At 50.8% G+C, this 66,953-nt stretch overlaps 1 protein-coding gene across 2 annotated transcripts; it reads left to right on the forward strand.

The window, feature by feature from the left end:
* Positions 1-19,265: 19,265 nt before the first annotated feature.
* Positions 19,266-60,285, forward strand: CDH5 (cadherin 5). 2 transcript variants are annotated; one of them, XM_066348683.1, is made up of 12 exons: positions 19,266-19,394; positions 36,404-36,623; positions 41,117-41,405; positions 43,204-43,320; positions 44,198-44,362; positions 45,086-45,273; positions 46,617-46,867; positions 50,277-50,419; positions 52,596-52,720; positions 53,054-53,159; positions 55,881-56,126; positions 58,135-60,285. In XM_066348683.1, exons 2-12 carry the CDS (start codon positions 36,423-36,425, stop codon positions 58,650-58,652), a joined length of 2,349 nt encoding a protein of 782 aa, XP_066204780.1. In that variant the 5' UTR covers positions 19,266-19,394; positions 36,404-36,422; the 3' UTR covers positions 58,653-60,285. The 2 variants fall into 2 exon arrangements, with proteins under 2 accessions (XP_066204780.1, XP_066204781.1); XM_066348684.1 differs by lacking the exon at positions 19,266-19,394 and adding an exon at positions 30,832-31,078.
* The last annotated feature ends 6,668 nt before the right edge of the window (positions 60,286-66,953 follow it).

The following is a 66,953-nucleotide window of genomic DNA, read 5'->3' on the forward strand; positions in this document are numbered from 1 at the left end:
AGAGATTAAAGGCATAAAACCCAGCATCTGGGTCCCCCGAACAATTTGTTTCTTTTCTTTTCTGTGTAAAGAGAAAAAAAGGAAGAGTGTAAGCAGCTGAGAGTCGCAGCTGCTGGGTGCCTGGGAGACCCAGGGAGAGGGGGACCCGCCCAGCAAGGAGGGGACAGATGCCCCGGGGGGGGGGGGGGGGAGAGTGGATGGGCGGGGCACAGTCTCCGGAGCCCAGCGCCACGCCCAGGGCTGATGCCTTCCGGGCTGTGCAACCCTGGGCAAGTCCACACACCCTCTCTGGGCCCCAGGGCAGTTACTTTAGCACAGGGTGCAGCGCTCAGGGTACCCTGGCAGAAGCTGTTAGACCCCACAGGCACATTGGGGGGTGTAGCGGCGGGGGGGGGGGGGGGTACAGGGCTATCAGACAGGAGCCTGGCCCTGGTCCTGGTCTAACCAGGTATGCAGGTGTGGGGGGGGTCTCTGGCTCACTGGGGCCCGTTTCCCCCACACTGAGGAAGTAAATGAAATCGCTCCTGATGTCCCCACTGGACTGAGTGCCTCAGCACTCTCCCCTTGGAGCAGGCGTTAGACGAGGTAGACACCAGGATGGCTGGTGAGTGACATACGTCTACAGCCCAGGAGAGGCCAGTGAGCTGTAGCTGCCTCTCCCAGAGTGGACACAGGCTCCTGTGAGCCCCAGAGGGACCCCTGTGCCCCACAGACAGTTGGACGAGGTCGCCCCCTCCCCATCCTCCATTAGACCGCTGACCAAGTCATGTCCAGTGGAAGGAGTTTGTCCCCCTTCCCCTTACCACAGCCTGGACGGCCTGCGCCACCCTCCAGCCTGCAGGTTCATGTCCCAGCAAGAAGAACACTTCCCACAGCAGCTCCAGGGGCAGAGCCTCTGTACCAGCCGAGGCTGGTGAGCAACGCGAGCACGCCTGCATGACTGCCGCAGCGTGAGGGCGCGGACGGTTCTCGGACACTGTGCCCCGCAGCGGGCACACCTGAGGAGCCAGCGCCCCTCAGCTCACCCTGCCGCCACCCGCAGAATCAAGGCTTCCACACACCCCACCCCCGGCAGTGGAACAACAGAAAACTCCACTCGGAGCTCAACTCAGGAGAAAGTGGAACCTTAGGATGAGCGGATGGAGGGGACAACATGACCAAGTGGCAGGAGGGGTCAGAAGCACTCAGGAGAAGACGACAGAGGCCCCACACCCAAGGAACAGAGCCTGGGAGATGCCAAAGGGACCAGAGAGGTCACCCCAGTCGTGGGTGTGACCATAGATGGTGTCCCTTGAAACCGGAGGGAAAATTAAATTATGTTCATTGTTGGGCAGATAAAATGTATTATGCTCACTTTGTTAAAGAGGCCGTTGCCCAGGTGATATTAATGTGTGTTGAGAATCGTTGTAGCCTGAGGCTTGGTTTTGGGATTAAGCCTGTCCCACCCTTTTTGGTGTGAGGTGGTACAATCCTATCATGCCTCAGAGAAGTGACTTTGTATTAGAGACTTTCCTATTATGTATATTGGATTAAGGGTTTGGATTTCTACACTATAAAATGGAGGCAGAACGGGACTTGGTTCTTGGTTCCTGAGGTTAGCATGATTAGAGGAGAGAGTAGAGCCAGCAGCAGAAGGAGGCCACGTGGAGGAGGCCAGGAGAAGCAGCCAAGATGGCGGAGTGCTGAGTGAGATGCCAGTTTGTGTAGAGTTTGTATCTGGGATAAGGAAGGAGATGGGGAACTGAGGAGAATAAGGCTGGTGAGCTAGAAACCTTTGATTCTAGGAAACTCGGATAAGTCAGTGGCTTTGTGAGCACTGAGTGTGACTGGGTTTTGGAGCCCAGTGTGTATTTTTACTTGCCCGCCGGGTGCAAGCTAGGATTAAAGGCTATGGCCCACCAGTTTTTGGCTCCGTTGTTTCTTTACCGACTGTCCGAATCCCATGCGAACCTGCATGGGCCAGGCGGCTGCTGTGATAGTGGCCCTGGCCCCGGCTCCTGGCTTTACATTCATCATTCCCTGCAATTATTTTGTGTGTTCTGGGCTCTGCCCCTCCTTACACTGTAAGGCAAAATATTTACTGGGCGCTTCTGAAACCGAGGGCCCTGCTCTAATGTGTGACTGTGACTGGATATGTAGACCCAGCACACCATTCAGTTTCTTCCCAGCATGCCCTGTAAGCCTGAGCCCTTTGCCTTACTGTCATTAACCCCCTGAGGCAGCCAGAAAGGACGGCCACACCCTAAGGGTCACAAGATAATAGCGGCTGTTCATCTAAAGAGAATCACCCTGGTTTCAGTTCCTGAGCCCTAAGGTGGATGACCGGGAAATCAGACACACAGGAACTCCAGACCAGACGTCAGAGCTGTCCTCAAGACCTGAAGAAATTATTTATTACCTGTACTTGACCTCTATCCAATCAGCTCCCAAAAGGCCTTGAACCCATCATCTATGGTGTCTTGTGATGTTGCCTTATATAATCTGTACCCAATATGCTATTAGGGAGTTTGGGCTTTTGAGCATTGGCTTCCTGTTCTCCTAGGTGGCGCCATTCATCAATAAAATAGCCAATCTTTCTCCAACGCAATTCACAGTGTCTCGTGTTTGGCTCTGCCAGTGCCGGGTGGACGAACTCTTTCTGTTTCATAACACATTCTATGCTCCCCTCCTGCTTCCACTATGAGGATCCTCTGCCATATTCCAGAGACTGCTCCCCACCCCCACCCCCACCTTTGGTGTACCCCACATCCTCTCTGCTGTACCCACAGGGCCTTCGCAGGCTGCAATATCACCTTCTCCAGGACAGGTCCCTGACCACTCAAGCTCTATCTGAATATCTGAATGCTCCGCCCTTGCTTTCTAAATACTGATCAGCTGCCCATAGTGCAAAACACTTACACAATCAAAATCCCATTTAATCTCATAACAAGGTTCTGAAACTGACTGTGTAGAATTATTCCCGCTTTTCAGGTGTGGACACTGAAGCCCAGGGGTTCGGGTCCCTGGACAGTGACAGCCATCAGGTCACTGTGGCTGGAGGAGACTCACGTTGTACGCTCCTCATTGCCAACGCCGTCTCCATTCTCACCGTCTGAGAGGTAAAGAGATCATGCAAACCAGGCAATAAGGTAGAAAGAGCACAGACTGGAATTAGGTAGCCCTGGGTTCGAATCCTGACTGGCACCCGAAGGCTTTGTCATCTCAGTAAAGGGCCTCATCTGTCAGGGTCTCGGTAGTCTCAGCTGCAGATTGAGGGGACCATCATGTGGCCTCCTCAAGTAGCCAGAAGGAGATGCTGAGGTCAAAGCTCCTTGCCCTGGGTTCAATAGAGATGGCATATTGTCATCATCACTGTGATGGCATGTCACAGAAGAGGAAATTGAGGTTCAGAGATGCCAAGCAACTTGCCCAAGATCCCAGGGCAGCAGGGCTTCAGACCCAGGTCTTGTGACTCCAAGTTCAAGGCTCTACTTTCCCCCTCTGGCTCTCGCTCAACGTGGCTTCAGAACAAAGCAGACTCAGTAGCCCAGAGGCCGACCAACCAGGGCTTTTGTCTGGGACTTGGGTTTGCTTACAGAGTAGCCATAAGTCCCTGACTTCACCCCCATCTCAGGCAAAGAAGACGAAGCTCAGCAGAGACAGTTCTTTTGGCCATTCGCCCAAGGCTGGCTGGGCATTCACCACAAGTGAAACTTTGGCAGGGGACTCAAGAAGCCACCAAGCACTGGGCATTTAGGAAGTGCTGCTCTTCGGTATCCCTGTGAGGAAAGTCAATAGCTCCCAGTCTTGGAGTTCATGCGCCAAGGAGAAAAATAAATCGGTGGGGGAGGGTGGGTCCAGGGAAGGTGGGAGAGATACAAAGAAAGAGTTTTCAATGCTTTTTTATGCAAAATTGGACTGTGCCACTTTTGCTGCTGGACGTCCTCTCGTGCTGCCCTCTAGTGGTGCATCCAATATAGTAGTCATTAATCCCAGGTGGCTATTTGAATTTAAATGTATTAAAATTAAAGACAACCAAAATTCCAGTTCCTTAGTTGCACTACCCACATTTAAGTGCTCGGTAGGCACACATGGGTAGTGGCTACCATACTGAACAGCTCAGATACAGAACGTCATCGCAGAAAGTCCTATTGCACCGTGATGTCATCGAGACGAAGCTCACGGCCCCGGGCGAGCCAGCCCTCCTTCCTCTCCAGCCTCACCTTGGGCTACTCTCTGCCTCTTTCTGAAGTAGGTCTCATTATCCCCATTTGGCAGATGAGAAACTGAGGCTCAGAGACGGGCAGCAATTTTCCCAAAACCAACATAACTAGTAAATGCTGAAACCCAACTGGAACCCATGTCTGGTCCATAAACCTTCCCGTTTCATCCAAGCTCCTTGTTGCCCCGCGACATTAAGAAAGAGCCCTTCGTTCTCCTCTTCCCAAGCACAGCTCAGCCCCTTTGGCATCTGCCCTGCCAGGCTGTCACAGCAGGAGCTGAGGAGCCCCTCTGCCCGTGACAGTGCCAAGGTCAAAGACAACAAGTCCAAGGTGGGGCCGGGGCTCCTCTATCCCATCAACGGGAAGAGCTTTGTCCCCAGGCCGCTGGCTTGTATCGGCCAAGAGCCCAGAGTAGACAGAGAAGGGATAGGGGACATCCTATCAAAACAAGTACACAGCTTCAAAGAAATTTCTTGACGGCAATATGTGTAAAGGCACGTTTACACGCAGGAATGCACACGCTGGCTGGTGCACACTCACACCCATACACAGATGAGCTCATTCAAGGATGCACACGCTTGTTAACCTGACGGCAGCGCCCGTACCCAAAGCATTTCAGGAGGACAGCCAGGAAAGTGTCACGCAACTTAGTGCGGAGCTGTTTCTCGGCTGTTTCACTTTTACCTCTGATAAGCCCCCAAGCGAGCGCCCAAGACAGGCACCGTGGAAGCTGCTGAGAAACACACCAACAGCCTCACGGATTGGCTGAGAGTCCTTCCAGGCAGGGGGCAGAGAGAGTGGTGGGGCGGAACACCGCAGCACAGAGCCTCACGCTCGGAAGGGAAACTGACCACAACCACAAGTACAACTGCTGCCGCCATTTCTGAGTCCCACTGTGTGACACCCGCGTGCAGTAGGAGGTGCCCTGACAGCGTCCTGTCATTTAAGCCCATAGCGGGGCTTCATGCTGACGTCCCTGGACACTCGGCACTTTGGTCTCTGCGGGTGGCACAGAAAACACAAAATTAAAAATTACATTTTATGACTTCACTGGTATAAAGACAGATATGATCCAGCCTGGATTGATTGAGTATCCTTTTCTTCTAATTTTAAAAGAAATTAGAACCTATTTGTGGGCCCCTATATTCATTTCTCATGGCTGCTATAACAAGCTACCATAAATTTAGTGGCTGAAAACAACCCAAATATATGATTTTACAGTTCTGGAGGTCAGCAGTCTGGAATGGGTCTCACTGGGCTGAAGTCAAGGTGTCAACAGGGCTGCGACCCTTTCCAGGAGGCTCCAGGGGAGACTCTGAGTCCCCGCCTGTCCAGCCTCTGGAGGCAGCCGATTCCTGGCTCACAGTCCCTTTCCCCATCGGCAAAGCCAGCGGGGGCCAGCCGAGTCCTCTCTCATCACATCACTCCGACACTCACTCCCTCTCCCTCTTCCACAGTCGGGGACCCTGTCATCACCATGGGGCCACCAGGAGAATCTCTATTGCAAGGTCAGCTGCTTGGCAACCCTAATTTATCAGCAACCCTAATTCCCCTTTGCCATGTAGTATAACATAGTCACAGTTTCCAAGGCCTAAGATACGGACATAGGGGGGAAGCCCCTAATTAACATCTTGTGCCTGCTATACCTGGTGAATAAATGAGCCCTGGACATTAGTGTTCCCACTTTATAGCTGAGAACACTGAGGTTCAGAGAGTGCAAGCAATTCACTGGAGGTCACCCAGCATGGAGTTAAAATATCAGCTCAGTCTTGACTGCCTGTGACTTTAGGGGTGGGGTGGTCGGCTGTGGTCAGGGTCCTGAGGAAAGTCACAGTGGCACAGCAAAGCCATGTGCACCAACAAGTACAGAGTCTGGACGGGCCTGGATTTGGTGGGGAGTGCAGTGTGGGTAGCAGGGGCAGCCCAGCCCTTCAATGCTCCCAGTACTCAAGCAGGAAGGCGATGCTCGCAACAGGGACAATGCGACAATGCGGGGAGGGGGTGGGGAGGGGGAGAGAGTTGCCAGGGGCTCCATGATTGATGGCCCAGCAGATGCCGCCCTGCACCAGTGAGCTGATTTTTAATAAAACAGATTCATTTATCTCTGACATTTATGGCCGGAAACAGAAATCATGTTGGGGGAAATGTATTACTTTTCAAATGTACACTTGTTTCCCTCTCATCACCTACCAGTAAGCAGATGTGGATAAGAGTTATTTATTTGAAGCTCCTATTAACTGGTAATTAAGTTGCTAACACACTGTGAAAAATGCAATGAGGGGAGGGAGGGCATCCCTTTTCGGGACAGACAAGCAGGGCTGCAGAAATTGGGCAGGGACCCCAATGCACCCCTGTGACACAGAGACGGTGACCCAGCGAGCCCAGAGAGGCCAACAGTTAGCTGGGGGTGTGGGGGGCGGGTGTCCAGCAGAAGTCAAGGACCCTGAACTCTGAGACTGGGAACTGGGGGCTTCAAGGGGAACCAGGGAAGGTGTCGACAGATTGTCCTGGGGCCGCACTGCCCGAGCGTGGCCCGGAAGGGGAAGGGTCTGGACTTAAGGGGAGGGGTCCAGAAGCTTACTGTGCACCCCCATCAGGGAGGCAGGTGAGGGAGGCAGGCGCGAGTCCCCTCGCCAGCTGCCTGCCCCGACCCTCACAGATAATTCCCTCTGATGTTTATTGCCTTTCCGCTTATTTATTTGCCAGGCTGTCTCAAAATTTATGCCAAATCAATGTCGCAGCAACAGCTCAGCTCTGAAGATTGATTTCTTCTATTTAAGGTGAAACTAGTTTACTTCGCAGGCTCTGAGCAAAATCCTCCCATTGGCTGAAAAGATGCGGCTTGGCACTTGGAAAAATCCAGAAAGCTGTAGCCCTGTGGGGGAGCTGCCGGCCTTCACGACTTTTGGTTGCCAAGGCAACACCCTTACCACCAACGAGGACAAAAGAACAGAAAGACGCATCTCTAAGGACAAGTACTGCCAAACAGGCCACCTCGGTAATGCCGGGAAGGGCAAGCCTCCCCCCTTCCCCGATTCCTAAACGAGAAAACTGAGGCACAGAAAGGTTGAGAAACTCATCCAAGCCACAGAGCAAACCTCTAAATCTATGGGACACTTTCCTGAACCTAGTGACAGTGGGCGCTTTTCCCCCAAGGTAAATCGGCTGAGTTCCTGAAACCACATCATAAAATGAGTTGTCAGAAAGCAGGCCACGATTTCCCGCAGGGACAAAGGACGATGTTCGGCTTGGGTTCCTGATCAATGGCTGGGCATCCAGCACTTCATAAATGTGACTAACCCTGTGTCATAAATATAAACGTGCAATAATATAAATGTCTTAATAATCAGCTAAAACATAAACTCTAAATGGTCACGTAAAATTTGTCACAAGCCCTAGTGCTTGGGAATAAACACAGAACACAGATTTGTCACAGGAGAAACCTCAAAGTATTATAAATAATGCATATGTTCAGTGCCTAAGAAATAGAGTTCTCCCGTATCATAAACCTGACTTTAAAGTAATAAGTGTCTATAGCAGAATTATAGCATTGCAAAGCATGTAGGGACCTTATATATTATTTATCCTAGTCCCCTCTGATGCTGGGATTCTCACTGCAACAGTGCTGCCAGGGTCTTCCGGCCTCCACTTGTATATGCCCAGGGACGGGAAGCTCATTACCTCTATGGCTACTACTTTAGGTTAGAGTCCCCTCTAGCTATTCCCCGTGCATCCTATGGTTGCTTGAAAGAAATGACCACAGCCCTTCAGTCAGGGTCTGGTCAGGGATGAGCCAGCAGGCCTTAAAGGAGGTCCTGTTCTTGATTAATGCTCTGTCACCTACTAGTTATGTGACCCTGGGCAAGTTATTTCATCTCTAGAAACCTCCACTTTCCCATCTGTTGGATGGGCATTGATTAGAAAACCACCCTACCTACAGTAATGCACTGTTATAAGGGCCAAATAAGACAATCCATGTTAGCTAGCATTATTTTTATTAAAATTATTATCCCAATCACTGACCAAGTGATCTCAGACTCTGTGATATATGTCTCCCCTGTCTTTAGGCAGCTGCTCTTGATTTCTTTTTGTTTTTGTTTGTTTGTTTGTTTGTTTGTTTGTTAAGCCCAAATACAAGGCATTCGACTCATCCTTGTCATGCTACATACAGGCGTGGGCAAAAGTAGGTTTCCATAAAACACAGAGTTTATTCTTGTATTCTACAACTTTCCAAAGGAACATCCGTAAACCTGCTTTCGCCCACCCTTGTATTTTTATTTTGAACCGTCTCTTCACCATGTCGGGACAGCTTTGGAGGCGGACCCTGTCCCCGGTGCATTCTCCATCCCATCAGGGCGCAAAGAGCCCGCTGATTGGATTAGTAGGCAATTGATGTTTCCTCTAAGTTACCGATGGAAAATGCTCATGGCGATGGGCCTGGGACAGAGCCCGGTGGCACACCACAGCAGACAATCCCCCTGGTCAATGTTTCCCAAACTGTATTCCACGGAACTTTTATTTTCCATGAGATACCGACGCGTGTTTGGGAATAAAGGAGTCTGTGGTCAGATGAGGTGGACCCACAACCAGTGCAAAAACAGGATTTTCATGCAAAAGCAAAGATCCAGCATACAAAGGAAAGTAAGCCTCCAGGCGAGGTGGGTCTTCCGATCGCATAGCCCTGAATCTGTTTTGTCCACTAAGAAATCATTTCAAAGAATTCCAAGCTACATGAGAATATGCTCACATTGCTAATCATTACAGATATGCAAATCGAAACCACAATAAATTACCACTTCACATCCATCAGGATGGCTACTATAAAATAAGAAAAATGGGGCCCTGGCCGGTTGGCTCAGTGGTAGAGCATCGGCCTGGGGTGCAGGAGTCCCAGGTTCGATTTCCGGCCAGGGCACACAGGAGAGGTGCCCATCTGCTTCTCTGCCCCTCCCCCTATCCTTCCTCTCTGTCTCTCTCTTCCCCTCCTACAGCCAAGGCTCCATTGGAGCAAAGTTGGCCCGGGCGCTGAGGATGGCTCTGTGGCCTCCACCTCAGGCGCTAGAATGGCTCCGGTTGCAGCAGAGCGGCACCCCAGATGGGCAGAGCATCGCCCCCTGGTGGGCATGCCGGGTGGATCCCAATCTGGTGCAGGCGAGAGTCTGTCTGACTGCCTCCCCATTTCCGACTTCAGAAAAATACAAAAAATACAAAAATGTTGGTGAAAACATGTAGAAATTGGAAGCCTTACGCTCTCCTAGTGGGAATGTAAAAGGGTACAGCCACTGCGGAAAACATTATGATGGCTCTTCAAAAAATGAAACGTGTAATTATTGTACCATCCAGCCATTTCATTTCTCAGATACACCCAAATAATTGAAAGCAGGGACTCAAATAGATATTTATATACCCATGCTCACAGCAACATTATTCACAATAGCCACAAGGGAGAAGCAACCCAAGTGCCCACCAACCGATAAATGGATAAGCAAAATGTGGTATGTGCACACAATGGAGTATAATTCTGCCTCAGAAGGAACTTCTGATTTGTACACAACATGAATGAATCATGAGGACGTTGTGCTACATGATACAAGCCAGTCACAAAAGGCCCCACATTACAGGATTCCACTTCTATGAGGTTCTTAGAGTCTTCAAAATCAGAGACGGAGAGTAGAATGGTGGTTGCCAGGGAAACCACCCCGAGAGGAATAAGGAGTTGTCTGATGGTGATAAGAGTTTCCATTTTGAAAAATGAACAAAGCTCTAGAGATGGACAATGGTGATGGCTACATAACACGAACGCAACGTAGCGCCACTGAACTGGACACTTAAAAATGGTCCCGACGATAAAGCTGACAATGCTGTTTCCTTCAACGCTCCCGGCCCCGGTGAGGGCCCTAGTCATGGCAGCACATGCGTGGTCCTGAGTCACTTCCAGGGGGCTCTCACTTGGTCCTACAGGAGCCAGTAGGGTAGGCAGCAGCCAGCAGTCTGGGCTCACCTCCGGAGGGGAGCCCCTGTGCCCGGCGTTAGGAGGCCACCCCCCGCCAGCCACCTCGGGTCTCCCAGCTGTGGCACAGCCCCTCCTGCCTTCCACGGAGCCCCTCTCAGTGCCGAGAACAGACCTGCTTGGACCACAGGGGATTGGGCACCCCACATGTCCCCTGATGTCTGAGAGCCAGCACCCCCCTCAGGCGTGACCCACAGTGGCTGTTTTTTAAGTGATTCAGTGTCCAAACAGAGGTTTCACAGCCCCCGAGGGAGCGTGGGCTCTACTGTCCCGGGAAATCTCTCCATTCCAGGTCGCTCTCTGCCTCCCCTTCCAACCCTTTCCAGTGATCCAGCCTCCCGGGGGTTAAAGAAAAAAATATAATAATGATCACAACACTTGTTAAAGTGACCATCACAATGTGTACAGGAACTGCTGCAATGGGCTAGAAATCGGGCTCAGCTCTGAAGGTTACAGCTCGGGTAAGTGGGAACTCACAGCCAGGTTGCAGCATGAGTGGGAGTCAGTGGGTAGAAAAGAGCTAGAAAGAAACAGGGATAAAGGGGGACTTCTGGCTAAAACAGGATTCTTGCTGATCAAACCTCACGGGGGGTGGGGACAAGGGTGGGGGGGCGGCTGTTCAGATTCAAGGACGATCTGACATCAAGGGTGGAAGGTTCTGGTTAACCTGACTTAGCAGGGTTCTTCCTAAAACTGGATTTTACTAGGAAATGCCCAGATGGGCCTAGGAGAAGGTTCCAGAACCTAACTAAAGCTTAAACTGGAGTCTCCCAAAACTGTCTAAGCAACTGGAAATGGCCACCTTTCCCTCTTTCCACGTCTCCCGAGCCCGGAGAAGTTTCTGGAAGTCCTGAAAATGCTCATCAGTTCTCTGCAACTGCCACTAGATAGCGGCATGGTGCATCGTTTTCTTTGTGAAGATCGCAGCTTGCGAAACCAACACGCAGGTCCTAAATCCGTGGAGAAGCAACAAATGGGAGGAAGGAGGGGAAGTGGAGGGCAGGGGCTTTGAATTCCAGCTCCTTCCAGGCGGCTGTGTGACCCTGGACACGTTCTTGAGCCTTCTGCGCCTATAAAGTGGGGTGGTGGTGGTGCCTTTTCCCGAGGCGGGGGTCACATCTCCAGGTGCATATCAGGAGCTCCCAGGGAGCTTTAAAAAAATGGTGCCCCCACCCAGACCAATGAAATAAGAATCTCTAGTTGTGCCTTCCCCCACTCTGGTATTTAGAAACTAACAAACAAAACGCAAAAGAACAGGGGAAAAAAGCTATGCAGACCTTGCAGAGGGCAGCTGGGGCAGGCACTGCTCTAAGGAATCGTTCCCAAGCTTGTGCTCCATCAGAATCCCTAGAAGCTCTTAATTAACAGACTGCAGGGCCCTGTCCCCAGAGTTTCTGACTCAGCTGGTCTGGATGGGGCCTGGGAGCTGACTGATGCTGCCGGTCAGGGTCAGGGCCGCGGTGTGCGGGCCACTGCCCTGGAGAGAGCGGGGACGTGAGCTGACACATACAAAGCTCTGAGCCGCACACCCGGCACCAAGAAAATCCTCAGTCAGTGTCGGCTACCCTTTCCCTTCACCCACGGCTGTGTTTCCAGGCCACATAGGGGTCGTGTGGCTCCCACCTGGACGCAGCTCCAAAGGCAGACACCCTGACACCTCCTAGCTATATGCCCAGGAATAAATCTTGGAGCCACGATGTCCCATCTGTACAATGGGAGTGAAGACCCCTGCCTCCCCAGGATGTGATGAGGGAAGAGGGCAGCATATGCAAAGTCCCTGGGGCAGGGTCACTCTCCACAACTGGTAGCTAATCTTCATGACCTTGGATCAGACAATGACTTCTTAGGTTTGATACCAAAAGCACAACAGACAAAAAAAAACCCTATGTAAATAGGACTTCATTAAAACTCAAATGGACTTCACTATATGTCAAAGGGCTCCATGGAGAAGTGATGACCACTAGAGAATGGGAGAAAACATTTGCAAGCCACGTAGTTGATAAGAGACATATATCCAGAACTTACGAAAGCTCTCACAACAAAAAAAGAAATAATTCAATTAAAAACCGGCAAATAATTTGAAAAGACATTTTCCCAAAGAAGATATAGAAATAGCCGATAAGCACGCGATGCTACTCAACAGCCTTAGTCATATGGGAAGTGCCAATCAAAACCACAATGAGATATCACTTCATATCCACTTGAATAGTTGAATTTTTTTTTTTTAATATATTAACAAGAGCTGGTAAGAACATGAAGAACTTGGAAAGTTCACATAAAATGGTGCGGCTACTTTGGAAAACAGTTTGCTAATTCCTCAAAGATTAAATTTGGAGTCACCACATGACCCAGCAATTCCACTCCTAGATATGTACCCCAAGATAATTAAAACTAGGTTCCCACCAAAACCTGTACAGAAGTATGCATAGCAGGCTTATAATAGCCATAATAGCCAAACAGAAACCCCCCGGCTCTCCAATGAGTGACTGGCAAACCTCAGGCGGTACATCGCACGCCAGAATATCAGGCAACCACAAGAAGGAATGAAGTTCTGGTGCATGCTACCACATGGATGACCCTTGAAAATACTGTGCTATTTAAAGAAACCTGTCACAAAAAAAAAACACATATTCTATGATTCTCTTTGTATGAAAATGTCCAGAATAGGCAAATCCACAGACAGTAAGTAGAGTAGTCATTGCCGGGGGCTGGGGGTGAGGGTGGGGAAATGACTGCTCATGGGTACTGGGTTTCTTTTGCGAGTGATGCAAATGTTTTGGGATTAATTAGTGGGTGACTGATGTACAACTTGGTGAATATCCTTAAAAAAACACTGACTAGTATGCTTTAAAAGGGTGAGCTTTATGATATATGAATTATATCTCAATAAAGCTATAATTTTAAAAAGGAGAATATCTGTATTCTTTATTGTTGTCTATCATGAAGAAGATGATATTTGGATTGGATTTCGGGGAGTTGAAGGAGCTAGAGGTTCTTGGTGAGGTGGAATTCCAGGCAGTGGAGGTGGCACGTGCAAAGGCCCTGTGGCCCAACAGAGTACTGTGATTGCAGGGATATCCATCCCTCAACACATTGGAAGGGAGGTTACATAGTGGAAAGTAGGGCCTTGAATACCAGGCCAAGGAGCTTGTACCTTGTCAAGGAGTAAAAGATGGTGGCTGTCACTCAGGAAATGGCACCAAACAGCAGACTGGTGAGACTCGAGGTAGGATGGGGTGAGGCCATGCATGACCCTCCAGGGTGAAGGAGGACCAGAGTGGAGATCTCAGAGCTAAAGGCCCTGCAGGGCTGGTCTACTGGGCAGAAGGGGTGGTGGCAAGCCATTCCTCATTGAGCCTCCCCAGCTCCAGGACTCCACACACCCCTACACCCCAAACTCCACCACCCTAACCCCAGCTCTCCTTCACTCCAGTCAGGGCCCACCATGTGCTTCCTCTGAGTGGCCCCAGCCGGGACTCAGAATAGGAAGGAAACTTCCAGAAATACAAACAGGCCCAAGGGAGCTGTTCTCAGAGATGGCGCCTTAGTCCAAGGCAGGGGAACATGGGAGGAGAGCCAGATTCTCAGGCACAAGGAGTCCAGAAACAGCCCGTACCGACCAGAGACCCTGGCTCCTCCTCTCGCTGGTTCCCCCAGTGCACCCTCACTGGTCCCCACAGGACTGCCCCAGCCCTGCCTTGCCCTTTCTTGCCATCAAAATTGCTAGAGCTGGACGTGAACTGAGAGTTAACAAGCACAGAAACCCCGTGAGTGTGGGCTTTGGCATGGGGGCTGGGAAGATTTCTTTTGGCTGCTCAGAGTATCTCTTGTTTCCCTCTTGGTTCTCAGGGGCATGGCAGTGGGAAGACTGGGAGACTCCCCCAAACCACCAGCCTGAGTGATCAGTTCCAGCTAATTTGCCTTGTGCTCCCCCTTCCCCAGGACCAGCTCAGACTCCATCTCCCCTAACTGGGCTGGGCCCAGAACACCTGCCTCAGGCCGCAGGGGTGCGGGCAGCGTGTACTGAGGCGTCTGGAGGTGACCTGCAGAGGGGTGGACCAGGGCAGGCAGGCGGCAGGCGTCCCAGGCTTGCCCAGCTCTGGCCCTGCTGCCACATTGCCATGCCTTGGGCCGGTGCCAGAGCCATGTCTGTGTGCCCCATGAAGAGGCAGGACGGACCGGCCTTGACCTACCTTCCTGCCCCACAGATGGTGAAGACTCTGATCCATTGTTCTCAGGACACTTTGACGAAAGGCACAAGGAATGTGAGGCCTCGAGACAGGAAGCCTTGGCTTCCGTGGGGGGAGGTCTCTCTGCCAACTCAGGTCTGTCCTCCAGACCAGGAGGCCTGGGTCCCATCGTGGCCCTCCTAGCTCGCTGAGCCATGCTGCAGCAAGGCCTTGACCTCTCTGTGCCTCTGCAGGAGACAAGGGTGCAGGATGAGGTAACGAGAGATGCTTCCCATTGATGGCGGAGGAAGGGGCCGCCCCAAGGCCTGGCCCTCCCTCGGCTCAGCTGCACCCCTCAGCTCACTCATGCGCCCTAAACGCACACAGCCATATCCTGTGTGCCTTACAGGTTCCATGGATGCTCTTGCATGCACACATGTAGCCACACAGTTGCCAAACGAATACACATGCGGTACCCGTGCTCACACCTTTACATGTGTACACATGTGACAGTGATGTGGCATCACTGTCATGCCTTGTGTTTATTGAGCACCTACTTCTATATGCCATCGACTGCTCTATGCACTTTACTTGAATCTTCTCAATTCCTCCTTCCGGCAACCCCACAAGAAAGACACATCACTCCCATTTTACAAAAGGGGAAACTAAGGCACAAAGGCAAAGTGGCTTGTCCAGGACCAGCAAGACTGTAAGTGGCAGAGGCAGACGTGCTCAGAACAAAGCACAGGACACCCTCCGAACCCCCCGTCTGCCTGCTCCTTGCTACTCCCCTCCGCCCTGCAGCGCTCAAACTGGTTTCCTAACAGGCTTCCCCGGATGTTGTGAGAGAAAAGTGAGAAACATCTGGGAAAGTGCTCCGTGGAGGAGGCATTGTTCTCGCTGTCGGGAATTCAGTGCTGGTCCACCAGTCCCTTCCTGGTCAAGGAGCAGCCTCTCAGCTCTGTCACCACCCAGCCATAGTGACAAGCACATGCTTGGCGGCGCTGGCTTATGGTTCTCCAGCCGGTGGGCTCTCCCTGACTGACCAGAGGCCACCAGTCTGGACGGGCTGATTCTCCTAAAATTCAGGGCTCCTTGGGCCCTTGCTTGGGGTGGAGCACCCAGGTGTCCCCGTCTGTTTCTCAGTGTGGCAGGAGAGGCCCTCTGCCACCTGGCTTCATTCCACTCAGTCTGTCCCTAGGCCTCAGTGCTTCCCCCAAGCAATGGCTTCTCCTTCCCAAGTAGACCTTCATGTCTTTGACCTTGCCGTTCCCTCTGCCCCGCCAGTCCGGCTCTGTCCTTTGTGCCCACCCTTTCAGAGCAGCTTGGGGACCCCGTTGTCCAGCAGCTACCCAGGCTACTTCCCATGAGCACACCCAGCAGGGGGCACGTACCTCAAACCCCTCATAGAGGATCTAGACCAGGGGTCCCCAAACTTTTTACACAGGGGGCCAGTTCACTGTCCCTCAGACCAGTGGAGGGCCGGACTATAAAAAAAACTATGAACAAATCCCTATGCACACTGCACAGATCTTATTTTAAAGTAAAAAAAACAAAACGGGAACAAATACAGTATTTAAAATAAAGAACAAGTAAATTTAAATCAACAAACTGACCAGTATTTCAATGGGAACTATGCTCCTCTCACTGACCACCAATGAAAGAGGTGCCCCTTCCAGAAGTGCGGCAGGGGCCGGATAAATGGCCTCAGGGGGCCGCATGTGGCCCGCGGGCCGTAGTTTGGGGACCCCTGATCTAGACTGACCCCACCCAGTACAGCACACACTAGGCATCTATCCCCCCCACCCACTGAAGTGGGGACACATCAAAGACAAGGACCCAGCCTTAGTCACGCTGCGTCCTCCACATCCAGCACAGAGCTATGCAACGTTTGGACATCATTAAATGTAATTTTAAATACTAATTGAGCATGAAACATTGTGAAACAGTGACAGGTCGTCAGGAGTAGGATGAGAGAGAGTGAGCACTAAACCGGGAACTAGGAGACGAAGGCTGGGATCCTGGCTCCGCTACTCAGGAGCTGTGTGACTTTGGGAAGGTTCCATAGCCTCTCTGAGCCTCGGTCCCTTATCAGAGAACACAGACAGTACTTACAACTCTCTGGGCTGTAGTGAGGAATCACTACATACGTGAGAAAATCTGGAAGGGGGGGCAATAGGCTTTGAAACTGATAGGTGAGGTGCAGCGTGAGGTGGAAGCTTCCCAGGGGCGAAACGCTTCCACAACCATGAGCACACAAACGTCGCCTGGGAGCTACAAATATTAGGTCCCAGGGGCCCACTGCCAGCCATGCTGATTCCATTGGCCTGGGGAGGGGCCCAGGAATGCGCATTTCAACACACTCCCCAAGTGATTCTGAGGCAGGTGGAGAAACACTTGTTAATTAAGTGCCTGTTGCTACCCTCCTTTATTTTCATTGTCTCACTTGATACTCGCGGCAGTCCTGCAGCAGCGGACCCAGTAACCTGCTTCACAGGTGCAGCAAGAGGCCCAGAGAGGCAAGTCAGCAGCCCCAGGTCACACAGCCAGCGATGGGCCAGGGAGGATCCGGACTGGCTCTGCCAGCCCCCAAGGCCAGTCCTCTCCACGCAGGTCATCCAAGGGCCCCCTCCCTTGGCAGCTTTTGTCCAGGCAAAGCTGGGTGGGCGGCCCCAGGCCATTGTTGCTTCCTCCCCTAGCTGCTAATCAGGTTGCGCACACCACCCCGTTTCCTGCCGGCCTACCAGTCGCCTCCCTTGCTCCTGATGGCACTTCCTGGCCTTGTGCCTTCCCATTACCTCCTTTGCCTCCAGAGGAGTTGGAGCAGGGGGTGGGTAGTGGCAGAAATCAGGCATGAGATCCTCAGGGGCACGAACCTCCCTCCTAGGGCCTGGACTATCTCTGCACGGCCACCCTGTCCCTACCCAGGGGCACAGGTCTACGTGGCCATCCCTTGTTTATGATATGACAAGAAGAGTGGGCAGAGTCAATTTCCTCACACACTGGGAACACAAAGGAAATTGGCAGATTATGCCAGATCAGACCCTGTCACAGCCTGCCACCAGCACCAGGTCTGAGACCCAGCACGAAGTAATACCTTGTGGGCACGTATGCCATGAGGACAGGCAGCTGGCCCAGGCAGGGGGGAGCGGCTGGAGCAGCAGGGACAGAGCACTGGCCTGGCCTGACTCCTCTGGGGTCACCCCCACCCTCCGGCAGGGGCAGGCAGGCTCCAATCCTGTTGGAGAAGGAGCCACTGAGCTTTGTTTGTTCCTTCCACAAACAGTGACCGAATGCGCTGAGTCCCACCCAGGGCCCCCTCAGGACTGTCCCCTCCCGGGATGTCGCTCTTCTCCCTCCAGCATCCAGCATCTCACCTGGCTTCCCCTCAGCACACAAACATAGCTTCAAAAAATATATTTTTTAATTTCTTTTAACTTAAAAAAAATAAACAAACAGAAAGCCTTCCATTTCTCTGCTCCCATTCACTACAAGTCTTGGGGCCAGCGCTGTGGTCACACCTGCCTCCACTTCCTCACTGTCCACTTCACGAGTCCCCTCTCACCTGTCTTGTCTACTCCTTCCCACTTAACTGGCTCTGGCCACAGTCATCGATGACTTGCATCTTCAAAATCCACTTTCCCGAGGCAGAGCCAGCTGACACGCCGGTACTCACTTGACTCCCCTGACTTCCTCTCCTCCTCGATGGGCTCTCTTCACTAGAAGAAGATCTCCAGATCTCAGAGGCCCCAGGCCCCCTCCCTGTAAGCACCTCCGCTCCTCTGGATGCCGGCGGCAGCCACAAGGAAGCTCCCAGCTTCTGAAGCTCATCTCCAGGCCACCTGTATCCACCCATCTCCATCAGCCAACCTGACGTCACCACCCGGGTGTCCAAGGGCCATCTCAAACTGCCCGTGCCCAACACAGAGAAATCTTTCTCTCCCCTCCCCCTCCCCCTCCCCCTCTCCCGACATACTCCCCCATGCCATGCCCCGTCTCCAAACCAGAGTCCGCTCGCTGACTTACTAAGTGCCGCTGGGCCAGCCCTCTCCCTCTCGGGGCTGTCCAGCTGTCCAGTGGAACCAGTCCGGGACTTCCCAACCAGCCATTCCTCCACGGAAAAACAGGAGCAGCTACTCAAAGGGCAGACTCCCGCCACGAGCCCTGGGGGATTCCAAATCAGCTGGCCTGGGCAGGGGCCCCACTGTCTGCAGTTAATAAAAGTTCCTCCTAGGGACGCTCGTGTGAATCTGAGACACCCACCCGCACACCCAGCTCCTGGGTCCCCATGAGCTCGGGTCCTGCCTCAGCTGCCCTGGCCTCCAAGCTGCAATTTGAATCCTGTTGATCTCAACAGCCCTGTGGAGTTGAGGCCCTGATTATCCCCATTTTACAGATGGGGAAACTGAGGCTCAGGGAGCCATGACTGGCCCATAGTCACATGGGGAGCAGAACCAGGACACCGAGCCCATCTGATATTCCTAAACTCAAACCACCCCACAAGCCCAGGCTGGCTCTCTGACGCTGCTATGCCCCAGCTGGGTGACCTGGACTTGTTTAAACTTGCTCTGTGTCCTGAGCTCTAAAATGGCAATGATGACACCTGCCCTCGGGGTTACAAGAAAGATAACTAAGACCCTTGGCGGGCACTGAGCTCAGGGCCCCAGATTTGGGCCTGGAGTCGGGCGTGAATTGAGTGTCCCAGGCGGGTCCCGGGGTAGGCCTCCGGGGGGGACAGGCTGGCTGGTGGGAGGCAGCCACCCACCACGGGGCCTGCCTATCTGCAGCTCACCCGGCCTTCACAAAGAAACAATAACAGGAAACCATCCCAGGGGGAAGTGGGCCCGGGCCAGCTGGAAACCTGGAAGGGTGGCGGCGGGCCTCCCTCGCTGCTGCGCTGCTGCGGGTGTGGCTCCCCTCGAGAGGCTGTCCGCCGAGCTCCACAGAGCGCCCAGCCCCCAGCCCTGGACAGACGGTCGGACGGAACAGGGACACCTCCCAGCCCACAGCAAGGTGAGTGAGCACTCCCAACCTCAACCGACCGGACCCATGGCCAGGTACCCAAAACAGGAGGGCTCTTGCCTTTCCCGTCTGAAGTCTGAAGAATGGTGGCTGTTGGGGGCCCAAGAAGAGCCAGTTCTCAGGGCAGACGGGGTCTCTTCCCGGCACAGAGCAAGCTGGGAAGTGCGTGATCGGGAGCTCCTAGTGCTGAGGGAGGGGTGAGGGCTAGGCTCTCACACGCAGACTCTCCCACTCGCTGTGACTCCCGCCGGTGGGCAGGCTCGGAAGGCAGGGGGCCGCCCGAGGTTCCCAGCTCACCAGGACCAGGGGACAGGCACCCAGTCCCCCTTCCCCCTGGGAGAGGGCTAGCTGCGACCTGCCGCCCTCCCCTGCCCCCAAGGCTCTGTGGGGACTGGGACAGCAACCCTGGAAGGGGAGCCTCAGCCCCTCAGTCAGCCTGTACCCCCATTTTCAAAATAGACAAGCTGAGGCTTAACTCTGGGTACCTGAGGCCCTGCCTGTGGGAGCCCCGGCCCTGCCTGGGGGAGATGGAGCCAGGGGGGTGGCCCACTCCTTCTCCCCTGACACCCAGGTATCCACGGCCCTTGTATTTTAGAGAAGTCCTTCAAAAGGACCTGAAGGCAGGTGGGCTAGAGTTAAGAGCCAGCTCTACCCTTCGCTGCCTGTGTGACTCTGGGACAATCACTCCATGTTACCAAACCTCAGTTTGCCTGTCTGAACAATGGAGACAGGCAGTCTTTTCCCGGTTCCCACTGCGGGAACTGGAGGTCCTGCGGAGAAGGCTCTTAAACAATGGAGCTCAGCGTTTCCCTAGCACCCACCGCCCCACGAGCTAGGCACAGCCTTCCTCCCTTTCTCGGTGGAGGAAAGTGAGACTTGGAGAAGTTAAGTAAGAGCTGGGGCGGGGGGCTGACTCGGCATCGCGTACCCCCAAAGCACAGGCTCTTTCTGGCACCGTGCAGCCTCCCCATGTCTCAGCTTTCTCACCTAGCTCTGGGAGAAAATAAGTAGGTACCATTAAAGAAAGGAAATGGTCTCTTCATGAGTCCATTTAACGAGGCGATGTTCACACCTGGCTCTGAAAGTCACAGTATGGTATTTTCAAGAAATCACAGCTAAATTTACCAGCTCCCCCAGAGCAGATCATGACTGTGAGCGACATAAAGGCTTTGGCCTCTGAGGTCGGTCGGTCCCCAGCGGGTGAGGGGGGCGAGGCGAAAGGGAGAGGACCCCAACGGAGCTCTTCCCCAGGCCAGCACTAAGCTTGCGCCCCAACCCTGATAAGGACATTTCTTCCACGATCGAGGGGCAGAGAGAATCCTAGAGGAGAAGACAGGTTTGCTGGGGGAAGCAGGGAGGAGGACTTGCAGAGGCCGGGGTTGGCCGGAGGGTTTCAGAGCAGGACGTGTCTGGAGAGCGAGTGACACTGAAGGCCATGAGCGCTGGACCTAGTGACACTGAAGGCCATGAGCGCTGGACCTAGTGACACTGAAGGCCATGGACCTAGTGACACTGAAGGCCATGAGCGCTGGACCTAGTGACACTGAAGGCCGTGAGCGCTGGACCTAGTGACACTGAAGGCCATGAGCGCTGGACCTAGTGACACTGAAGGCCATGAGCGCTGGACCTAGTGACACTGAAGGCCATGAGCGCTGGACCTAGTGACACTGAAGGCCATGGACCTAGTGACACTGAAGGCCATGAGCGCTGGACCTAGTGACACTGAAGGCCATGAGCACTGGACCTAGTGACACTGAAGGCCATGAGCGCTGGACCTAGTGACACTGAAGGCCATGAGCGCTGGACCTAGTGACGCTGAAGGCCATGAGCACTGGACCTAGTGACGCTGAAGGCCATGAGCGCTGGACCTAGTGACACTGAAGGCCGTGAGCGCTGGACCTAGTGACACTGAAGGCCGTGAGCACTGGACCTAGTGACACTGAAGGCCGTGAGCGCTGGACCTAGTGACACTGAAGGCCATGAGCGCTGGACCTAGTGACACTGAAGGCCATGAGCGCTGGACCTAGTGACACTGAAGGCCATGAGCGCTGGACCTAGTGACGCTGAAGGCCATGAGCGCTGGACCTAGTGACGCTGAAGGCCATGAGCACTGGACCTAGTGACGCTGAAGGCCATGAGCACTGGACCTAGTGACACTGAAGGCCATGAGCGCTGGACCTAGTGACACTGAAGGCCATGAGCGCTGGACCTAGTGACACTGAAGGCCATGGACCTAGTGACACTGAAGGCCATGAGCGCTGGACCTAGTGACACTGAAGGCCGTGAGTGCCGGGACCTAGTGACACTGAAGGCCGTGAGCACTGGACCTAGTGACACTGAAGGCCATGAGCGCTGGACCTAGTGACACTGAAGGCCATGAGTGCCGGGACCTAGTGACACTGAAGGCCGTGAGCGCTGGACCTAGTGACACTGAAGGCCGGGAGTGCCGGGACCTAGTGACACTGAAGGCCATGAGCGCTGGACCTAGTGACACTGAAGGCCATGAGTGCCGGGACCTAGTGACACTGAAGGCCATGAGTGCCGGGACCTAGTGACACTGAAGGCCATGAGCACTGGACCTAGTGACACTGAAGGCCGTGAGCACTGGACCTAGTGACACTGAAGGCCGTGAGCACTGGACCTAGTGACACTGAAGGCCATGAGCACTGGACCTAGTGACACTGAAGGCCATGAGTGCCGGGACCTAGTGACACTGAAGGCCGTGAGTGCCGGGACCTAGTGACACTGAAGGCCGGGAGTGCCGGGACCAGGGGCCTTGGTTCATCTTCAGGGCGTGGGGGGCTGGGTCTTCCTCATCTGGCCTGACTTCAACCGTCTATGGGCCCAGCCCAGAGGGCAGCAGGTGACCTCCAGGGGCTGGGGAGCCACTGAGTCCTTGCCACCCTGCCAATGCTGGCTTACTGGGGTAAAGAGGGAGGGGAGGTGTCCACTGGCCTTGAAGGGGTTAAACTGCCTGCCCCGCAGTCTGGACCTAAGCAATTGTGCTGGTGAACAAGGGCAGGATGTGGGGGCAGGAAACTCGAGGATATGAGTGAGGCCAGCTCCTTCTGACCCCACTGCCCCTACCACACTCAAGCTTGGAGAGCGGGGAAGTCAGGACTGTACCTGACTGTTTAGACTATAGAAGCAGGTACCAGGATGAGCCAGGAGCCCAATAACCCTAGGAATGAAATGTTCTAGGAGACAAGTCCTGCCCTGAGGAGCTTGGCTTCTGGCTGGCGAGATACTGAAAAGCCCATCCTAACCCAGGTCCAAGAGGAGGTTGGGTGGAGAAATCATAGAAGACTTCCTGGAAGAAAAGCAGGAGCCCCATAGGATACTGGCAGGTTTTGATTCCACAATCTGATCCTCAGTCTTCTCTATCTGGGGGAGGGAGGGACTCAAAGGTCCCTAAACTCACTAAAGGATCTCCAGATTGCCTGTGTGGGGCCACGGTACGACAGTAAACCCTGGCAGGTGTAGACACTAGGAAGACGAGGAAGCAGGTCCATGGGGCCAGGCCAAGCCAGGCAGGCGGTGAATGAGATTTCCTTCTGGAGAAGAACAGAGGGGAATGGGGGCGGGGGCGGGGAAGAACGAGGAAATGAGGGCAGATGTGACTAGGCCAGTCACGTCCATACCCTCTAGGCTGGAGAGGGTGAGTGGATGAGGGTCAAGACACCTTCTGACCATCTACTGCATGACAGGCTTCAAACCCAGTGCTTTCATTGAATGCCCCTGACCAGGGAGGCGGCTATGGTTAACGAAGCAGCTAGAGCTCAGAGAGGGCAAGGGATGGGTCCAAGGCCACACAGCTCATGAGCGACTGCGCAGGTTCAAACAAGCTCATTCTGTTGCCCCCACTGACTGCCTCAGAGCCCCAGTCAAAGTCAGGAAGCCCAGAGGAGGCTAATAAGGTTGAAGGGAAGGTGTTCTCCCCTTGGAGCTTGGAGATGCCCAGTAGGAAACAGGGACACAGACTGGATGATTGTGGAGCCCGGAGACCCCAGTACAGATTTGTTTCAAACTGCTAACTAGTGTCGGTAGTATCTACTCCAAGACTGTTACTCCAAGTTCAGTGGAATGAGCACTGTGGTTAAGGGTATGGGAAGGGGAGAGTGGCGATCTATGAGCTCTGCTTTGCCAGCCCTGCTGCAAGAGGTGCCTGCACAGTGGTAAGAGTGCGTTCATCAGGGATCCATAAGAAGGATAATCTTAATGTCCTCAAAGGATCAAAATCTGAAAAGTAGTGTATCTGATACCATCACGGCCATTAGGGAGGCTATTTGGGGACAGGGGAGAGCTTCTGAGTTATACCAACTATTGCACTGCTCTGACCACCCAAGGTGTGTCTGCAAATATGCAGGTTTGTTCTGAGCCCTGTGAGTGAGGAAGGACGCAGTGACAAGACCAGAGCTGAGACTGAGGCAGGCTGGCAGGCAGCTGTGGGGACACTAATACATTGAGGTCCAGAGCCTTGAGCTCAGGCAGCTGGATGTTGGATGGAGTGGAGACAGACCCAGACCTGCCTTGTCAGAGACAATCAGCTGAGCGAGGGGCAGGAATCAATCCGAAGACCTCATGGACAAAGCAACCTGGGGCTTGAAAGGACGTATAGCATTCTCTCAGGGGACAGAGCAAGAAATGACATCTGGGAAGAGGGAACAGCCTATGCAAAAAGCCTGCTGGAGAGAGAACAAGCACTGTGCATTCCAGAAACATCTTGTTCCCCTCGTGGGGGGAAGGAGCAGGGAGGTGGGGAAGCAGAGAGCCAGAGCGGGGGCAGGGGACACACGCCCGGTCATGCTGGGCCTTGAGCACTGGCTCAGGAACTAGATTCGTCCTGCAGGGAAAGGGGTCAGCAGGGAGAGCCGTCAGCAGGGGAGCAGTGTGGTCAGTGTGGGCAGCTCTAAGCGGAATCAAGGCAGGGCAGATCCCCAAAGGGAGGGGATCAGGTCTGGGACCCACAGGACCAGGTGCCTGGGCTGAACTGAGCTACAATCCAAGAGGAAGGAGAAAGCCCTGGGGGTCAGCTCCTAGCTGCCCGGCCCCACCCCTAACACACCCAGCCCCGAGGCTGCCAGGGCCTCGCCCCTCATCCTCTCAGCATCTGAGTTGCCAAGGCCCAGCTATAAATCCTAAGGCTCACGCAGACAATGTGGCGGTCCCTGAAGGAGTTTGGGATCACTGGCTCAACCCTCTGCCCTGGACTGAGGTGGTGGGGTAGGAAGGTGATGGGAAGAGCTGCCCAGGGCCACACAGGGAGCAGGGGGCCCAGTGGGTCCCCTCCAAAAGACACACCTCCTGCATGGCCTGGGCCCAGCCTTTATCCCTGACCTGGGGCCTCTGGGCTGGAGTCCAGAGCCTGCAGGAGGCTGTGCCGGGACTAAGTGTCCAGCCCCCACTCTGGGGCTGTGCCTGGGGCTGGACTCGGCGGCCAGGCCCTGTCCCAGCGGGCAGTGGGTGTGCTGGGAGGGAGCAGAGGGGCCAGACCCGAAGAGCAACTCGGCAGGAGCTGGTGCGGCAGATTCCTGGGGAGGGGTGTGTACTCGTATAGGTACATTTGAGGGTGTGCTATATCCATGAGGCCTAAGGATGTCGTATGTGGATCCCTGACCTGGAAGCTTCCTCCACCCCCCGCAAGCACCTTAGGCCTACGCAATGACCCCCCCCCAAAGCCCAAACTTATCCCCTAAAACTTCAGGCTTGAGCAGGGCCCTGGCCAGGTCGAGGAGTAGGGGTCTGCCCGATGGTCAGGGGCAGGACCGACTCAAGTATCTGCCAGACTGCCCTCTGAGTGGCTCCCAGCTGGGTCCAGGCTTCCCAGGGTCAATATAGCTACAAACGGAGCATCTCCAGCCCCTCCCCTCCTTTGTGCCCTGTGACCCCCCTAACCCCTGCTTTTTTGTTTTGTTTTGTTTTGTTTTGTTTTTTTACAGAGACAGAGAGAGAGTCAGAGAGAGGGATAGACAGGGACAGACAGACAGGAACGGAGAGAGATGAGAAGCATCAATCATTAGTTTTTCGTTGCGCGTTGCGACACCTTAGTTGTTCATTGCTCTCTCATATGTGCCTTGACCGCGAGCCTTCAGCAGACCGAGTAACCCCTTCCTCAAGCCAGCGAGCTTGGGTCCAAGCTGGTGAGCTTTGCTCAAACCAGATGAGCCGTGCTCAAGCTGGCAACCTCAGGGTCTCAAACCTGGGTCCTTCCGCATCCCAGTCCAACGTTCTATCCACTGCACCACCGCCTGGTCAGGCTAACCCCTGCTTTTAAAGAACACAGAGCTAAGGAGACCTCACAGTCCCTTCAAGGCCACACCCCAGCGACACGTGGGGGCCACAAAGAGAAAAGGAGCAGAGGGAGTTTGGCCTGATGTCCCACAGCAGGACAGAGGCAGGACTCACTCGTGGACTGAGACCCGCCCCTCCCTGCCTCTCACAGCCTCCTGCGCTCCTGCGCCAAAGCACACGTCACCCGTAAAACTGTCTTTCTTACAAAACGGTCGTGTCCGTCTCCCCTCCCGCCCCCTAGGATGCAGCCCGCGTTTGCTCCCCGTGTGTAGTTCAGTGCCTGCCACATAGCCGGTGCTCAATGAATGTTTGTTGAGTGACTATAACCCCAACGCTCTAGAGAGGACTTCAGAGAAGGGTGACATGTGAGCTAAATCCAGGCAGAGAAGAGAGAATGGCAAGTGTGAAGGCCACGAGGACATGGCCGTGCCTGGTGGGTGTGAACCCCGCAGGCTAGGGTTACTCCTGGAGGCTCACCCAGCCCCCTTGGGGTGCAGACAGGTAACTGCAGAGAAGCAGACGGAGACACAGGGCCCCACCTGGCTCGGCCTTGGGAGCCACCCCTCAGTGTTTGCCCCCCCCCCCCAAGCATCTGGATTTTAACCCCAGGGACCCCATTCGCGTGGACATAGACCCGACCCTGGGACTCTCCCAAGCCCCAACCTGCCACCCCGGCCCAGGTGATCTAGCCATTCCCTGGACCTTCCGGGGCTCCCCTTCCCTGCTCCTGGGCTCCACGCCTGCTCAGCAGGGGCTCTGGCCACGCTTTGTCCTCTCACTTTGGGCCCTGTAGACCTTCTCAGACCAGCCGAAAGCACAGAGGGCCCATCCCTATCCACAAGTCCCTTTGAAGCTGCCCCCAAAGGTCTCTAACAGGGCTCCGGGGATGGGCATTGTCCCAGATCCTGGGTAGCAGGGACGCGGCAGCACCTGACCTCCCCGGCACACACGTCTGTGAGTCCTCTCTCCCCCCGAGGTGGCTGTTAGACAAGCTCCTAAGGCTGCTCGGCTAGGAATTTTTGAACACGAAAATCACTTCCAGAATCTTCCAACCCTCTGCGTATCTGTCATATGCAAACCCCCGGCCCCCCTGATCTCTCTGAAAACTCTGTGAGTGCAGCCGAGAGACACGACTCCTATCTGTGACAAAGTGAAGGGCTAAAATAAGCCTGGCCTCAGCTGCGGCTCTGACGGCACCTCCAGAGGTGCCGCCGTGGAAAATTCTGCCTCCAGCTGTGGGTACAGTCAGCCCTGCCACCTGACTTCCTCTCCCTGGCAGGAGGGGTGGCAGCGATTGTTGGTGAAAACCCTTCCCCCCGGGCACCCTTCCTGATGGCGAAGTTTCTTACACAAAAGAGAAAAGACACAAGTGAGCATGGCTCTTCACATGGAAGTGTCCCTCGGGTCCCCCTGAGATCAAGTAGAGAAGGAGTCCAGGATGTAGAAAAAGATTGATCTGGTTGAGGGTGTCAGGTCTACCACTTCTGACTTGTTTGTCCTGAGCCTCGGTTTCTTCCTCCGTGAAATGGGGCTGATAATTCCTACTTCCTGGGGACAGTGTGGACCCGGAATGAGATAACATCTATGAGAGCCCAGCAAGGAGAGCAGTTGATGATTATCACTGCGCGGCTGTCACCACAGAGCAGGGAGGTGATGAGAAAAGCATTGTGTGGGGTGAAAGGCAGCCTCAGTTCAAACCCTGGCTCCACCTCTTGCTGCTGTGTGACCTGGGAGGACTCACTCCACCTCTCTGAACCTCACCTGTGCAAAATGGGATTGCTAACAACAGGAATTTCAGTCCCCTCCACTTCTCCAGGCAAGGAAGGGCTGTCTCAGGACGGCACTCAAGGGTCCAGAATGGGGTTTTGTAAGCCCGACCTCCCAAAGGCCCCCATCTCCAAGGTCCTGCCTCCGCACTAACTGCTCACTGACATAGAGCTGAGCACACAGACCTCCCTGCCTGCCCCAGCAGGTGACACACTGGTGATATAGGGTGACTCTGTGGGGTCTGGGCCAGTCCTCTGTGCCAAGGCTACAGGGCTCACATGAGGGTCCTTGCTTGACACAGAGTGAACCCAAGGCACTTTTCTGCACATTCAGAGAACACTTTGTATGTGGAGCCAGCCAGAGCCCACTGAGGGGTTAATGTCCCCGTGAGCCACGTGGCCATAGCCTGGGACCGGTGACCTCTGCTTTATTTCAGCCCAGCGTGGTTATTTGTTTGTCTGGCCGATGGCTGCCGTCAGCCCTGGGACCACGAGGAGAAAGCTCTGCTCCTCTTCACTGTACCGGATAGGGTCCTGGCAGGTGACAGTATTGTCCCCAGGGGCTCAAATGAAGGGACTTTGTGAAGGGAACAGTTACAGAGCTGGGAGCTCAACTGAGGGGACAAGGGGGACACTGAGGCACACGGAGACCAGCAATAGTGAGAGGCGTGACCACCCAGGGCCAGAGACACAGAAGAAGGGAAGGTTGTTTCTAGAATCCAGGGAGGGACAGAACTGCGGAGGGGCTGACAGAGAGGAGCTGTCACCATGGAGACAAGCAGCTTTGGCCAAAAAACACGAAGCGGCAGAGAGCCCCTTCTCTCCCATCCCTGGAGCTCCTGCTCGAGCCCCTATTGGCCGGCGGCAGCAGCCGGAGCCGGGAGGCCCAGGGGTCCAGCCCCTGCGCACGGAGCAGAGGTCAGGGCAGGTGCGGGGGCAGCGGGTCCCGCAGCTGGGGGCCGGCCAATCCCCCGCTGCACGGCTGCGTGTGAAGGAGAAGGAACCAGAGGGTCAGCGAGGATTCATACACAGAACGCTTCATTTTAGCTACCGCTCATCAGCCATGTTGCCCACATTCTCTGCTTCAGCCTGAAAACAACCCTGCGAGGTAGAGGCTAGTTTCCCACCGTCCGGGTGGTGGAATTGAGGCTCAGGCAGGTAGAGCGTCTTGTGCAGCCACTCAGTGACAAAGCAGTGTGACTGGGGGTCTGTGAACCGTGGAGCCCGTGGTCACAGCCGTCACCCTGCACTGCGTGCGCCCGAAGGGGAGAGACCCGTGTGGGACGTGGCCGGGCCCAGGGGTTGGGGAAGATGGACGTGGGGCGAGATGGGGAGAGCTCCTCCAGGAAGGAGAGGAAGCTGTGACCGAGCTACCCTGGGGGGCCCGGCCATCAACCCCATGGCAGCCTCAAGCCGGGCTGCAGTGGGGCACACCCAGGGGTGGGCAGGGCTGCAAGGCCAGGACCAAGGACAGTCCCTAGGCGAGGAGACTGGGGCTCAGCTCTGAAGGACAAGTTCACCAGGCGGAGAGGGGCCCACCTGTGGGGGCAGGGGGTGCTGTCGTGGACCACCTCTCTCCTCCAGCTCCCCGCTGTCCTTACTGTCCCAGCCTCATGAGGTTAAACACCCTTCACCCCCGGCCACCCTCTGCCAGTGGCCTCGGGCCTGCTTCCTCCCCAGAGTCCCAGGCTGGTCTGCAGCCGCTGCTGGCCAAGGCCACAGAGAAGTTTAATAGGCAACTCCCAACTGACGCAGGTCACGCAGACAGTTTTGGTTTCCTCCCCTCCAAACGCGCCGCCAGCCCACTCTTCCGAGTCTCTGTAAAGGCCCTGCGGTCACCTAACTGCACAGACCCAAGACTTGGAGTTTCCTTGAACCCTTTCGGTGCCTCCCACCTACAGCCCTTTCCCCAGCAAGTCCTGCTGACTCCGCCTCCAAACCATATCCTGCAGCCATGCCCTCCTCAACAGGTCTGGGACAGCAGTGCCTGTCACCTGAGGGACAGTGGCTGCCTCCCCGATCCACCCTCGCCCAGCCAGTTCCCTCCCTACAGCCAATGGCAGGACCCAACTTCATCAGTTTTCCATGGCTGCTTCAACAAGCTGCCCCAAATTGTGAAACAACATCAGTTTACTTATTTGTTATCTTATACTCCTAGAGATCAGAAGTCTGAAAGAGGCCTCGGTGGCCTAAGGTCAGGGCTGCATTCCTTCTGACGGCTCCGGGGAGAATCCACTTCCTGGCCCTTTCTGGCTTCTGGAAGCCGCCCACAGAAGCCTGTGGTCCCAAAGTATTCCAACCTGTTTCTGATGTCATATCTCCTTTCTCCTAATTCTTCCCCCACCTCAATCTCGCTATCTCAAGATTCTTAACTTATTCATACCTTCTAAAAGCCCTTTTGTCACTCACGTACAGGTTCCAGAGCCAAGGATGCGGGGGGGGGGGTTATCATTCATTCAGCCCCCCACACTGACCTAGTCACCTCTGCTTGTGCCTCACTCTCCCCCAGTGCCCCTTTCTATCTATCCAAGGGGCGTTCTTTTAATCTTCAAACACACTACCCACTGTGGTACCCCTGGGCCTTTGCACTTGCTGGTCTCTTCTGCCTAGAATTTCCTTCCTTCCCCTGCATTTCTAGGGCTGACACTCAGATGTTGGCTTTATTGTCACCTCTCTAAGAGGCCTTTCCTGGCCCCTCTGTCTCAGCCAGTTGCCCCCTCTGTTGCATCCTCCACTGTAATCCCCTGAGCCCCTCTGATCACTAGCTGATATATTTTATTTACTTAGTCTCCTGGTGTTCCCACCACAGTGTGAGCTCCCTGAGGGCGGGTCCCTTCCATCCTGCTCACTGCTGTACCCCAGGGGCCCAGTATATATAGTGGCTCAATGCTCATTGAGGCTTGCACCTTGTCCTATTCAGAGACCTAAAAACTCTGTTTCTCAATTTCACTCCTGTTTGTTTTATTTTTTCTTTTCCAAGTCACTTCTCACTTGAGGGAGGAAGAAAGAACCAAGACTTGCAGTTCCTTTCTAGGCAAAGAAGGAAATGACCCACAGGGCGTGGATCCAGAGAGGCTGGGAGAGGCGTCATGTCCGCTGCCACCCCTGAGTCAGAACCAGCGTCCTGGCAAGGGCCCCAAGCCGCCCCCCCCCCCCCCGCCTTTGCTCACTAACTGCTCTGGCCTGGAATGGCTGCTCTTTCCAGGTCTTCTGTCAAAGGGCACCAGGTCTCTGAGGAATGTGAGAGGCAGGACCAGGAGGGTCTCCCCTGGGCACACGGCACGTGCATTCCGGGGCATGCCCTGCCCCGCCTCAACCCTAGCAGGCTACTTCCTCCTGGGCCGGTGACAGGGCCATCGGCTGGGAACTCGGGATGCTAAGGTCAGCAGTCCTCTCAGCCCTCACGTAGGCCAGCCTGGCGCCAGGGTCTCCGAGGAAATGTTACTAGAGTTTGGGAGGCCCCTGTGATGTGCAGAGTTCAGCCTCTCCTCCAGACCAGGGCCGGGGACAGCAGGCCTCCTACCCAGCACCCCGCCAGTCCGCGTCTCTCCAGGGAGGAGTCCTGGTCCCACAACCAGCCACCTGCCTTCTTCCTCTGAACCATTCCAGGGGCCACAGGTTAGTGACACAGGCACCCAGCAGGGGAGGACCGGTGGGGTCAGGGCTGAGAGGACATAGTGCCGGCCAAGGTCAGAACCTCCACGCACCATGGGACAGTGGGGAAAGCCCTCTTCCTGGAATTCTGGATGAAGCCAGATCCTAGTCCAGGCTGATCCGAAGGCTGCCTTCAAGGTCATGTACTCTGGGCAACGGTGGGGACCCTGTGCTAACAGACCCTCATGCTTGGTTTCATGTTCTTCTGTCTCCATCTTGAAATTCTTTTTTTTTTTTTAAATTTTTTTTTTAATTCATTTTTAGAGAGGAGGGGGGGGAGAGAGAAACAGAGAGAGAGAAGTGGGGAGGAGCTGGAAGCATCAACTCCCATATGTGCCTTGACCAGGCAAGCCCAGGGTTTCGAACCGGCGACCTCAGCATTTCCAGGTCGACGCTTTATCCACTGCGCCACCACAGGTCAGGCTCCATCTTGAAATTCTTAATGACGTTTGAACATAGGACCCCACATTTAAATTTTGCACTGGGCCCTGAAAATATCGAAACCAGTCTTGCAAGCTGAGCCCCCCAACCCCCTCCCTGCCTCGCCCTGGCTCATGTGACTGCTCCTAAGCTGGCGTCTCCAATGAGTTCTGGGGTGAGGTCCGACCCTCTGGGTTAAGACATTGGGTTTCATAAGAGCCTTCAAAGACCAAAGCGAGGCTGCCCCAGGGCCGCTCGGGCTGACCAGCGGACAGGCTTATTTAGTCCTACATTATAGCGGCTGCTGAGACAAGAGAGAACATTAGGTTCCGATCAAGATGATGGAGTAGATAATCGCAGTAGACGCATCCTCCCACAACTACATCAAAATTACAGGACTACTAAATTACAGAACAATCATCATTCAGAACCACTTGAAATCTAGCTGAACTGAAGTCCCATAATTGAGGATGTAAAGAAGACGCCTCATCGTGACTGGTAGGAGGGGTAGATGGGCAGAAGGAGCTGGCCCAACACCAACTCAACTGGAAGATATTTCTTCCAATTTTTGGTGGCTAAAAATTGGAAGAAATATCTCAGCTACAAAGGTCCCACTGAGTGAGGAGCGAGGGGTCCCAGCTCCACTCCAGGCTCACCAGCCCAGGGTCCCAGAGCCAGGAAGAGAAGTCCCCATAACTTCTGGCTGTGCAAACCGGCAGGGATTGTGACTGAGAGAGACGGAAGGCTGTTGGAGTCCCAGGAGTTCCTCTTAAAGGGCCCACAGGGACTTACTCAGACTCGGTCACTCTGAGCTCCAGTGCTGGGGCAGCAGCTCAGAAGGCACCAGGGACATTTGGGGAGAAACTGAGTTGTCTGGCTCTGAGGAGGGGACTAGAGGGTCAGTTTTCTCCCTGATAGAAGTGCTGGCAGGGGCCCTTGTTTCTTTGCGGAGCCCTTCCCCCCAGAGCTGGCAGGCAGGAAGGTACCATATCTGAGTCTCCATCAACCTAGCTAGCACTGGTCACCCAGCCCTCGTGACTCCCTGAGACTTCACCCCACCCAACCTGCAGCGGACCTCAGATGCTTCCAGTGCTGTTTCTACACAAAGGCCTCTTTTGGCTTTAGCTGTAGACTTTTCTAAAATCTCTCAGAGGTTCACAAACCCAAACAAGCAGCTTCTGGCCTTGGCATGCCCTGTACTTCTTGCTAAGTGACCCCAGGTCTGTCACTAGTCATTAGTGGCAGTCAGCCTCAGTTTACAGCTTGGTTCTCCCAGGCACCTCCAAGAGCAAAACAAGTCGCATTCATCTGCAGATTGCTTCGTAGGTTGTGTCGGTGGCCCCAGGCAGAGAGCACAGGAGGAGGCTGACCTTGGCCTGAACCTCCCAGGAGGCTCCAACACCAGCTCACCAGGTAGACAGCTTCAGACAGCACCACCCAACCACCTTCAAAGCAACACACTCCAGTGGCAGACTCACTGGGGACCAGACCTGCTGAAGAGAGTCGTGCTCCTTGGGATTAGGCTTCAACAGCAGCTACTCCACTGTGGTCACTGCAGTCACGGCTTGTCCTAGCAGCTGATCAGCCTGGGGGTAAATTCCTCCCTTTTCTGTGTCAACAGCAATCAAGGCTCAACTACAACAGGAGGGTGCGCACAGCCCACGTGGGGGTGGGTGCACCTGGAGCACATCGTTCGGGGGACAGGAGAGGCTGCACCCTGAGCCCTACAGGACACCTGCTATGTAAGGCCACTCTACCCAGAGCAGGAGACGTTGCAGCTCTAACCAATGTGTAGAAACAAACATAGCAAGGCAGCCAAAATGAGGAGACAAAGAAACATATCCCAAATGAAAGACAGAACAGAACTCCAGAAAAAGAACTAAACAAAATGGAAACAAGCCATCTCCTAGATGCAGAATTCAAAACACTGGTTTTTAAGGATGCTCAGTGAACTTAGGGGAAGAGCGGATGCCCTCAGTGAGAACTTCAACAAAGACCTAGGAGTCGTAAAAATGGAGACAGAAAACGGTTTTTTTAAAAAAGAGAACTATTCAGAAATGAAGACTAGAATAACTGAAATGAAGAATCCATTACAGGGACTCAACCGTAAGTTGAGGAAGCAGATGATTGAATCAATGATTTGGAAGATAAGGAAGTAGGAAACACCCAATCAGAACAGCAAAGAGAAAAAAGAATCTAAAAAAATGAGGATAGTGTAAGGAGGCTCTGGAACAGCTTCAAGGGTACCAACATTGTGCATCACGGGGCTCCAGCAGGAGAAGAAAGAGCAAGGACCTGAAAACCTATTTGAAAAAAATAATGATTGAAAACTTTCCGCCTGAGCAGGTGGTGGCGCAGTGGATGGAGCGTCGGACTGGGATGCGGAGGACCCAGGTTCGAGACCCCGAGGTCGCCAGCTTGAGCATGGGCTCATCTGGTTTGAGCAAAGCTCACCAGCTTGGACCCAAGGTCGCTGGCTTGAGCAAGGGGTCACTCAGTCTGCTGTAGCCACCCCCCCCCCCGCAAGGCACAGATGAGAAATCAATCAGTGAACAACTAAGGTATCGCAATGAAAAACTGATGATTGATGCTTCTCATCTCTCTCCGTTCCTGTCTGTCCCTGTCTATCCCTCTCTCTGACTCTCTCTCTGTCTCTGTAAAAAAAAAAAAGAAAACTTCCCTAACATGGTGAAGGAAACAGACACACAAGTCTAAGAAGCTCAGACAGTCCCAAACATAATGAACCCACACCAAGACACATCATAACTCAAATGCCAAAGAGAGAATCTTAAAAGTGACAAGAAGAAAGCAGTTAGTTACCTACAATGGAGCTCCCATAAGACGTCAACTGATTTCTCAAAGGCATCCTGGCAGGCCAGAGGGGTTGGCATGAAAGAGTCAAAGTGGTGGGAAGCAAGGACCTACAACCAAGACTATTCCCCCCCAGGAAAGCTATCATTTAGAATCAAAGGACAGATAAAGAGCTTCCCAGACAAGAAAAAGCTGAAGGAGTTCAGCACCACCAACCTTGTATTATTACAAGAAATGTGAAAGGGTCTTAAGAAGAAGAAAAAAATAAAACATATGAAAAATAAAATAACAATATACATGTCAACAATTACTTTAAATGCAAATGGATTAAGTGCTCCAATCAAAAGACATCCGGTGGCTACATGGACAACAAGACCTTTACATATTCTGTGTACAAGAGACCCACTTCAGATCAAAAGACACACAGAGACTGAAAGGAAAGGGATGGAAAGAGACATTTCATGAAAATGAAAATTTTAAAAAAATAAAATAAAAAAGCTGGGGCAGCAATATTTATACCAGATAAAATAGACTTTAAAACAAAGTCTATAACAAGTGACAAAGGACCCAGCAAGCCCACTTCTGCGTATTTATTCAAAAAAACCCAGAACGCTAAATTGAAAAGGCATATACACCCCTATGTTTACTGCAGCATTGTTTACAACAGACAAGATACGGAAGCAACCCAGTGCCCATCAGTACAAGCAGTCCCTGGGTTACAAACGAGACAGGTTCTGTTGATTTATTCTTAAATTGAATCTGTCTGTAAGCTGAACAGGTACACTTACCTATTAAATGCAGTTTAGACAAATGTTTGTCTGAACATAATATTTATTTTTACCTTTCTGTGCATATCAGTACTTACGCATTTTCAAACTTACAGAACCTATCTCATTCATAACCCAGGGGACTGCCTGTAGACGAACGGATCAAGAAGAAGCGGGAGAGAGATACAATGGAAAATGACGCAGCATAAAAAGGAATAAAATCTTGGCAATCTGCAACAACATGGGTGAAACTGAGGGTATGGTGTGGGGTGAAATAAGTCAGACAGGGAAAGACAAATGCTAGGATTTCACTAATATCTGAAATCTTATAAAATAAACAAGCAGAACAGAAACAGACTCCTAGGTGCAGAGAACATTTTGATGGTTGACAGATGGGAGAGGTTTTAAAAGGTGAAAGGATGAAGAAGTACAAAATGGTAGTTACAGAATAGTCACTAATAGGGATGTCACTACAGTATAGGGAATCTAGTTGGTCAACGGTGTATTAGCTATATATGGTGTCAGATGGATACTAGATTTATTGGGATGATTACTTCATAAGTTACATAAACATCTAATTACTGAATTGTACACCTGAAACTAATATAACATCATACTTCGACTGTTCATTGAAATAGAAATTAACAAAAAGGAGTAGTAGGAAAAAGCCTGAACTTTTGATCCAGACAGACTAGATTCAAATCCTGACTCTGCTGCTTCCAATCTGAGTGATCTCCGAAACGTTACTAAATCGCTGTTCCTCAGCTCATCTGTAAAACGAGCGTGGCAATGCTACCCGCTCGAGGGTTGTTGGGAGGATTAAATGAGATAACATGAAGTGCTTGGCACAGTTCAGGCAATAAGAGCCGGAAAAGTGTGAGCTGGCTCCCACTGTCAGCCCCACCACCTGCTCCAACGTCAACTTCTTTGCATGTTGATTTTCTTGAGTAAATGAGGATGACTGGGTGCCCACTGCACAGGCTTTGGGAGGAACCATCAGCATCACCCTCTCCTCCAGGAAGCCTTCCCGATAGCCCTCCTCTGGACCCGCTTATCACCTGCACTTGCTTCTACATTAGCACATGTGACTCTTAAATAGGAATTCTGCGTCTGTCTTCCCCCCCCAGGCTTGGAGCTCACTGCGGCAGGAAGAGTCTGGTTCTGCTGGTATCAGCAGAGGGTGAAGGATGAAGGAGAGAGCAGATAAAGGGAATTCGGTTGTCCCTGGGAACTGCTCACTCGCCGGGGTAGTAACCAATAGTCCCTGATGGAGTCTTCTCTCTTTCCCCAGCTCTGTGCCTCCTGGGAAGATGTATTTGTCCCTGATTCTGCTGGTGGCAGTGGGCACCGGCCTAGGCCTGCTGACTACAGCTGCCACGAGCACTAACCCTGCCCAACTGGACACTCACAGCATGCTCCCCACCCACCGGCGCCAGAAGAGAGACTGGATTTGGAACCAGATGCACATTGTTGAGGAGAAAAACACCTCGCTGCCCCATTATGTGGGCAAGGTAAGGCTCACCCAGAGCAGGCGGCCCCCAGTGGTGGTGGTCATAGAGGTGGGGATGACAGTTGTGAGAGTAATGGTGCTGGTGGTAGAGAGATGATGGAGGTGGCAGGTGTCCTGGTGATGGTGGTGAAGATAATGAAGGGAAAGGTGATGTGGTGATGATGAGAATAGGTGATGATGGTGATGGGGAAGAGGAAGGCCATGCTGGTGATGGTGGTGGTGGTAAATGATAGTGACGGGGAAGAGGAAGATGGGGAAGAGGAAGATGGTGGTGATGATAATGGTGACAGTGGTGATGAGGAAGGGGAAGTTGGTGGTGGTGGTAATGGTGGTCATGGAGGTGATGGTGATAGTGGGGTGATTGTCAAATGGTGATGATGAAGAGGAAGGTCCTGGTGGTGGTGGTGCTGATAATGATGGTGATGATGGTGATGGGGAAGAGGAAGGTAGTGGTGGTGACGATGGAGGTAATAATGATAATGGTGACAGTGGTGATGAGCCAGGGGAATTTGGTGGTGGTGGTAATAATGATGGTGATGATGAAGCAGGGAAAGCTGATGGTGGTGGTGGTAGTGATAGTGCCCATGACAGTGATGGTGGTAGTGGTGATGAGATGTTAGTGATATGGTTGTGGTGGAAATGATGGTAAATGTTATGGTTCATTTTCTCCCAGACCTTGGTCTGTAGACTAAATATCACTGGTGAAAGGGTCACCCCATGCACAGGTTGAGAAGACCAGTTCAGGGCTTAGGGAGAACCGGTCAAGCCACAGTATTTTCCCATCTGATAGTTAATCGTCCCAGCCCTAGTTTGCCATCCTTGGTCTAGGCCTTTGAACTTCCTCAGAACGAACAAACAAACAAAACAAAACAAAACAAAAAACCCCTTTCTCTCAGACTATCCCCACTCCCTAGTTTTCTGTCACTCTACACAGCTCTTCTGCTTCTAAAATACCCACAACAGAGTACCTAACACAAGCCTGCTCCTACTTCCTTCCCCTTGAAAAGCTGTTCATCCCCACTTCCCTTCCTAGAGCTCAGAATGACAACTGAACTGTCTTTCTGTGCCATGCTGTTATTGATGTCAAAACCAACCATTCGTATTCAAAAGGATGGCTCTTGTGGTGGAATTTTACACGCAATGACAGCTAGATGAACTAGATATTTTGAGAGTTTTCCATTCTGCACTTGAAAATTTTCTTTCAAGTGCAGAAAATGTCACCGTGCCAACTTCTCGGAACCTAAGTATGATTGGCTAAAGAAATAATAGCTGGCTAATGAGAGGAATTATGGTGCCAAGCACGAGGCCAGGTCTGGGAAGAACACAGTGGCAGGTCACACGGTCCCCAGCCCTGTGCAGCCTGTTCAATCCTGGCCCACCTCCTGGTTTCGTAAATTAGGCTTTTTGGAACAGAGTAATCCACTTTCAAATTGTGTTTGTTTTTGTGCTGCAATGGTATATTTCAGCAGCTGTGATGAAGACTGTAGGACCTACAGAGTTGAAAATATTTACTATCTGGTCTTTCACAGAAATAGTTTGCCCACCCTCATCTAGAGGGATAGCATACATTAGACAAAGAACCCCGCACACAGCAGCGATAGAGGCGCCCTGTGGTTCTAGAGAAGTAGATTGGAGAGCACCCTTTGACTAAGGAGGGACCAGGTGGGCCTCGCATCAGAAAAGCCACAGCAGCAGAGGGGGACCCACTCAAAGACCCTGCGATGGCCCCCTGACTGTGCCCATGGGACTCCCAAGAATGACTGGGAAGTTTAAACCCTACACCCCTCAGTATGGCTTCTCAGAGGGAAAAGACCCTTGCCCAGGACACAGCCCTAGGAGAAGATAGCCCCAGGTAAACCGAGTTCTTAATTCCCGACACAAATATGAATTCTGCGTCATAGAGGAAAATGCCGTCAAACCACCCACATCCTTTGTAATGGGATGATCAGGCCATGAATCATCATCCACTGCTGAAGAGAGCGGCCAGGCCCCCGAGGGGAGTCTGCTGGATGAGTCAGGGAGGATCAACAGACAGCAGTGGACACGTGTGTCATGCGCAGTCTGACGCAGCAACCTTTGAAGGGCTCACCCAAGGGTCTTCAAGCAGCACAAAGAGTGTCAGGCCTGCCGTCACCTGCCACCAGCATTCACTGGGGACCTGGCATTGGGCTGGGGGACAGAGGAGCCCCATATAGCCCCCATCTTGGTTAGGGACAAGGGTGGCTGGGAGAAACAAGGACAAGGCTCCAAGGATCACCTCCTGGCTCCCAAAGACATCATCTGAGGGAAGGAAGTCCCTGTTTACCATGGCCAGAGATGGAGCCTTTGTTTACAGAGCCGGTTGGACAATGGGATTGAGCACTGGGCAGACTTCTGAGTCCACAAATACGGGTCAGTGTGGCTCTGGGTATTAAGACATTATGTCCAAATATAGTGATAATTTTTAAAAAGAAGGGCTCCCCAAAATCCATAACCTTAGACTAATTATGAAAGAAATGTCAGGCCGATTCCAATAGAGAGGCGTCGAAACCAGTACCTCCTCTCCTGTCAAGGCAATCAAAAACAGTGAACATCTGAGAAACTGTCACAGCCCAGAGGAGCTTAAACAGACATGATGAGAACAGAAAAAGAGCATTAAGTAAAAATTTTAAACATCTATACAAACTATGGACTTTAGTCAATAATAATGTATTGGCAGTGGTCCACTGAGAATAATAAAGGTACCAGACTAATGTAAGATGATAGAAGGGAAAATGGGAGCAAGATGTATGAGAACTCTCTCTCTACCATCTTCTAAATTGCTCTTTAATTCTAAAACAATTCTAAAAGATAAAGTCTATTAAAGAAAAGTTTGAGGGAAAGAAAACAGAAACTTAGATTCAAGTGGAATCTTACACAGAATTCTAATAAGACAGATAAAAGCTGACTCACTCCCCATCATTATTCGTATCCTCATAGATCCTCAAACGCCCACTCAGAACCAAGTTTGAAACTTCCATCTTATCCTAATCCTCAGCAACTCACCCAGGGCCCCAGACTGTCTGTCCTCCTGAATCCCCACTGTCCCTGCAGGCCACAGGTCACAGAGCCTCCCTGTCCATCAGATGACTCAGCCTCAGGGCCTCAGGCCCTCCGCATGTACCCACCTGCCTGCCTTTGCACACCGCCGCCCTGCACCAGGAAGCTCTACCACCCCCAGCTGGTACCCTGCCTTTCTCCCTACTGCCCCCCACCCCAGATAAGTGTCCTCACTCTGTCGCCACATCCTCGCCTTGCGGACCCCTCTCTATGCTCTGCTGTCTGGCTTCTCACCCACTGCCTCTTGATGCTGCTCCCACCGAGGGCTCCAATGCCTGCGTGTTGCTAAATCCTAGGGCCATTTCCAGACCTCATGAGATCTGACCACACCCTTCCTGATGCTTCCTTTTCTGTCTTGAGACCCACTCTTTTCTTGACCGACAGACATATGAAAAGATGCTCCACATCACCAACCATCAGAGAGATGTAAATTAAAACCACAGTGAGATACCACCTCACACTTGTCAGAATGGCTGCCATCAAAAAGACAGCAAATAACACGTGTTGGGGAGAATGTGGAGAAAGGAAGGTCCTCGCGCACTGTTGGTGGGAGTATAAACTGGTATAGACACTATGAAAAAGAGGCGAGAGTTCCTCAAGAAATTAAAAAAGAACTGCCACATGACCCTGCAATCCCATTTCTGGGTATTTATCCAAAAAAAAAAAAAAAAACACTTAACTTGAAAATACATATGCACACCTATGTTCATGCACCATTATTTACAACAGCCATAACCCAGAAGCAACCTGGGTGCCCATCCATAGATGAATGGATTAAGAAGATGTGGTACACACATGCAATGGAATATTATTCAGCCGTGAAAAAGACTGAAATATTGCCATTTGCAACAACAACAAGGATGGACCTAGAGGCTCTTATGCTAAGGTTAATAAGTCAAAGAAAGACAAGCACCATGTTATTTGACTTCCATATGGAATCTTAAAAAAAAAAAAATCAAACCAGGAAAAAAAAAACAACAGCTCATAGATACAGAGAACTGATGGTTGCCAGAGAGGAGGGTGGGGGGGGGGGGGAGGTGATGAATGAAAAGGGTAAAGGGGAACAGCTATAGAGAAATGATGAAGTCATGAGGATGTAATGGACAGCACAAGAGAAATAGTCACTGTTATCATAATAACTTTGTTCAGGGACAGATGGTTACTAGACTTATAGTGGTGATCACATCATAAGAAATATAAATGTTGGATCACTATGTTGTACACCTGAAACTAATATAATATTATATGTCAACTACACATTTAAAAAAAATTGCAGTGTCACATTTAGGATCCCTGGCCAGCACCACACACACTCACGTATGTACACACATGCACTTCCACACGTACATGTGCACGCACACACACAGCCACCACTGCCCGGCCCATTCCCAGCTCAGAACACCCCTTCTTTCATAGATCAAATCAAGTGTGAGCCGCAAGAATGCCAAGTACGTGCTCCAAGGAGATTCTGCCGACAAGATCTTCCGGGTCAATGAGGACACCGGGGACGTGTACGCCTTTGAAAGGCTAGACAGAGAGAAGGTCCCCGAGTACCAACTCACCGCCCTCGTGGTGGACAAGAACACCAACATATACCTGGAGGCTCCCTCCAGCTTCACCATCAAGGTCCATGATGTGAATGACAACTGGCCTGTGTTCACTCACCGGCTTTTCAACGCCTCTGTGCTCGAGATGTCGGCTGTGGGTATGTGCTCAGTCCGGCCTTTCCCCCTCTCCTTTCTCATCCCCAACCTGAAGGAACCTCCCTATCAGCAGCTTCACTACCTGGGGCCAGGACAGTGAGTTCAGGGCAGTGACTGTAATGACCCTAGTCATGGATGAGCCCTGACTCTGACCATGAACTGAGCCCTGACCCTGATCGTGGACTGAGCCCTGACCCTAGACATGGACTGAGCCCTGACCCTGATCGTGGACTGAGCCCTGACCCTAGGGATGGACTGAGCCCTGACCCTAGGCATGGACTGAGCCCTGACCCTAGGGATGGACTGAGCCCTGACCCTAGGGATGGACTGAGCCCTGACCCTAGACATGGACTGAGCCCTGACCCTAGACATGGACTGAGCCCTGACCCTAGACATGGACTGAGCCCTGACACTAGGGATGGACTGAGCCCTGACCCTAGGCATGGACTGAGCCCTGACCCTAGACATGGACTGAGCCCTGACCCTAGACATGGACTGAGCCCTGACCCTAGGCATGGACTGAGCCCTGACCCTAGGGATGGACTGAGCCCTGACCCTAGGCATGGACTGAGCCCTGACCCTAGGGATGGACTGAGCCCTGACCCTAGGCATGGACTGAGCCCTGACCCTGATCGTGGACTGAGCCCTGACCCTGATCGTGGACTGAGCCCTGACCCTAGGCATGGACTGAGCCCTGACCCTGATCGTGGACTGAGCCCTGACCCTAGGGATGGACTGAGCCCTGACCCTAGGCATGGACTGAGCCCTGACCCTGATCGTGGACTGAGCCCTGACCCTGATCGTGGACTGAGCCCTGACCCTAGGGATGGACTGAGCCCTGACCCTAGGCATGGACTGAGCCCTGACCCTGATCGTGGACTGAGCCCTGACCCTGATCGTGGACTGAGCCCTGACCCTAGGCATGGACTGAGCCCTGACCCTGATCGTGGACTGAGCCCTGACCCTAGGCATGGACTGAGCCCTGACCCTAGACATGGACTGAGCCCTGACCCTGATCGTGGACTGAACACAGACCCTAGGGATGGACTGAGCCCTGACCCTGATCGTGGACTAACCCTTAACCATCAGAAACACACAGGTTTCATGACTCTTTAGAGCAAACCCCACCCACTGCTCTGACTCTCAGGACTGACACAGCAAGAGCATAGCTTTTGCACATGAATAACGCCAACTCTGCCACCAAGGCAAGAAGAGTCATCTCTGGCATCCATGCAGGAGAAGAGGGAGGAGGACTAGAGCCTTCACCCCACGGTGTGTCACCAGCCTCGACCACCGGCCGCCAGAGGTTACTGTTCGTTAGTAACCCAGTTCAACCCAAGCCTCCATACGGGGCCTAAAAAAGGTCCCTGGCCAAGGCCTCAGGATCAGACCACCCCGTTAAGTACGGGGGTCCTAACATAGAAGGAGAAAAGAGCTGTGACACCCACCCCTTTGGGGGCACCTTCCTATTCCTCTGTTTCCACCCTTCTGGGGGAGGAGAGGCCCCCTCACTCTTCTAGGGTCTTTCTCATGACCCACCCGTACACGCCTCACTCATTTCCCCGTAAATGAAAACCAGCTTTTCTGTCTGCCCTCCTCGAGGCCGACCGGGCTGGGCCTCCACCCCTGCCAGCACTTTGCCCCGTGCCTGTGCCTCAGGAAACAAAGCAGCCTTTTCTCCCTCTAGACCTGGGGGCAGTGGGTGCAGGGGACAGCCCGAGTCCCATCTGCCCTCATCTGGGAATGGGGTGAGAAGCCGGTGGTCACAAGGCTGCAACCCCCTGTATTGTCTCTCCACAGGGACCACAGTCACCCGTTTGACAGCAGTGGACGCAGATGACCCCACTGTGGCAGACCACGCCTCTGTCATGTACCAAATCCTGGAAGGAGACAAATATTTTGCTATTGATAATTCTGGTCTGTGTGACTAACCCTCCCGTGGCTCGTGGGGGGTGGCGGATGTCCCAGGTGCAGGTGCTGAGGGAAGTCCAGTCTGACAGGTCACCAGCCACTGAACCACACTGTCCTATGGAGGGAGTCGGTATCACATATGAAGACAAGGTTGATGGTGAAGGCAGGAGGAAGCAGACAGGTGCTCAGACATGGACTCCAGTCCAGGGAACAAAAATCAGGACCCAAGCAGTGACACGGGAGGCAGGAGGCAAAGCTAGTTAGCAGCCCTGGAGTGGATTCAGACTCATCTGGCTTCCAACCCAGTTCTCCTACTCACCCTCTCTAAAGACCCCAGGCAAGTCAACTAACCTCTGCAAGCCACAGTTCCCGGGCCCCACAACGTGGCATGGTAGCTACGAAGTCTGAATTAGTAATGTGTAGAGAACACATGACCCACTGTAATGATCTACTCAAGGTGCCTGTACTACTTTGAAAACTGTAAGAACTGAGTCTTGGGAACAAGACAGAAGTGCAGTTGGCCAGGCCTGGAGGCACGGCCAATACATAGCACAGACACCACTGCACCCTGTGAGGCACCAAGCAGACATCACTAATCCATCACAGCACTCTCTCCATGCTGAGCCTGGAGGTGGCCTCATGCTTTCCCAACATAATGCTCCAGGTAGCTATGGCTAACATCAGGCCAAATGTCTGGGCAGCTTTGGCCTCGAAGTGCAGGGCGTAGAGGCTGGCATTGCTGGCCAGTGTCTCTCAGCCCTGGCTGCACACTGGAATGACCTAGGTAACCTTTAAGCCAGCTGGTCCCCGGAGAGGGCCTGGAGCTCAGCATTTTCTGTAAGTTCCCCAGCTAACATGGCTCCTCTTGGAACACTTTTTGCAGGACTCATTTACACAAAAACCAACAGCTTGGACAGAGAGACGCAGGCCAAGTACGAGATCGTGGTGGAAGCGCGCGATGCCGAGGGCCTCCGTGGGGAGTCGGGCACAGCCACTGTGCTGGTCACTCTGAAGGATATCAATGACAACTTCCCCATCTTCTCCCAGCGTAAGCTCCTCCCCTGGGATCCTGGGGAGGGCAGAGGCTGGGACGCTCCACACTTGGTGACCTGGGGGCTCTCGGGAAAGCGACAGGGGGTTCCCTCTACATCTCCGCCAACCCAGGGTGGGTCTCAGGCCCAGGGAAGCCGTCTGGTGAAGGGAGGGGCCCTGCTCCTCATCCCTGCACGCAGTCCCAAGGCTGTCCTCCTGCCCCCTGACTCGAGACACTGACCTCACCCACAGACTGACTCTCCCCAAAAATGTCTGACAAAGCTTTTCACATGCCCTGGGCAGGGCTGGGGAGGGAGTCAAACGGCTCTTTACTTGCACCCTCTAATGCTGAGGTGTCATTCAGAGGCTCAGCCACCGCAAGGACAGGCCAGTTCTCCTGAGGTGGCCTTGTTGTATGTGGCATAAGCTTCCTGAAAACAGGACTTGTCTCCTTGTCTCTCTTGTCAATTGATAACTCCCCTAGCAAAATGTGTGGCACACAGTAGGTGCTCAATAACCAGATGGTGGGTGATTGTTTGGATGGATGGATGGATGGATGGATGGATGGATAAAGAATCACTTTGCCTTGGGACCCCAAATTCTTATAGTATTATTGCTATTCATTATTAGTATTTCCCCATGCCCATTCCTGTATCAGAATATATTAGGGTAGTAGGAAGAACAATTGCCTTGCCTATCTCATTAACCCAATGTCCTTTGGGCATCCCATTTGCATCAGCCAATTACACATTTATGGTGCCTGAAGACCTCCGTGTGGGCAGCCCCCTGGGCTCTCTGTTTGTGAAAGACCCAGACGAGCCCCAGAACCGGATGACCAAGTACAGCATCGTGCAGGGGGAGTACAGGGATACCTTCACCATCGAGACAGACCCCATCCACAATGAAGGCATCATCAAGCCCATGAAGGTTTGTAGGCCTGGGGCAATGGGGACGCATGTGGGGTCGGGGGATCCCAGCATCCCCAGACCTCGCCCAGGGGCTGCTCGCAGGTCAGAGGCCGTCAGAGGTGCACATCTGGGTCAGCTTGGAGCTGGCCGTGTGCTCACAGAGACTGGGACAGGGGAGGCAGGAGAGAAGGGTCAGTGCTTTAGGCTGGCTTACTCCCAAAGCAGACTGGGAGGCAAGGATGTGACTATAAATAGTTTATTTGGGAGGTGGTCCCAGGAAGCCCCAGGAGCCGTGACATATGACAAGGAGAAGGATAATGTGGCGTTCCTTAGTGAGCAGGTTTTCACTGTGGGCAGTAGGGGCCCAGTCCAGCTGGGGACAGCTGGGGGACAGCTGACTCAGAGTTGCAGCAGCTGAGAGTCCAGGAGCTGGGGTGTGGACTGAGGGCTGCTCCTGGGGGCATTCACTCCCCGGCACTTCCCAGCCTGCCCGGGGCACCAGCCACTGGAGTGCTGGTAGCGTTACAGGTGCTCGAGCAGAAAGCCATCAGCACAGAAGGAAACAGCGAATGCTGTGGAGAGAGCAGTGGTCACGGCCGTGGCTACTGACAGCCAGAGCAGTCAGACCTACTGAGTCTGGAAGAGGAGGGAAGGTCCTGCCAGCGGCACAAAATGCCTTCAGAATGTCCATGCAGAGGATGAAAGGTCCTGGGCCAGGGGACAACCCACCCCAGACAGCACACTCAGAACCCCACTGCACAAGCCAGACCTCTCCAGAGTCCGTTTCTGACCCAGCCCTGCGCTGGGGACTGGAGACAGCCAAGGGAGCCAGTCAGCCTCCACAGTACCAAAGCGCTCAGCGCGCAGGGAAGATGTGCAAAGGCAAAAAGGGTGGCCAGGGATAAGCCCTGTAGCAGCCCATGCAGGGGCGAGGTCCTGTGTGAGGCGGGGCAGGGGCGGGCTCTGCGAGAACGTCTGGTTGCCTTCTAATTGGCTGCTGGAGGGGTAAGGAGGAGAGGACTAAGTGGGCAAAGGCAGGAGAAGATTCTTCAGCAAACACATAAGACTCATCCTTAAGGAGCTGTGGCTAGAACCACTAGGCCTGTACCCACTGAGAGCAGGCTGTCCCTGTATGTCCCTGTGGACAGGGCACAGAGCCAGGCTTGAGGGTGCAGCCATGAAGTACCTGACATGTAGTGGCCCAGCCACTCTCTCGATGACCTTGTAAACATCCCCTCTCCAGGCCTCGGGCCCCTCATCTGTAAAACGGGTATCATCCCAGAAAACCCCGCAGGATGGCTGCACACATCACACAGCCCCTGCTTGGCTCTGAGAGGACTCCCACACTTTTCCCTCCCACAGCCCCTGGACTACGAGCGCATCCCGCGGTACACCTTCGCCATCGAGGCCACGGACCCCACCATCAACCTGCGCTACTCAGGCAGCGCCTCCGCCAAAAGCAAGGCCCGCGTCGTCATCAATGTTATAGATGTGGACGAGCCCCCCGTCTTCCAGAATCCCTTCTACCACTTCCAGCTGCGGGAGAACCAGAAGAAACCTCGGGTTGGCTCAGTGCTGGCTGTGGACCCGGACGCCGCTCGGAAGAAGATTGGGTGAGGAGGGAGTGAGGCGGGTGGTGATGGTGACAATCCTGGCCTTGAGGTGCCTCTGCCAGCTAAGGACAATCCTGCCTCTCCCAGCACGTGTGGGGAGAAACGGCAGAGACAGGACGAGTCGCGGAAGCTCTTCAACTAACCCACGAGGCCGTCTGGGACCCTGTCCTGCCCGAGCACCCACCTAGCACAGCCCTGGCCATCAGAGCTGCTCGACCTTGAAGGGCCTCCTACAGGCCCTACCTGGGGCGGTCTGACAGTCAGGGGACCAACTAGGTGGCATCTGTGAATCCTCTCCACTAACATGCTTTATCAAATCTGTCTTCCCAAAACACAAGAGGAAAAAAGTGTTCGTTTCACAGAGAAACAACACAAAGATCGACAAAGTCACATCGGTAACCCCACGGCCGGATAACTCATGTTCACCACACTCATGTCTGATGTGGCCCTGTCATGCCTTTCTCTCTTCATAAGCACACAAACATCAAGGTACATTAAATGGCGGTTTGTGGCTTCCTTGCCTGGTTTTTAGTTTTTGATTGTTTAAAAAAAAATTTTTTTTTGGATCATACCATGCCTATTCCATCACTAACTACCTGTTCTTCTATCTCAACTAGACTCCCCTCTTCCGCCCTCCGGCACAAAAGACACAGTTCTAACTCATACTTTCTAGGGCCACCTGACATTTGATAGTCAGTGTGAACTTAGTACGGTCTCATTTTACTCCAGAGGGGTCGCCAGTTGTGCCAGCACCACTTAAATAACTCATCGTTTTCTGACTTCTATACAAACTAAGTTCCCGTATGTACCTGAGTCTCTTGCTGAACCCTCTACTCTCTCTGTTCTGTGGCAAAGCCTTTCTGCTTCTGGGCAGCCGTTTCCACTGAAACTCAGTCTGTATAAAGCAAGCCCCTCCCTCCATGTTTTTTTTTTTTTTTACTTTACATAATTTTTATGCACTCTAAAACATTCTTTCATATGAACTGTATTCAGTTTTTTGTAATTCTAATTCTAATGAGAATTATGTTTACATATCAATTTGGGGGAGGAGTTATTTTCATTGTTATCAGGTCTTCTTAAGGACAAAATATACGGCTCACAAATATTAGGGGATATTTTACAACGAAATATGAAGCAATAAAATATCCCCTAATTTTTGTGAGCCGTATATTATCCCTTCATTTTGGCCACATCTCATCAGTTTTGGGTCTGTTTCCATCACCATTCTATTCCAAATAGTCTGGAATGATGGCTTTTATTTCTTCATTCGATCCAAGGGTTTATTTAAGAGACAGTGCTTTCATTTACAAGTGGTAGGAGATTTTGTATTTTTTGCTTTAACTTGTTTTATGATGTGATACAATTGTCCTTGGGTTCATTTTGTTCCTAGAATAGCCAAGCTTTTGCTTTATGTAGTTTAATGTTCCTGTTCTGCTAAGAACAGTTTATATCTATTGGACCTTCATTACAACTTGTAACTCCTATCCTTAAGGCACTCTGTTCCGCTTAAACGTTTTGCCCTCACTTCTGCGTTGCCTGATGTTAAAAGTCTGCTATCCCTATTTTCATGTTATTTGTGTTTGCCTGATAGAAATTTTCCAACCTCTACTTTTAACTTTTCTAGCTCATTTGGCATTAAGTTGTCTTTCAAAACTACAATATAGTTGGCTTTGCTTTTTCATCTAAACTGGCATGCTTTGTGTTTGACCTATTTACATTTTTCACCATAAATAATAGGTATAAATTTACTTCTTTTATCTTGTTTTGCACTACCCAAACCTCAAACTTAATGGGCTTTTTCTCCCCGCCCCCCCAGCCATGTATTTTTTTTCTCCTAGATATTTGCATATAGTACAGTCATTTTTATTTTTATCAGTAAGATTTACTTCCATCTATAAAATTATAAATGTTCTCCTGGACCTATATTTTCTAGTTAAAAATCTCTCTCTCTCTCTCTCTCTCTCTCTCTCTCATACACACACATACACACCTTTGCTTTCCTATGTATAGGAATAAATCAACAGTTTCATTTTAATTCCTCTGAACCCAAGTTTTTGCTTTACATTGAGACTTTTCTAAATTAGATGAAGTTTTCAAAAAAAGTTTTTTAAGATACATCTTTGTGGATGATACACTTCCTGATTTCTTATATATTTACAAAAACCATAGTTCTTCTGCCTTCTTATGTCCATAACACCTAAATGTGCTCATATAATACTCAGGTTATAGACATTTCACTCCAAAACTCCCATCAATGTGTTCTAGCACTTAGTTTTATGGAAACTTTCTGGGGTGAATCTGGTTTCTCTTTATAAGAATGCATTTTATTTTCTGTCTGGACTCCTTTCAGTTTCTTCATATAGCCTTGAAAATCAAAACTGTCAACAGGACATACCGAATTTCTCCATGTATAAGATGCAGCTTTTTCCGAAAAACTTGGGGTCCAAAAACTGGATGCGTCTTATACAGTGGTGTAGGTTTTTTACTTGCATTTCCCATCTTTTCATGCTTGTTTTTGCGCTCATTACTGAAGACAGTGCTTCATCATCAGACACAGATGAGGACAAGCTAATGGATGGGAGTTTTGACAGTAATGAGGAGTTGTATGAATTTTATGATAAATAAAACTTGAGTTCAATAACTTTATGTAATACTTTTTTTTTTTCAAATTTCTGGCCCCCAAATTAGGGTGTATCTTATACATGGGGAAATACAGCACTTATATATTGATTTTTTTAAAATTATGCCTAATATCAATGACCTCTTTTAATCTGTAGACTCGGGTCTTTCCTCAGATCAGGAAAGTTTTCTTTTATTATAAATCTTTTTATTCTGCCCTGTTTGTTCTGGAACTTTCTTCAGTAGTATCAAATATATATGTTTGCTGTATTCCAAATATGTATCCATGCTACAATGGTATTTTTTTCCTGCCTCTTTTCATCTCCTCATACCTTTGTTTTTGATTTTGGGAAGTACTGTTCAAATTTTTACTCCACAAATTTAATTTTCTTTCATTCACTTCTTATAACTTCCAGCTCCTTTTTTTAAATTTTCTTTTTTATTCCTCCTGGGGTCTCACTCAACTATTTTTTATTCATCACAAAAAAACAATCCCAGCTGTAGTGTAGTTAATTATAGTGCCACTTGTCTCAGCTCTGAAAGTCACTGATGGAGTCTCGGGTACCACCGTCAGTCCAGTGACGTGAAGGCAACATTGCTAAGACCAAAGGGACCACCGCACTCCTCTGAAGCCCTCTGGCTGATAGGGTGCAGCGGGTCTGATAGGGTGCAGAGAGGAGGATGGGGGCGGGTGCGAGGGGCGGATCCGGAAGGGCCTGGTCTCTCATGCTAAAAGTTTGAACTCAGCCAAGAGCAACAGAAAGCCATGAACCCCTCTCCCTGCCGGCAGATACTACATCCGCAGGAACAGTGACAAGGGCCATTTCTTCCAAATAACCAACCGGGGGGACATTTACAACGAGAAAGCACTGGACAGAGAAATCCACCCCTGGTATAACCTGACTGTGGAGGCCAAAGAACTGGATAATAAAGGTGAGTAGCCCCATCTGCCAGGGTACCTGGGTGATCCTCCTTTTCCCTCATTCATTACAAATTGGCGTAATCTGCCACTGTGGGTCTCTGGGGGCATTATAAGCTCCTACTGAACAACCACTTCCCCCAAGTGTGGATGGGCCAGCAGCATCCATATCGTGAGGCCTTGTTATAAGAGCCAAGTGCCAGGCCTCAGCCCCAGACTGAATCAGAGTCTCATGCGCAGTACAGTTTAAGATGCACTGCTAATCAACAGGCAGCCGATGTAGCTGCAGTGAGAACCCCCTGGGCCCCTCTTAACACATGGCTACATGGATATCCTCCCTGGAGCTTCAGCTCCAGTGAGCCAGAAATGCGGCCAAGGAATATGCATTGAACAAGTGCCACGTGATTCTTCTTACTGTGGACTTTAGAAAAGGTTATTGGAGGTCGGGGCGGGGCGGGACTCTTTATGTTCCAGTTAGTGAGTTGAAGTTAAAATCTGCAGCAGCTTCTGCCTGACCTGTGCTGGCGCAGTGGATAAAGCGTCAACCTGGAAATGCTGAGGTTGCCGGTTCGAAACCCTGGGCTTGCCTGGTCAAGGCACATATGGGAGTTGATGCTTCCAGCTCCTCCCCCCTTCTCTCTCTCTGTCTTTCCTCTCTCTCCCTCTCCTCTCTAAAATGAATAAAAAAAAAAATCTGCAGCAGCTTCTAACTTCAAGATTGTTAGGTTGTCCAGAAATTAGTGTAACGTGCCGAAGGGAAAGGCAGGCATGGGAGTTCTGCGCCCTTTGCCTGGATGAGAAAATCACAGCTGCCCTCAGAGAAGCAGTAACGCTCCCACATTCATTACCCAGGAGACCGCCACCCAGAGACGGGGAGAGGGTGTGACTTGGCCAAGGCCCCCTCAGTACCACCTTGGAAGGCCCTGCCTCCTGCTGGGCGCCCCAGACTCCAACATCCCCCAACATGACAGCCAGGCCAATTTTGATGGATTCCTACATTTTCCAGATCAACTTTTGCCCCCTTTACCCCCATCTAATAGCATTCATACAGTTTTTAAACTTTACAAGTAATTATTTGTTGTTTATATTAAAATATGGAAAATACAGAAAAGAAGAAAATTATCCACCCCCCATTTCTACCATTCAGAGACAACTACTGTTAGCACTTTAGTGCACCTTCTGTGGTCTTTTTTTCTCTACATAGTTTTATGCAAGTAAGTTTATAATACCTGTATGAAGTCATATTCTGCATTTTTACTTAACCTTATTCCAGACCCATTTTCTCATGGTACTAAAATGTCTTTTTTTTATTACTTTTTTTTAAATGATAGAGAGAAAGAGACAGAGAGAGGGCCAGACAAGGACAGACAGACAGGCAGGAAGGGAGAGAGATGAGAAGAATCAATTCTTGGTTGTGGCATCTTAGTTGTTCATTGATTGCTTTCTCATCTGTGCCTTGATGGGGGGGGGGGCGCTACAGCAGAGCCAGTGACCCCTTGCTCAAGCCAGCAACCTTGGCCTGAAGCCAGAGACCTTGGGCTTCAAGCCAGTGACCATTGGGCTCAAGCCAGTGGCCATGGGGTCATGTCTATGATCCCACATTCAAGCCAACAACCCTGCAATCAAGCTGCTGAGCCTGCGCTCAAGCCGACAACCTCGGGGTTTCAAACCTGGGTCCTCTGCATCCCAGGTTGATGCACTATCCACTGCGCCACCGCCTAGTCAGGCTATTACATTTTTTTATATGTAATTTACATGGGCATTATATAAATGGCCAAATATTCCAATATTTTAAAGTGGTATGATTTATTAACCCAATCTCATTAAGGCTGTTTACCTTTTAAATTATTTTGTAATCAATTAATTTAATAAATTATACTTGTTTAAATTAATTTAATTACTTAATCAAATCATTAGATCTGTTTAATAGTTAACTCAATTGATTTCATTAAAACCTTTTAAAATTCACTTAGGTTACCTTTTAATTCTTACAAGGAGTTTTTAGTAAGCATCCTTTGCATGAAGCTTGGTCCCTACCTCCTCCACTCCTTTCATCCAGAACACTATTCCTGGCATCTCTTCCAGAGGCCCTCAGCCCCCTCCCTCCTGTTTAAAGGGCACCCCCCTCCAGGAGTCCCCATCCACACATCAGCCGAGCCCACTGTGGTGACAAGCCCTTTCCCCCTGCAGACAACCCCACAGGCAAAGAATCCATTGTACAGGTCCACATCGAAGTTTTGGACGAGAATGACAATGCCCCAGAGTTCGCCCAGCCCTACCACCCCAAAGTGTGCGAGAACGCTGCCCAGGGCAAGGTGAGTCCGGCTCAGGTGGGAGGGGAGGCGGGGCCTGCCTGGACAACAGCTCTCACTCAGTCAGCTGCCTAATGTAACCTGCACAACAGCCTTGAGGGAATATGACATTATCTCCACTTTATAGATGGAGAAACTGAGGCTCAGAGGAAAAAAAATGTGGAGAATAGACTGTCAGGGAGGGGGCTGGTACAAAGAGTATCTTTGTGGAGATCATTCAGGTTAGGGTGGCAAGTAAGAGGCAGCCATGGTCCGGTCTAAACCCAAAGTCTCCATTACTGAACCCCAGGCCACCCCAACACCATCACTGACCATCCCCCTTTTTCCACACCCCAGCTGGTGGTACAAATCTCAGCAATAGACAAGGACATAACACCAAGAAACGTGAAGTTCAAATTCTCCATGAAAAAGGACAGCAACTTCACCCTCATAGATAATCATGGTACGTACGCATCAAAATACTCAGCCTGATTCGTAGAGGGGTCAGAGGTGAGGTTATTTGAATCTTGAAGTGCCAGGGTCAAGGACTAAGCCAGTGAATGGGGGATAGGCCCTCCCTGGGGTTTTCATGTTGTGGCATATTTTGTACAACTTCTGCCACATACCCTATTGGTCTGTTCCACGGTCAGAGGTGCCCTGGCCAAACTGTCAAGTCCACATGGCCTGCCATTCCCCATAAGATGCTAAGCATACTGGCTACACGGGTCAGACAGTCAGCTTGGTTCATGAGCTAGCCAAGGGATTCCTTCTCAGATGTGGAACTTTGAGGTCACTCCCGAAGTGTCAAAACTGGAAATGTGAAATCCGAAATACCAAGGATACAGAAAACTTTGTCTTAATTCAATTATAGTAACTACTTACCACCAGGGGCCTGGAGTAGGATCTGGTCCACCAGTCGCAACACAGAGAGTTGTGCTGTCAGCAAGAGCCAATCAGATCTTCTGATGAATATGCGCTCAGGAGAGTGTTTGTCCTGAGTCGATTGAATTCCAGCCAACAGCCGACAGGTTTCCATAGTTTCAGCAGCTTCCTCCAAAAAATAGGGAGAAAAACAAAAAACACTTAAAACTAAATAGAGCAATCTTCGCCTAGCACAGGGTGGAATCCCTGATTGGCAAAACTGTGATTGATGAGGATCCCTGTATAGAAACATCGCGTCCATTGAGGAAGTGGGGCCGCTGAGAGGAGGGGCAGGCCCAGAGGGTCAACCACAGCCTCCTGTGGGACGGGAAAGGTGGCCATGCCGTCTTGACAACCAGTGACAGACCATTTCACTTTCAGCTGTCTTTAGTAGTAAGATACCCATTACCCCATCCCCAAGGTCCGCCTCAATCCCACCTTGGAGGGGGTCCACAATGGAGTAAAAAGCTTAAGTGCTACCCCAGAGACACCCCATGTGCAACCAGGAGGCAAGCTTGTTGGTCTTGGATTCACTCAGAGCATGAATGCGCTGCTACAGTATTAAATGAGTATAGTCAGTGGTGGGATTCAGATAATTTAACAGCCAATTCTCTGCCCTCATGACCGTTTTAAGTATAAAAAAAGATATACAGAAAGGTAGTTTATTATTTCGTGCATTTAATACTTAAATAAGAACAATAAAAGAGGTACACAAAACTAAATTATAAGAGTTTTTAAATATTAATGAAAAATATTAAATATAATACCTGACAAAAAACAATAGATGTTAAGATATTTCCATATTGCTTCTTGATTGGCATCCTTCCTACTGAAGTAACAAACACGAGGGAATTAAAATGTAGTATTTTATCAAATGTACAATGAGTTTTATGAAGTGAACAAATATTACAAGCTTAGTTCCGTCAAATTTTTTTCACCTATTGACAGAATGAATGAACATGATTGACTGACTACAGGTGCTTAGAACACGCTGTTGCACAGATGAATGTTAAAAAAGAGTAAGGAATGTAATTTTGTGATTTCTACATTGGGCAGCTGCCCAGGCGGCCACTTTAGAGAGAACCTTGATTACAAGTGCCATTTTAACAACCGGTTCACCGAACTCAACAAAAAATTAGGTATCAGTTCTGCCAAACTGCTGCAAACTGGCTGAATCCCACCACTGAGTGCAATGAGAAATCTCTCATTTCTCCCATAAAGTGTCAATGGCCATACCGTTGACTCTCAATCACAATAGACAAAAAGCTATTTAATAATGAAATACAACAGGCTTTAATTTGCCATCTAAAAGATAGCCTCCTTTGCTTCTGTCTGCCTTTCAGAGTGGGCTGACCCTTCTAGTCCTAGTCCATAGTCCATCAAATCCCCCCTCCAAATCCTGACAGCCAGTCAGGACCACATGGGGGGAGGGGGGGCAGAGATTGTTACACCCTCCAAATCCTGGAGCAGGGACCCTCCCCTGACCGTAAGCATCATGACCTCTCAGGGAGCCTACAAAAGGCAGATTATCAGGCCTCTGCCCAAAGCCACTGAATCAGAAATGTGGAAGGAAGGGAGGTAGCTGGGCGGAGGTAAGGGGGTCTGAAAATCAGCAGGCTTAAAAAGCTCCCTAGGGAATTCTCCTGTACAGGAAACCACTGATTGGAACTGGGAGGGAGAGCCAATATTTGGGCCAAAGCAGAGTCCCAGTTCCAGCCTGCCCCAGATATTCTCAATTCCATATATAATCATTCCCTCAGCGCCCCCAGAAACATAGCATTGTTTTGACTTTCTAAACAATTTGCAGGAATAACAACAGAAAGAGCCTCAGAAGTTGGCCTGATGCTGAGACTTTTTAAAACTTTTCCCCCCTTGATTATTTATTAAAGCTTGAAATAATACCTTCATTAAGTGAGCTGAAAGAGAGTCTCTTGTTATTAGAGTGAAGTTAGGGAGGAAAGGGTCAGGCATATCAGTTGCCCACAGAAACGGAAGGCAAAGACTTTACATTCTGGCCAAGCCATTCTTAAAAGCTAAGTCAAAGGAGCCGCCCAAAATACCCCTCTTTAGAGGGACAGACCTGTGCTCAGATGACTGACACATAAGGCAGGGAATGAAAAGGACACAGAAACACCCCAGGCAGCATATGGGCTGGCACAATCAGGGAGGACTCTCAGGAGGAGGCAGGCCACACTGTCAGTGTGGACAAGGGGACAGGCACTCCAGGCAACACAATCTGACTCTGAGACCCTGGTGCTTCCAGATAACACGGCCAACATCACAGTCAAGTATGGGGGTTTTGACCGGGAGCATACCAAGGTCCACTATCTGCCCGTGATCATCTCAGACAACGGCAGCCCGAGCCTCACGAGCACCAACACACTGGCCGTGACAGTGTGCAAGTGCAACGAGCGCGGCGAGTTCACCTTCTGTGAGGAATTAGCTGCCCAGGTGGGCGTCAGCGTCCAGGCGCTGGTAGCTATCTTCCTCTGCATTCTCACCATCGCAGGTCAGTGCCCAGGAGGGTGGGGAGGGGGCGTCAAGGAGGAAGGGGCCAGGGACCCAGGCCCAATCCTGCCTCCAACCCAGTGCAGCCCTGGGCCAGCACCCCACCGTGGGCCCCAGTGGGTCACAAGACTGCCAGCTCCACCTCTCTAGGTGCCTAAGGACGGACGGACGGAGGTAGACAAGGGCAAGGAGGAGGATGTGGCTCAGAGCCCCTCCCCCACTTTAAAATACTTTCTGCGTGACATGCAACATACATTCGAACACTTATTGTGTACCAGCCACTGTCCTAGGCATTTCTTTACATACAGCCTATTTTGAAAACAGAGGATCTAGTCCATCTTTTAGAAAGAAATGCAAAGTTTATCAACGTCTAGTTTGGACCCTCCCTGGAGCTTTCTTTCCTTTCCTTTTATAGTGTACCTCCCACCTTGATATCTCTTTTTTTCTTGTCTGGGCCTCCAGAATTTTAGGAGCATTTTAGGCCTTGCCTTAGTTTGGGTTCCCAGGGAAGCAGACCCTGGGACAGGGTTTGGGGGCCAAGTGGTTTATTTGGGAGGTGTTCCCGGAACCCAGAAGGAAGGAGGGGTGTGAGAGAGGGACAGGAGGCAGCCGATCAAGGGCGCATTTTCGTGCAAATCCCCACCAGGGGTCACTGGAGCTTCCTCCCGCTGGGAACCAGGGGGCAGTGTCGCACTCAGAACCGGTGTTCATCCACCAACTCCCACCAGCCGGTGGTTGGGGGCTCCTCCCCGAGGTGTAAGTTCTCCTGCACTTCCCCTGCCATGGATGGGACAGGGGCCAGTCCTCAGGAAGACACCCTCAGGGACTCAGAGAGCACCCTATGCACTACAGCGAGAGCAGATACCCCATTATCTGCTCCTGGCTTTTCCAGCCAGGAGCTCTCCTGGGAGGGCCCCTGAGTGTGCTCCTCTACTGGGGGCCTTCTTTGGCAAAGTGTTCAGCCTCAGATTCCCCTTTGAGTAATAATTAATAATAATGGTAATAATGGCATCGCCACCACACATGAAAGTGCACTTAACCTTATAACCACCTTACTAGATATAAACAGAGCAGAGACACTGTTTCCGTTTTGCTTACAGATCAGAGAGGGAATTTCAACGTTGTTTCTGTATGTAACGGCTTGTTAAGTGTCTCAAGGCTAGAAGGACAGAGCCTGGGGAAAGATCTGAGCCTAATTTTAGGAGCCCTCTGCACCACCTGGTGCTCCCTCCTCAGGGGTTAGAGACTCTCGTAGATCCATGCCCCCCAGAACCTTGCACAGGGTTGCCATCTACAACACCGCAGAACCTGAACCAGGAGGCTCTGGGCAAGTCACTTGGCCTCCCCTCCCCGAGCTCAGTTTGCTTAACTGGAAAGCGGAATAAGAATACCTGCCTTGAGTGATTAACATGAAAATGTGCCAGTATCGTGTCAACACGTACCCAGCAGGTGCTCACAAGTGACTGTTGTTCCTGCAGTGAGTGCTGTGTCTGCAGGCAGCCCTGTCACCCACTGTCGCCCACTGTCATAGCCATCGAGGAAGCAACGGCTCCTCGGAACCTTCGCCCTCCCAATCCCAGCTCCCTCTCTTTCCCCAGTTCTGCCCTGACCTCTGGCCTGCTGGCCTTCAGAAGTGACAGAGGAAGCGCCACAGTGTTCCAGAAGGAAGGATTGGGGGGTGCAGGAAGGGGAGGCTGAGACTGCGGGAGAGAATGAACTTGAGGGAACCCCATTCTGTCTCTCTCCCCCTCAGCCCAACCAGTGGCCTGGTGACAGCCAGTCAGGACCACGTTGGGAAGTGGGGGTGGGGGCAGAGACTGTCCCAGGGAGGTAGGGAGAGGGACCCACCTGGTCTCTGGATGAAATCAAACCTGTGTTGGGCTGGGGCTGCACGGGGAAGTTGGAGGAATCCCCAGGGAAGAGAGAGGGTACAGGTGGAACCCGGACGCTGGCCAGCCAGGGGCTGCGCCCTGGCTCACACCTCTAACCGCCTGCTTGCTCACTGGCAGTGATCACCCTCCTCATCTTCCTGCGGCGGAGGCTCCGGAAGCAAGCCCGTGCCCACGGCAAGAGTGTGCCAGAGATCCACGAGCAGCTGGTCACCTACGACGAGGAGGGTGGAGGCGAGATGGACACCACCAGCTACGACGTGTCTGTGCTCAATTCGGTGCGCCACGGCGGGGCCAAACCCCCGCGGCCGGGGCGGGACCTGCGGCCCTCGCTGTACGCGCAGGTGCAGAAGCCACCGCGGCACACGCTCCCCACGCACGGGGAGCCGGGGGACATGGCCGCTGTGATCGAGGTGAAGAAGGACGAGGCAGACCACGATGGCAGCGGCCTGCCCTTTGACACACTGCACATCTTCGACTATGAGGGCTCCGAATCCATCGCCGAGTCCCTCAGCTCCTTGGGGACTAACTCATCTGACTCAGACATCGATTATGACTTCCTCAACGACTGGGGGCCCAGGTTCAAGATGCTGGCCGAGCTGTATGGCAGGGACCCCCACGATGAGCTGCTGTGCTAGAGGCCGTGTGTCTCTGGGCCTGGGGACCCAAAGCGCTGCAGCTCCAGCAGCTGGACACTAGGCCCTGAGCCCCCAAGTTACAGCACTGACGCCCCAGCCTAGCAGCCCTTCCTGGTGGGTCCCAGAGGCCTCACCACCTTGGGGAGAAAATTCCAGGTCCTGAAATGTCCAGGAACATATTTCAGTGATAGCGACCCCCAAAATACTGGAAAATCCAAGCTAGTGGTCTGTCTGGACTTGGCCATCCACATAACCCTGTCACCAGGGACCACAGGCCCAAATCAAAGACCTTTTTCTCTGGCTCTTCAAAGGGTTTATGTCCAACTGCCAGAGAGAGGTCTTCCCCTGAAGTCCCTAAACCCCCTGGTGAGGCTGGGGAGGTCCTGGGCCCTGTCTTCCTAGAGGCAAATGGCAGGACAGCATGACCTGTGGGTGACATTCCTGCAGCTCAGTCCAAAGGAAGGCTGGGACTGTCCATCACACCGGCCCTGCCTCAACTTCCTCACACCCTCCCAAGCCCCCTACCACTCTTAGCCCCTCCCCAGGCCTATCAAGAGGGAGGGGGTGGCCCTTTGCAGCTATCCGGATGCCTTGGGTCCTCAGGGGACCCCACGTGCCGGCCACACCAGGAACTAACTGTACTGTACTGAGCATTGAAAATTCAACCAAAGTCAGGGAAATGGCTTGCTGAACTTTGAAGCAACTGTGAATTCATCCCGGAGGGACAGTGGAGACCACATGTGACAGATCAGAGGGTGAGGGCCACCTCCACACCCTCACCCTCTGAAGAGGGCATAGAGTAGCGGTGACCCCAATTTGAGATTCATTGACACTCCTCTTGTTTTGCCTGGAAAGTGGGAACAGATGTTCCTGGAGCAGAACACCTCTCCCCATCTCTGCCTCGCCGGGTCCTTCATTCATCCTCTCTTTTTCTCTCTCCCTCTCTTTCCTCCTCATCTCTTGACTTAGAGGCACTCAAGATATGACCCGCCAGAATGAGCAGCTCTGACCAACGTCCAAACGCAAATCTGACTGCAGAATGGAGCCACGCCATTTGCCTTTACACCTCATGTTGCCACATCTCAGGGAACCCCAGCAGGGCCCCGTTCGTCAGGCACAGCCTGCGGAAGGTCCTCCCCAAGCCCTGTAGTCCTCTGTGCGTCTCCCACTTTCAGCCACATATGGAACATCCCACTGCAAACTCACCTGGGAAAAATGGCATCACTTAAAGGGAGGGGGCAGGAGAGGAGGCAAACCCTCCATTCGATTCACGACTAGTCATGACTGAGGCTCCCTCCGGGCAAGGCCCCTTATACATCAAGGGATTGTACATAACACTAGCTTTATTTTTAACCAATAACTGGGGGGGGGGTATCATTTTTTACTAATAATACTTACAATTTCTAGCTCTCACAAACATATGTGTTTTGTGTTTTTTTTTACATAATAAGGTTGCTATTTAGGTTAACAATTTTAAGTGAAGTGTTTTAGTTGAGTAAACAAATTTCTGTAACCTTCTAGTTCTGATCACTGTCATAATTACTCTAGGGATAATGACTATATATTGACCACACTGGTGCATAAGACGTACTGTATTGTTTTGTATACCTAATAAAGATTTTGAATTCTTCCATTTCTAGAGCTGAGACAGTGTATGTGAAACATACACACACCACCAACAACAACAACCATCAGAGGGACCTAAGGAGCCAGGGGACATTTGCCAACAGGGACCCCTAGTCCAGCCCCTCCCCTCCCAGAGCCCTATACCATCACCCAGTCTCTGTATATGCCCCCCAATCCCACCTACATATCAGGCAAAAGCCTCTGACAACTGAAGCCACAATACCGTTTCCATCCGGCAAACGAAAAACCAGGGAGGTGAGCTACACCAGCAGCAAGGGAGGAAATCAATTTCCAAGTGGCTGGCTGGCAACAGCAAGCAGCCGGCACTTTATTGGCAGGTGTGGACCCCAACATGGGAATTCTGGCTGGGAAGTCTCATAATCAAAACAAGAAGGAGATGCCTCCAAGTCAGACTCAGCTCTTGAACTGGAGGTTGGCAGAGAAAGCCCACTGCAGCCCGGGCCCTGCCCTGAGCCCCCTGTCAGCAGGGTTTCTAGAGCAGCATGTCCCCCAGGAAGGATATTTCTGCTCTGTACAAACACTACCTTTTGAAACTCTCAGGAATCAATTTATCTCATTTACAATTTTTACTCTAATTTCCCTTGTGATTTTTTTTCATACTTTGAATGTACTGTTTAATATCCGCCTGTTTTCCAAATTTCATTCTGTTACTGACTTCTAATTTCGTTCCATTGTGGTCAGAGAAGAGAGTTTTTTATTATTCCAATCCTTGTAAATTCACTGAGAATCGTTTTATGCCCTAACATATGTTTTCTCCTGGAGAACGTTCCATGCGCAAGAGGAATGCTGTTATTAGATGGACTGTTCTATAGACTGTCTATTAGGGTTTATTGGTTTACAGTGTTGTTCAGGTCTTGTATTTCCTCGTTGATCTTCTTCTAGTTAGTCTCTCCATTACTGAAAGTGGAGTGCTGCAATCAACTATTATTCCTGAATTGTCTATTTTCCCTTCAATTCTATCCATTTTTGCTTTGCGTACTTTTGGCCTCTGTTGTCAGGGCCATATCTTCTTGACAGATTGACCCTTTTAAGCTTTATAAAATGTACCTCTTGCATCTAGGAACAATTTCTACCTTAAAGTGTATTTTTTTTTCTGATGTTAGAAAAGTCACTCCAGCTTTCTTTTGGTTAGTTTTACATGGTCTATCTTCTTCCATCTTTTACTTTCAACCATGCGTGTGCCTTTTAACATAAGGTGCACCTTCTGTGGACAAAATCTAGTTGGATCATGGCAGTTTATCCAGCCTACAAATCTCTGCTTTTTGATTGGAGCGTTTTATCCTTTTCTATTTAACGTGATTACCAATAATGTGGGATTTGTGTCTGCTGTTTTACTAATTCTTTTCTACGCCTTATGTTCTTTTGTCCCTCTATTATCCCAATACTGCCTTCTTTTATGTTAGATATTTCCTAGTGTAGCACTTTAATTATCTTATCAAATCTTTTACTCTATTTTTTTTTTAGTTATTGTCTTAATGATTCCCCTGAGGATTCTATTTTAAATCTTAGAACAATATAGTTAGAATTTGTACAAACTTAATACAAAACTCTGCTCCTATATAGCTCCACTACCAGCCCCTCCTTTGTACAACCATTGTCATACATATTACTTTTTATACATTGTACGCCCATCAACATCGATTTGTAATTATTGCTTTGTGCAGGTGTCTTTTAACTCATATAGGATAGGAGGGAACAGTTACAAACAAGAAAATATCCATTTAAAGTGTCTTTTATATCTACCTATACAATTACCTTTACGGCTAATCTTTTTTTTTTTTTTATGTGGATTGAAGCTAATGTTGAGTGTCTTCTTATTTCAGCCTGAAGGACTCCCTTTAGTATTTTTTTATAGGGAAGGTCTGCTAGTGAGAAATTCTGATCATTCTGTTTATCTGTAAATATCTTTATCTCTCCTTTATTTTTGAAGGATAAGTTTTGCCAGATATAAACTTCTTGGTTTATAGGCTTTTTCTTCCAGCACTTTGAAGGTCAACCCCCTATCTTCTGGCCTCCCTGGCTTCTGATGAGAAATGACCATTAAACTTATAGAGCAGGGGTCCCCAAACTTTTTACACAGGGGGCCAGTTCACCATCCCTCAGACCGTTGGAGGGCCGGACTACAAAAAAAAACTATGAACAAATCCCTATGCACACTGCACATATCTTATTTTAAAGTAAAAAAACAAAACGGGAAGAAATACAATATTTAAAATAACAAACAAGTAAATTTAAATCAACAAACTGACCAGTATTTCAATGGGAACTATGCTCCTCTCACTGACCACCTATGAAAGAGATGCCCCTTCCAGAAGTGCAGCGGGGGCCAGATAAATGGCCTCAGGGGGCCGCATGTGGCCCGCAGGCCGTAGTTTGGGGACCCCTGTTATAGAGGAAACTTTGTATGTGCTAAGTTGTTTATCCCTTGCTGCTTTCAATGTTCCCTCTGTCTTTGATTTTCAGTAGTTTCAATATGATGTGTCTAGGATAAATTCTAAGATAAATTCTTATTTTACTTGGATTAAATTATTGGGTGTGTACATTCATATTTTTATCAAACTTGGGAAGCTGGGGGCCATTATTTCTTCAAGTATTCTTTCCACCTCTTTGTCTCTTGCTCCTCTTCTATAATAGGACTCAAATTATACATATATTAGAATGCTTGCTGCTGTCCAGTAGGAATCTAAGGGAATATTCATTTTCTTCATCTTTTTCCTTTCTGTTCCTCAGGCTAGATCATCTCAACTGACCTGCCCTCAAGTCTGCTGATCTTTTTTTTTTTTTTTCAGCTAACTCACATCTGCTCTTAAACGCTTTGAGTGGCTCTTTTATTTTACTAATTGCACTTTCAACTCCAGAATTTCTATTTGGTTCTTTTAAATTAATTTCCATTCTTTATATGGTGAGATATCATTCTTATACTTTTCTTTAGTTTTTTTTAAAAAAATTTTTATTTATTGATTTTAGAGAGAAAAAGAGACAGAAACATCAAGCCATTCCTGCACATGCCCCAACTGGATATCAAACCGGCAACCTCTGCACTTTGGGTCGATGCCCTAAACCACTGAGCTATCCAGCCAGGGTTTCTTTAGTTCTTTAGACATATTGATATTTTAAATAACCGGTTTAAAGTCTTTGTCTAATAAGTTCAACATCTGGGTTTCTTTGGGGATAGTTTCTATTGATTGGGGGTTTTTTTCCCCCAAGAATGGGCCATACTTTCTCATTTCTTTTCATGTTTCATATTTTTCTCAGAAAACTGTATGTTTTAAATAATATAATATGGCAACTGTGGGAACCAGATCCTTGTGCCCCAGGGATTATTATTGTTACTGGGTTTTGTTGCTGCTGCACTTTGTTTATTGGCTTTGCTAAATTAATAGCATGATGTTTGTACTTTTTGTTGTGCATAGCCACTGAAGTCTCTGCTTAGTAGTGGTCAGCCAATAATTGTAAGAGATTCATTCTCTTAGATGGCCAGAACCGATAGGTCCCTCAGCGGTTGCCGAGGGGCTCTCTGTGTATGTTGGGGAGGTCCTTCAATGCTCATGCAGGCAGATTACAACTCTGCCTTAGCCTTCACGTCCTGGTTGCACAGAGCTGTCAGCCAGTGTAGAGAGCTTAGAGCATCCCAGGTCTTTCCTGGGCATGTGCACAGCCTTATGCATGTGAGTGGCCTAAATAGATTCACAAGAATATGCCAAGGTTTTTCAAAGCCTTTTGTGCACAGCTTATTTACCAGTTATTCCTTTTTAAGAGTTTTGGTCAGTGTCTCATTTGCCCCAGCTGTTATCACTGCCTCAGACAGCTTCTATGTTACACACTTACCACTGATTGTTTTCAACAAATACCACTCCCCCTAAAAAAAATAAAGTAAAACAAAAAATAAAATAAAATAAAATAATTTGAGGTCTTCTAGGGGAAATTATCTGGGAATTGGGCTTTGGAGGAGCTCCAACCTTAGCCTGTGCCTTCTTGTGGCTGCGAGGCTGCTGCTTATCGTCCCATAATTGCGGGGCTATTGAGTTTGAAGGCTATACCACAGGGCTGGAGAGAGGGGGCTGAGACTAGGGTAAGTTAAAACATGTCAAAGTTCGCTGTTCTTACCAAGATTTAGCCAATTTCTTGAATCAACACTCCCAAATTGTTCCTGAGTCTTCATTCAATTCCAGGGTTCTGGAAATGTTGATTTTGACAGTTTTTCCACTGTCCTCACCGCTTTTACGAAAGAGAGGGTTTCTTTATTCTGCCATTCCTGCTAGTGTAACCCACCCCCCATCCTGGCTTTTGAGCTGTTTTCCTAACTGTCTGAAGTGCCAGCTCCCTGAGCTTACAGTTGTCCAACCCTTGGAATCCATGAGATCTGTCCACTACCTCCGCCTCCTCCAAGAAGACTCCCAGGCCTCAAGTCAACTCTAGGTCAGGTATTTGCTATGCCCGCAATCCTCCAGTGGGGCCTGGCTCTGATCTCTCGGCCACCTCCTCTCTTCGCTTCCTATTTGCCCTGAGGCAGGAGGTGTGATCCTTGTGAAGGCAGAGGTCTCACCCATGGTAGGGCACAGACCCAGCGCTCCCTGGAATCTTCTTACCGCACTGCACAAACCACTTGCCTCAGCCACGCCCGGACCTGACCAAAGTGGGCAGGGGTAGCAGAGGCTCAGAGACCTTTCCTTCCCAGAGGCCAAACCTTTGAGGTCAGCATGACTTAAGTGAGACCCCAAAAAGGGGCATTATGTGGCCAGAGACACACAGCAGGTTAAAGACACTGTTAGAATTAGAACCTACCTCCCGGCTTCCAGGAAAATGTGGACCCGCCGAAGACCTCCTCAGACATAGAGGCTGGAGGCTGGGCCAGTAACCACCACCCAGGCTCACTGTGGGGAAACGACCACTAGAGGACACACAGCATCAACAGACAACGAACATTCGGCCTTCACTGGCATCCCGGGCGGGACACAGGGCAGACTCCTAGGGTCCTGGACCGTGACAGAGAATCTGCATCAGCAAGGCAGCCACAGAGTCCCACACCCCGACGTGCCTGGGCTCCCACTCCACGCCTCCCCTCAGGCCAGGCTCTGATGAGAAATGGAGTCAAGGACTTCTTTCCCTGCCTCCCTGAGGGAATGGGGTACCTGCGACCTCTAGCAGCCCTGCTGCCACCCAGAACCTCAATCACAGGAGCAGCTGGCCCTGGCTGCCAGATCCTTGGGCTTGTGAGGGTCGCAATAACCCCATAATCCCTCCTGGCACCAGGAGCTCCTGCCTTACTGTTCACGCTCTGCCCTGCCCTGATTTTGCCTAGCCGGTCCTGGAGCATGGACTCTGGGCCGGAAACCATGGCCATCCCGAAAGGCCCTGGTTCCAGCCACTGGGTCAAGAATCGTTACAATAAATCCTGTTGTCCTCAAGCTGAGTCTCTGATCTTCCAAACCTAAACCCCAGACTACCGAGCAATCCCCCTAGAAGATGTGGTATATCTGCCACCATATTAATTACAGGATATATACCCCAAAAAAATGAAAAAAAAAAAAACGGAAATGTCTGACAATAATAGATAGGTTAGGTGGATTATAGCAAATACCTAAAATAATACTGGCCAGCCATTAAAAGTCATGTTGTGACATGGTGATCATGAGATGAATTCAAGATCAAGCAAAAAGGCAGAGCCCAGTGTATTAGTTACAGTGAGATTCTCATTTTTTTTTTACTAGTAGACACTTATATTCAGGTTTTAGAATTACGAATAATTTTTCTTTCCCTCATAGTTTTGTGGTTTTCAAATTTTCTATCATCATGCATTGTTTATAAACAGAAAATATATTATTTTAATGTTAATTTGTAAACTCTTTCTTCCATTAAAAAACAATGAATTTGATAAGTTGGTCCCGAAGGTCATTTCTTAAAGTTTAAAAGTTTATGTTTAAAAATAATGTTTGAGTTTACTATTAGTGCAACAAACACTTTCTTAAAAAATTAACTAAATTGCTTTTGAAATCATTACATTTGAAATTGGCAAAACTGTTATTGGAGGATTCATTAATTTACTGGGTTTTTAATTTTTTAACTTCTGGAAACATTTCTTTGAACTTGGTCACGTAAGGCCTGTATCTCTTAGCCCAGGGGTCCCCAAACTTTTTACACAGGGGGCCAGTTCACTGTCCCTCAGACTGTTGGAGGGCCGGACTATAAAAAAAAAAACTATGAACAAATCCCTATGCACACTGCACATATCTTATTTTAAAGTAAAAAAAACAAAACGGGAACAAATACAATATTTAAAATAAAGAACAAGTAAATTTAAATCAACAAACTGACCAGTATTTCAATGGGAACTATGCTCCTCTCACTGACCACCAATGAAAGAAGTGCTCCTTCTGGAAGTGCGGCAGGGGCCAGATAAATGGCCTCAGGGGGCCGCATGTGGCCCACGGGCCAGGCCGTAGTTTGGGGACCCCTGTCTTAGCCTTTGGAATTCCTTATCCTCAAATATCCAGCAACTCCCTGGATCAGATCAATCTCAGCCCACAGGATAAGGAAAACCCGGTGCTCAGCCAGGTGACTCCCACAGGATTCTGCAATGCACAGAATAAATGAGAGTAAATGCAGTGCTTTACTCTTCCTCAAAGAAATAAGAGAAGCAACTAGGACCAATTT

Source organism: Saccopteryx leptura, chromosome 9 (assembly GCF_036850995.1).
Source record: "Saccopteryx leptura isolate mSacLep1 chromosome 9, mSacLep1_pri_phased_curated, whole genome shotgun sequence".
Classification (NCBI taxonomy): Eukaryota; Metazoa; Chordata; class Mammalia; order Chiroptera; family Emballonuridae; genus Saccopteryx; species Saccopteryx leptura.

What these genes read in the sequence shown, in the direction of transcription:
- CDH5 (XM_066348683.1), top strand. Translation starts at nt 36,423, where the DNA reads ATGTATTTGTCCCTGATTCTGCTGGTGGCAGTGGGCACCGGCCTAGGC. An exon ending in TGCCCCATTATGTGGGCAAG is followed by an intron (nt 36,624 to 41,116) that starts GTAAGGCTCACC and finishes CTTCTTTCATAG; the next exon opens with ATCAAATCAAGTGTGAGCCG. An exon ending in AGAACGCTGCCCAGGGCAAG is followed by an intron (nt 52,721 to 53,053) that starts GTGAGTCCGGCT and finishes TCCACACCCCAG; the next exon opens with CTGGTGGTACAAATCTCAGC.